This window comes from Mus musculus, chromosome 3 (assembly GCF_000001635.26).
Source record: "Mus musculus strain C57BL/6J chromosome 3, GRCm38.p6 C57BL/6J".
NCBI lineage: Eukaryota > Metazoa > Chordata > Mammalia > Rodentia > Muridae > Mus > Mus musculus.
The window spans coordinates 96,913,341-96,985,429 of record NC_000069.6 but is presented as its reverse complement, the minus strand read 5'-3'; the positions used below and the strand labels follow the sequence as shown (position 1 = coordinate 96,985,429).

The 72,089-nt window shown below is 44.9% G+C and overlaps 1 protein-coding gene across 1 annotated transcript; it reads left to right on the top strand.

Annotated features, from left to right (window-relative positions):
• Nucleotides 1-59,378: 59,378 nt before the first annotated feature.
• Nucleotides 59,379-71,864, top strand: Gja8 (gap junction protein, alpha 8). Its single transcript, NM_008123.3, has 2 exons — nt 59,379-59,564; nt 65,080-71,864. The coding sequence occupies exon 2, from the start codon at nt 65,086-65,088 to the stop codon at nt 66,406-66,408; it is 1,323 nt and encodes a 440-aa protein (NP_032149.1). The 5' UTR covers nt 59,379-59,564; nt 65,080-65,085; the 3' UTR covers nt 66,409-71,864.
• Nucleotides 71,865-72,089: the final 225 nt, after the last annotated feature.

Below are 72,089 nucleotides of genomic sequence, written 5' to 3'. Positions count from 1 at the left end.
ATGCATTTGCTTATATGCAGATATTAGCCATTAAATAAATGATATCCAACTATGAGATGCAGACCCAGCGAGACTAAGCATAGAAGAAGGGATTAGTGGGAATGCATAGATCTCCCTGGGAGGGGGAAATAGAATAGGTGTTTGGTGGTGGGGTAAGGAGTTGGTGTGAGGACAGGAGTAGGAGGATCTGGTGGAGACAGGGGAGATGGTGTTGAGGGAGGGAATTTGGGGGAAAACAGATGGAATTGAGGGGTATTGGGGGTGGGAGGAAAACCTAGCACAGTGGAGTCTTCCTAAAATATATGAAGTCGGGGCTGGTGAGATGGCTCAGTGGGTAAGAGCACCCGACTGCTCTTCCGAAGGTCCAGAGTTCAAATCCCAGCAACCACATGGTGGCTCACAACCACCCATAACGAGATCTGACGCCCTCTTCTGGGGTGTCTGAAGACAGCTACAGTGTACTTACATATAATCAATAAATAAATCTTAAAAAAAATATATATGAAGTCAATCCTAATGACGTCTTCGAATAATGAGGGAGACAGAGTCCCAGTTGGCTGTCTCATCACCAAAGCTTCCAATGCTGGGACTGGTTACATCCAATTGAGTTGCTGGACAAAGGGGGTCCTACGGAAATCTCCAAACAAATTAGGCTTTTGGCAAAACAATAGGTTGTTCTCCACAAACTGACAGCAAGGATGCATTGCTGAAAACAATACTCATGTAACTCATTGGACAGGGAAAGGTAGAGCTGATACCTACATAAAATCTTCACCCCTACATTCTAGCCTCTTTGGTAAGAGAGGGTACTCTGAAGTTTACCCAAAGAGAACTATAAGCACCAACTGAGCAACAGAACCTTTGACCTACAATCTGTCCTGCCTGCAAACTATGCTCAGACAATGGTGGCACAAAGCTTGTGGGGGTAACCATCTGATTCGACTTAGGACCCACTGCCTGAGATGAGATCCACACCCAACACTGCCTGGGTGACCAAGAGCCAGAGACTAGATAGCCCAGAGATGTGGGATAGCAAACACTACTGATCCTTAAAAGGAAAAAAAAAAAAAAAAAAAAAAGGAACAGTGAAATGACCCCTAATGATATTCTGCTATCACAGATCAGTGAGTGCCTTATCCAGTCATCACCAGAGAGGCTTTCTCCTGTAGCAGGTGACAACAAATACAGAGATCCACAGCCAGACATTACACACAGACATTACACACACACACACACACACACACAGAGAGAGACAGACAGACAGACAGACAGACAGACCTGGGAACACAGCTCTAAATGAGATGTTTCCATCCAATCCCCCTCCCTCAGGGCTCAAGGAACTCTGCAGAAGAGGAGGCCAAGAGTGTAAGAGCAAAGGGGATGGAGGACACCAGGGGAACAAGGCCTCCTTATCAACACGATCAACACACTTATGACCTCACAGAGGCTGCTGTAGCATGCACAGGGCTGACACGGTTCTGCACCAGGTCTTCTGTGTATACTTTATCACTTTCAGCTTAGTACTTTTAGGACTCCTGTGCGTGAACAACTGATTCTTGTGCCTTCTCTCGGGACTCTTTTCCTTCTCTTGGTTTGCTTTGATCAATCTAACTGTGATGAGTTTTGTTCTGTTTTATCTTGTTACATTTTATTTCGTTGGGTTTTGTTGGTTAAAAAAAATAAAGAAAATAACTCTAAAAAACAATGAAGGCAGTTTCACAGAAAAGTAAAATTAAAGTATCCAATTAAAAAAAAGAATAAAAGGAAAGGAAAACCCCAGGGCAAGCCAGTAAGCAGTGTTCCTACAGGTTTTCTGCTCTGGGTCCTGCCTCCTTGTCCCTGCCTTGCCTCTCATTGGTAAAGGCCATGTAAACCCTCTCCTCTCCAAGTTGCCTTGGTCAGAGTCTTTTATCATAGCCAAATAAGCCACGACAAAAACCTCCCAGATCACCTTTCTGACTTCTAGCCTGGTAAAGTGGATTTCCAACAAGTCGTTGCCTGTTACAGATGGGGCAGACTGATTTCCCAACTGTCCCATGCCCGTATATTTCAGACCCAAACACTGGAATCATGGCTCACTGACCTTTGCCATGGATGAATGAGCTGCTTTTTAGACACATTAACATATGGGCCACATTTTTCAAAGGCAAGATAATTAAGCTATATTTCGTTACACTCAGAGAGAACTTTTTGAAGAATGAAATAATATCTAAAGAAAGCAAGTTCATCATCAAACCACCTTGGTCATTAGACATCAGGATTTCTGGGGATGGCACAGTCATTGCAGACACGCCTTCTTTGCCAGTGACCACTAAGGGTTGACAGAACCCGTGGCTGACGATGCTCAGTCCCCGTCCATCATGGGCTGATAATTCTTTGCGGATATGCCTGGATCATTTTGCCCCTTGGTCCTGTGTGCTGCTGTTGCCTCAGAACCACAGATCTTGTGACACACACTCAAATGTCACTGAGCTGGGATGCCTGGAGAATGGTCAGTGCCATCAAGTGATGGGAACACAGAGGAAAAAAAATCCTCCAGAAATAGAAGTCACCAGATGGTAAAGCTGAGAAACGGGTCAGGCTGCCAGATGAGTACTTTGTTCATTCTGGTTTAATGCTGGGCCCTTCTGTCTCTGCTCTTCAGCCAAGGCACAAAGCTGGTTAATTCCCATTCCCTTCTCCCACCTTCCCACCATCTCAGACACAAGGACTGGGCCTTTGAATAAACATCTCAACTAGGAGACTCTTGTGAGGGAGTCATGACAATTTACTTATTTGACATTGAGATTCGGTCTGGTTGACCCGTGCAATTGCCAACCTTTGGGTAATGTCATTCCCCATGGCGTCAAAGCCCAAGGCAGGAGAATTCTCAGCAGTTTCTGTCCCTCCCTCGGATGGAAAGTTACCAACTTGACAAGGCTAAGAAGCACGGTGACACCCATCTCAACTGGCTGCTCTACCAAATTCTCCCCAGTTGTGGGATGAATCTGATCTATAGTCAAAATTGACAAAATTATGAGCTTCAAATTCTTGTATCTTCTCACCAACACCAGCTGCCTCCCTCTCCCGCTCCCCATGAGGTTATAATGCCTGCCTTCTTACCATCTTTATTATAATTAATTTACCAGGAGGCAAATGTGAGCTGGCATCAATTATTCTGAAGGGACAGGCCAGCTCTCCACTCCACGTACTAAACCCCAGCCCTCTCTGTGATGCCCAGCCCTTCTCAAACCCACCCTGGGAAACTTGGCTGTATAAGTTTTACAGCTTAGCTGTGTGTCCCAGAACAAGTCACACAACGTTCAATAAGATGAGGTAATCAGTACCTACCTCTTGAGTTACTGTAAAGAGCAAGATAACATGTACAAAGGAATTGAGCCTATGGCCTTGGATATGGTAAGCAAACACTGGGCAGCCTCCAGACAAACTCTTAATGAAAGCACTCTTACCCTTTTGCCCTGAAGCACCTGAATTGGGCACTTAATGTGGATCATTTTCTCAAAGGGCTGCCACTCTCTGAGTTTAGATTTTAATCCACGTTGGTGTTCTGTGCCTGCCAATATCAACAATAAGTGATACGAGGTGCTCAGTAAATGCTACATGAGGCAGTGGAGCCAACACTGACCTAACAAGACACCCTGGGACCGGCTCCTGGTCTCCTTGAGTTCCAGTTCCTCTTCAGTTGGGCTTCTGACTGAACTCTGCTGCAGTTTCTAAGGTCTCTGGTAAGAACCGAAGATTGTCCTCAGCAAGAACACTGGCTTCCTGTGCCTGAGTTACATGTCAGGTTGAGGTTGTGAGGTCCAGGAAGAAGCCTTACCATCAATTCGCTTGCCCAAGTTATCCATGGTTCAGCCAATAACGAGTGACTCAAAGAGTATTTTTCTGACTCCCATAGACATCTGCCATTTTCTAAAGCCTACATAAAATGTGATATAAAATGTATTTTTGTTTAAAGGATTGTTTCGCTTATTGATATATGCTATATAATCTAAGCAAAAAGATAGACAAAGACAGCTTTAAGACAAGCACCCTAGAATTCTCTCTGTCCTTAATCTTTTTCACTAGGTATTACAAATGCCTTAGTCGGGACAGCTTAGAAACAATAAATGTATTTCTAGTTTCAGAGGCTCGAAAATCTAAGATCAAGCCACAGTATAGCCAGGCTGCTGTAGGCAGCTTCAGTGTTTGCTGATAGAGCCTATGCCTTCACAGGGTAGAATATCCCTGGTACCAAATAGGTATCAATCCCATTCGTGAACGCTCCCTTTTACAGTGTTTTAATATCATTTTATTGATTTCAACATATAAATGAGACAACACAAGCATTCAGATCACAGTATCCTCTTAACTAATTCTTCTCTCTAATCAATATACAAATCCTCCTTCCATCAATATATAAATTCTGAAACCATCACTAACCTTCCCTTTCAGATACTGTCTCAGTTTTCCTACTGCTGTGATAAAACACTGGGGAGAAAGGGGTTTATTTCACCTTACAGCTCACAAGTTTATCACTGAGGGAAGCTGTGGCAGGGACTCAGGGCAGGAATCTAGAGGCAGGAACAGGAGCAGAGGCCATGAGGCTTGCTACTCACTGGCTTGCTCAGCCTACTTTCTTATGGCTCCCAGGAGTACCAGGCAGGGAGGCCGAAGCCCACAATGATCTGGTCCCTTCCACGTTAATCAAGAACATGTATCACAGGCCAAGCTGGTGAGGCATTTTCTCAACCGAGATTCCTCTTTTCAGATGACTCTGACTTGTGTCAAACTGACATGAAACTAACCAGTAGAGTCACCATAGGCTAGTTGCGATCAATTTGAGCCAGGACAGTCCTGCTTGAGGTGAGATGGAGATGAACCTTGACAGACCAGTAGAAAGATGTCCCTTCTCATCCATCCTTGAGTCTCCCTCCCCAAGTGGCCAGCCATTGGGTCTCAGTCTCTCTCCTCCTCCCTGGACTTATTTGATTGAACAAAGACTTCAGTGAGTGTCCTGCAGGTATGAATGTCAATGGGCCCTCATCCTCAGGCCTCTTTCTAGTCAGCTTAATCCATCCATAAATGGCCTTCACGAACCCCACATAGCCACTCCCAAGAGGTAACGAAAGCCTGCTTCCATGTGACCAGAGACCTCCTGACTTCCCACACTGATGCTCCCTGTGAACCATAGAGTCGTCTGCCTTAGTATTCAGAACTCTGCAAACACACGGTATAGGCATCCTACCATTTTGAATAATAAACCAGAAAGAATAAAGATAACCTCAATACATGTACAATGGCAACAGCTCACCAGAAGCAAAGTGTCTCCTGCTCTTTCTTATTAACTGTGATCACCGGGGATGCCAATGATGAAGGCGTCTATATGAAAGGGCATCCTCAGCCCTGGGAAGATGGCCCATTATCTCTGCTAATTACTTCTGTGCCTTTGTTTAAGCCATTCCCCAGCCTGGAAGGCCTTGCCCCCGCCCAACTCCCATCAATCAAAGTCTCTCCTGTCCTTTCAGGCCCAGCTCAAATGCCACATTCTCCAAGAGGCCTTTCCTAATCTTCCAGTTAGAATTAATTGCTTCCTACTCAATGTTCCTGTGAAATTAATTATATAATTTTCTTCATGTCAATATCTTGAAATGTTCTTTGATATTTATTATAGAATTGTCATATAATATTCCTACATTATATTAAATTGTGCTCATAAGGTTATATGGCAGATGATTAGCTCAGAGCTTACATACAGTTGGGTGTTAATTTAAAAAAAAAAAAGCTTTTAGGATTATGGCTTACTTTATATCTGGCCCATAGGTCAAGCTCCTATTTGTTCATTCATTCAACTCTTAAGCAACTATAGCAAAACTATTATAAAAATAGCTATCAGCTGTCAGATCCCTGCATGGAGCCAACCATATGCTAGGTGTCTTGGTATTTTCGTCTTCATGCAAACAAAAGGGAAAACTTCCTAAAGTGTTGTTATTAAGTGGCATTTTTGAGATTCTAAACAACGCCTGATTCCTAAGATTTGTGCATTCCTTCTTCCTTAGCTGTCAGAAAAGTTGCCTGAATCTTATAAGGTATGCGGAAGCTGTAAGTCCCACCCACTAGTGGTTTTGTGTTTGATCCCTTTGAGACCATTAGAGACATCCAACTTGCCTTCCCCTTGACCAAACATGGGTGGTGTGACCTTGACACCTCTGGGCATCAGATAAGTAACTCCAGCAGTTGTTCCTCCTAGAACATGGCATCAGACCCTTCGTGGTCTGGCCTGCTGCTGGGAGCACCATCCAGTTTGTTCCACTGCTCTTTGGATGCAATGCCAGGAGAAGCCATACTCTCCAGGTGTGCTCTGGCTGAGGGGTCCCTGGCTCTTGGTAGCATGTCACATGCCCGATTTAGAAAAAGTACTTTCTTTAGCTGCGTCCATGTGATTCCAAGTCTCTACAAATGGCACTTGAGGGAGAAGTGCAAGATTTTACATTTATCCCCACTAAATCCCATGTTGTAATATCTGGGATGTCACAGGAGTCTGCCGAGATCTTTCTAAATCCCGGTTTTGTCATCGAACATAGCCTCTAACCCTTTCTGCAAATTTGATCAGCATGTTCTGAGAATCCATCCAAGCCATTAATAAAGATGCTGACGGTGACCTGCAGCAAGTGCCTAGGGGCCTCCCTTTAAGTTGACACAGATTCATTAATCATCATCAGCATTTGTGCAAGATTGTTCAACCAATTACAGATCTGTGTGACTGTCCCAGGCTCGTAGTCTCTGCCCTGCTGAAGCTTATCAGCCTAGGAACCCAATCAACAAAGGAGATGAGTTTCTCTGCTGTAGCTGGTCCTGAGGGCACTCCCGTTGTTTTATGAAGATTAGTCTAGCAGAGTGAATCCTAAACCCGTACTGCCTCTCCTGATGGTGTCAGTAGCATAAGCTCCGAGTTACAATAACACGATAAATCACCTGTAATTACTCCCAGAACCCTAAAAGGCCAGGAGTTCCCAGTTACCCACCTTGAAAACTAAATATACATATACAAAAGAGCAGCCTAATGGAAAATAGCAAAATTCATCCATGGCTGGCTGACACAATGCTCTCAGCTCTGCCTTATTTCTTCACACCCTCCTCTCCCTTCCTGATATGAATCCTATGATTTCATGAGGGCCCCTGCCTTCCCAAGGCTCCCTGTGCTGCTAGCTCATTTCGTTCCTGCCCTTCCTGAATGCTCGGAGCTCAGAGATGAACTCCCTGTGAACTGCTCCCCCCCTTCCAGTTTTCTTAATTTACTAATCTCAAAAAGATATCTTTTTAAAGGTGACACATGGAGTGCAGATGATTAATCGCCCTGCATGAATGCAGGTGATTCTGAGTATAGTTCACCCTAGGCAATCTCTAGTTAGTGAAGCTGGAAGCCTGTGAGAAAATCTGAATGCAGAATGAACGGCAAGAACAATTTGAAATCTTTTTTGCTGAGGGGCACGACCATTGCATATTGCTAGCAAAGCTTTCTCTGGAAAAGGATTCGGGGGAAATGTCAAGTGTAACCAGGTACATTTAGATGAGGGAGATTAGAAGTCAAGAAGATTGGTCAATGGTGTCAAAGGTGGGCAGATCTCTGAGTTGAGTCCAGGTTGGTCTACAGAGTGAGTTGTGGGACAGCCCGGACTACACAAAGAAACCCTGTCTCAAAGAAGGGAAAAAGGAACTGAGAAGTCAAGCCGACTGTGAAGATATGGTTAGACCAAGCCAAAAAAAAAAAAAAAAAAAATTTACCTAGAAAGCTATGGGAGGATGATCTGCTAACCAACTCTTGCTCCACTGGACACTCAGCACTGTAGCAAGACCTGAATCCTCAGCTGCCATGAGCATCATCACCTACCCCAAAGAGTGGAAGACAAGGTCTGAAGCATCCATCCATTTGTCAGGCCAGACCATGAAGACATCCCCTATGCCAGAGAACAGCAGAAGAGACCTTTTCCTCTCTTTGGCCCTCCCTTTGGGGGTGTCCTGTTCATTCCCCCCCCCTTTAAGATTCAGAATGCATTATTCTGGGTCATGGAGGATGTCTTCTGTAAGGCCTAGAGCATCTTAAGTTCTTTATGTGCTTTTACCGGGTGCCCAATTCTAGGTCCACATCCTCTGTAGCCATTTGTCCAAGTTGGGGGAGCTTGTACCATTAGTTATTGGAGTAACTACCCCTAGTAGTGTGGGGGGCCTTTATTGTTGTTGCAGTTGTGATTGTTTCCATCTGGCTGCGGAGGATACTTTTGCCTCTTGCTTTTCACAGTGGGTAAATCAAACCCAGATCCTTATGCATGCCAGGCAAGCGCTCTGTCACTAAGCTACATCTCCAGCTGACATTACTGTCATGCCATGATGCTCTCCCCTCACATTCAAGCATAGCAGCTAGGGTCTGAATAAAGCACCTTAGAGAAAAATCTAACACACATATACAGAAAAGTACATAGAGCCTTGTAAGCTTCCACGGGGTAAACACCTAATGTTCAAGGGAGATCACCAGTAGCCCCCGTTCTTTGTGCCCTTCTATATCAGCTAATATTTCTCCAAGATAACTACTCTCCTGGCAACTGGCATAATAGGTGTCTTTTCTTGAAATTTAAACCTTATATTTATTACTTATTAAGTAAAGGAGTAGCCCTAGCATATTTAGGATAGGGCAGGATTCTCCAGACAACATTTTATTTGTAAGGTCCATCCCTATGGGGGAGTTGAGGTTGGAGTTGACCCACCAGGTTTGGAAGACTGCCATCACACTAGCTGGCTGTCCCCAGGGCCTTGAGTATTACTGACATTGTGTACGTAGGTCAGTCCCAAAAGCAAGACCTCTAGACAGTTTATTTTCACGAGAATACTAAATTCAACCATGATTAGTTCTCAAGAATTTGAGTCCCACGACTCACATGTGGAGGTCAGAGGGCAATCTTTGGGTGCTGATCTGCCTTCCACCTTGTTTGAGAAAAGGTTCTCTGGCACTTCATCAGTCAGGCTGTCTGGTCCCTCACGCTGCTGAAGAGTCTCCTGCCTCTGCTTCCCATTTCATGTAGGCACACTGGGATTACAGACCCGTGTGTTACTATGTCTGGCTTTTATGGGGGTTGTGGGGATCCAAACTCAGGTGTTCAGGTTTGCACAGCAAGTGTGCTACCCGCTGAACACCTCCTGCTCATTTTAGATGTCCTAAGGGTTCCCTTAGACCCTAAAGGAAGCTTGTGCCAGAAACAGAACTCACCTTCACACTTAGAGAACTTGGTTGTTTGAGAGGAATGGGGTCCCAGGGGCACTGGGATTACAATGGACAAGCACAGGCTGTGCACCTGACCGTGCCCATGCAAGCCATCTCTGTGCCCAAGGCAGTGAGTGGGTTCTAAACACAAGGATCATTTGGGGTAAGCTGAGGATAATGACGAAGTTTCTGTTAGACTAGAGGGATCAGGACAGCCTAATGGAGAGGCTGCAATTAAAGACAAGGGACGGTGTACGTTAATGGACGGACAGGCCTTGGGCATGATAAAGAATGTTGGATGATCAGACCTAAAACATCTGTGCTCCCCCCCCCCCAAAAAATGTGCTCCAGAAAAGCACCCTTCTTAGAGAAGCAGGTTGAAGATTAAATTGTCCCTCCCTGGGGGCCCACGGTCATATGATAGTGCGCTATCTGGCGCACTTGTGGCCCAGAGGCCTCAGGAGGTGAGAAGCCAGAGCGAGGGGAGGTGGCTATCCGGGTCCGAGCAGAGGCAGAATTCCTGGCTATCAGCAGCTGGTTCTGTTTGTGGAAAGAACAAACACTTGCAGCCCATAGGTCTCAATGTGTAAAGGGTAGCAGACGCGCGGGACAGAGTGGGGTTGCAATGTACCTGTAAGCAGTTCAAAACCAGCGAGGCAGGCACTGGGATGGTTGCTTTCTCAGAAGCCAGAGGCTTGGTGCCTCTGCGGGATGAGGATGCCATGAGGGGACCGCAGCTCGATCCAGTGGGTTCGTCTTTCTCCTGCCAGATGTGTTCCGATCCTCGGCTGCTTCTCCTCAACCCGAGCCCAAACTCCAAATCTTATATAGCAGTGGATGGTGATGGGAGGGTTAAGCAAAAGGGGAAAGGCAGATGGAAAAGAAGCAGAGAGGAGAATCTGAGCAGGAAGGAAAGTTGAAAAACTGCCAGGGCTAAGTGGGTGGGGGAGCGTGGGAGGGGAAGATGGAGAGACTGCTCAAAGCCCTGGGTTCCTCGCTGTGTTAGTGGCAGGTGAGAAGCCATGGAAAACCACGGATGGAGGGCAGGTAGAGGGGGCTCTGGTGGGCCCAGAACAAGCAAGTCATCTTCACACTGCATATTTCGCATCGCAGATTCACGCTTAGCCCAACGAGGTCTTTTTGGAAAAGAAATGCCAAAGTGTAAAGTTGACTACTCTAAAATCAGGTGACCAGACGCATGTGTATATACATATATAAGGAATTACACCAGAGGAGAATAAAACTCCAAGACGTGTTTACTAGGGAGCATAAGATTGTGGGGAGAGCTGAAGAAGAGCAGCAGATACTCAGCGAGATTTACAGCCAGTAAAGGGGTCCGGGGAGCCTACAAAGAAGAGAGTATGTTTAAGTAAAGAAAGACAGTGAGTAAGCCTAGCATATTCCAATTAGAATCAAGACTCGCCGACAGGAAGGCACTGGACCGTGAAGATCAGGTAAAGTCAAAGGTCTCAAAGGGCTCACAACCCCTTTGGCAAACTTCTGTCTCCAAAAATATTTGCATCATGATTCATAACAGTAGCGAGATTACAGTTAGGAAGGACAAAGACAAATAATGTTATGGTTGGGGTCAGCACAACCTGAGGAACTGTGTTACAGGCCCGCAGCATTAGGAAGCTTGAGAACCACTGGGCTACAAGGAAGAGAAGCCAAAGTCCAAAGACATTGAAAGCCAGCGTGTGGTCTCTGTGAGTGAGTGTGTGATCAGCCTGCATTTTAAGAACTATCTGGCCAGGTGTGGTGACACGTGCCTTTAAATTGCAGCACTTGGGAGGCAGAGACAGGGGGATCTCTATGAGTTGAAAGCCAGCTTGCTCTACATAGAAAATTCCCTGCTGACCAGGGAATAGAGTAAAACCTTGTCTTTAAAAAAAAAAAAAATCATGTGGTAGCTGTGCGTGTGAGTGGGCACTTGTGGCAAAGGGCTAGAGAAGGAGGCCAGTTAGAAACCTAGACTAGTCTAGAGGGGTAACCATGGCAACTGGGCTCCCAGCAGGGAAGATGGAAAGGGGTCGTATATAAACATATGTGTTCATTGATAAAACCTCTGGAATTTAGATATCGATATGCATTGTAATCCATGCATTTAAAATTTTAAATATGCAACTTTAGAAGCTTGGAGAGACCTTAAGCCCCTTTTCCTGCCTGAAATACAGGAAAAGAAGTGGTTGATTGGCAGAAGACAAAAATGGGTCAAAATACCCTTCAGGCCCTGAAGAAATCAGCAAAGAAGGCCCAAGTGACCATGGGAGAGTGGAATTCCACAGGTGACTGAAAATATGTAAGCGGGCTGGTGAGATGGCCCAGGGTGACAGTCACTAAGCCTGATGGCCTCAGTTGGATCCCAAGAACAAGCATGGTGGAAAGACTGAAGAGACTCCCCAAACTTGTCCTTTGACCTCTGCATATGTGCTGTGTGTGTGTGTAAACTAAAATAAAATTTAAAAATATATAAGACAAAAACATCTAAGTCAAAACAAGACAGTCCTCAACCAATTTCCATATCTCTGTGTGATGAACAAGGAGGCTGGCGAGGACGTGGTGGCGCTCATCAACAGTCATGGTGGCACCCATCAACAGCCATGACTCTGTGCTTTCCAGGCCCTTCTCACGTCTAACAACCTGCGGAGGAGGAAGTTAGTCTTTCCTCCACACAGAGAAAAATGCTTTACATTCAGAAATGTGTGCAAGCTAGCCGAAGTTACCAGCTGGTCAGTCGCACTACTGTGATCTCTAAGATCAGACGTTGAGAGGAAAGTACGAGGGGAGGGTAATGGCTAAGCTGTCATCTACGCTCAAGCCAAGCATCCTTAGCACGGCAGAGTTACGTCTCACGGCTGGAGTGGGGAGTGTTCATCCCAGACTCCCAGGAGAGCACCTAGCAGTCACTCACTGAACCTGCTCCCAGACTGGAACCTGCATGCAATCTCCTGCAAGCCCCACAAGCCTGTGAAGGAACTACTCAGAATAATCCCCTTCCAGAGTAGAAAACTCAACCAATGGTAACAAAGCTAAATTCATTCTGGGTTGGTCTGACTCCTAATCCTATTGCTGCATGCACGGATTTATTTAATGTATATGGGTGTTTGTCTGTCTGTATGTCTGTGTATCATTAACATTTCTGGTGCTTGAATGTGTCTTTTTTTTTTTAAGTTAGGGACGTAGATAAAGTTACCAATTGTTATGACATGGAAGGTTTAATTTCTAAGTTTCTAGAAGTCTCTTTCTACCAATCAAAATAACATACTCACTAGTGCCTCATACATTCTAGCTACTGTCTGAATATTGGGAATACAGCTATGGAAAAACTGATTCTCTTCCCTGTTCTGAACATTTATCATATTAAATTCAAAGAAGTAACATGAATGGCAATTTATGATAAAATCATGGCTAATAGTAACAGTGTACAGATACAAATTACAAAACTAGAATGCTAAAGTGTAGAGGGGGAAGTGGGGAGACACCTCAATGGTTAAAAGCCTTGCTCCTCTTGCAGAGGACCTGGGTTTGATCCCCCACACTCTCGTGGCATCTTGTAACCAACTGTAACTCCAGTTCCAGGAGAGGCAACACCCTCTTCCGACCTCTGTGAGCATCAGAAATGTTCATGGCTCACAGACAGACACACAGATATACACCCATATACACAAAATAAATCTAAATAAATAAATAAGAAATAAAAAGAAAGGCTAGCAATAACGGCAAGCTTAGAGAAAGTGTCAGACGGCAAAGGAACTAAACACAGGAGCAAGTGTTGTCTCTAAAGATAAGCATCTCAACAGCAAATGAAATCCCCCTCAAGAAAAGACACTTGTGACCTTGTACAGTTTGGCTCAGCCATCTTGGGAAGTTCAGCTGTGCCACTTGCAAAAGAACATGCTAGCTGGCCTTGTTGACTGTTTACAGCCCCCTCACACACACACACACACACACACACACACACACACACACACACACACGCTCTATAAGGAAGAAGGCCAATAAACTGACTGGTTTCTCAGGGTGAACTTTGGTGGAATTGTGCTTCAGGTTGTCATTGGGACCTCTGGAGGAAGGATAGATGTTGCTGTGTGTCCCGGAGGGAAGGCATTTCAGGAACAGACCTTTAATCAGAAAGATACAAAGTGAAAGATCAGTCTTGATTTTATGACAACACATTATCTGTCTGTCTGTCTGTCTGTCTGTCTGTCTGAACATTAATATTCAATGGGGCAGTAAGTAGCATTAGTGGCACGACTTGCTTTTGTAGCTAACTTTGAATCAGTGTTTTTTCTTTGGGATTTGTTTTTTTGAGACAGAGTCTCATGTATCCCTGACTTGCATGACCTTGAGTTTCTGATCCCCCTGCCTCCACTCCCCAAGTGCTGAGATTACAGCCCTGCACCACCTCAAGTGTATAAAGTGCTGGGGATAGAACCCAGGGCTTTGTGCTAGCTAGGCAAAGGTCTATGTGAACTGCGACATGCTCAGCCTCAAGTCAATATTTATAGAGAATTACTTCTTATATGCAAGCATGGGGGGAAAGGAACTACAATTCTAATACTAGATCTCCCAATTAGGGGTGAAATCAACACTCCCTCACCCCCTTCCTTCCTCACCATTCTTGAGGGAAGACTGAGAGGAAAGAGGGAAGGGGACAGGTCAGGCAGCAGCCCGCTGTGCTAGTGAGGATCCTTTTCCCATCTAGTAGTAACTCAGCAGTTACACCGAAGAAACAAAAGGGCTGCTGCTGTTGGGCAAAGGGTAAAAGTTTTCTGTAAAGGTCAGCCCTGTCTGAAACTCAGCCTGGCACTCAGCCTCCAAATTGCAGCCCCCAATGCTATCTGCCACATGACTCCTTCCCTGAGCCCCTCTCTCCTCGGAAAGTCGCCGCTGAACTGTAGATCTTTCCGTGGGTGTTAAACACATCAGTAACACTTTTCTTATCAGTGCAGCACCTTTGCTATCCACAAACACCATGGCTTAAACTATTTGACAACTTTCCGAGTGTGTGTGGGAGGGCGAAGCCCTGCTTTGTCCCTTGTAGGAGAAGGTGAAGAAGTACAGATAAGGGTCTGGGGAATTCGAGGTGGGAGGCCAGAGATAAGTCTCCACTAACCTGAGCACTCCACTTTCCAGGCCTTCATGGGAATAGAGCAGCAGTGGTGTGTGTGTGTGTGTGTGTGTGTGTGTGTGTGTGTGTGTGTGTGTGTGTGAGTGAAAGGGATAGTGGATGTTATTCCTTTGTTCTAAGATGTAGTTTATGTATTTATTTGTTTGTTTATTTATTTTGAGACAGGGAGGGTCTCCCTAGCTGGCATGGAACTTCCTATGTAGACCAGACTGGCCTCCAGCTCGCAGAGATCTCCCAGCCTCTACCTCTGCCTCCACACCCATCCATTTCATCATTTTTATTTGCTTGTGTGTGTGTGTGTTTGTGTGTGTGTGTGTGTGTGTGTGTGTGTGTGTGTGTGTGTGTGCCTGCGCAAGTGAGCACACCCACATATATAAGTACACTTGTCTGCAAGTAAGGACGGAGGTCAGCAGAAGGCATCAGCTTCCCGGGCAAGGGAGTTAAGTTGGTTGTGAGCCATGGGTGTGGGTGTTAAGAACAGATCCTAGGTCCCCTGGAAGAACAGAAAGCATTCTGATGTTGAGCCATCTCTCCGACTCCTTGATCTGATGTCTTAACAAACTTTTTGTTGTCTGGAAAAGTGTTTACCAACTAGCAATTTTCCTAATACCCAAACTTGGTCTTATTTCCCCTCTAAACTATCATTTTAAGTGTGCCCTTATCTATCCCAGGTGACACCCAATACCAGTATGGAGCTAAGCTGTGATAACATGCTGACAAACTTGAGGTGTTATAGTCTACAGCTGGTAGGTGGGAGCTGGAGGCAGTGAGCTGTGTCGGGTGTGGAGCCGTGAGGTCAGGGCAGACCACTGAGATGCACATGGCCTTGTTCCCACCACATTTCTCAGCCCCAGACTCAGTGTAGATGGCATCTCAGGGAGACAGTCAGTGGTACCCACAGAGCTGTGCTTCCTCCAGCTCTCCATCATTCAATTCATTGACCCCTAAATTCTACTGGGTATTTTGTATTAATATACTTTAGAATAGAAAGGCAATAGCTTATTAAAATAATGATCTTAAATGATAATACTTAAGATAACTGATGGCAACAAAATAAGTATAAAGTCAGCATACAAAATTTAAAACATACTAATAGTGTAAAATATGCATATATATGCAGAAAGTATGGAAAATCAGGGGGAAAATGTCTACCACATTAGCCTGGTAAATAATGGTGTTGCCAGTGCTTGTCTCTGAGTGTTTCAGATCCACCTGCTTTCTTCCAGACTCCCACCCATCACCAGGTCAAGGCAAGTCTCTTCTTGGACCTCTTCAGTAGCCTCTTAGCTGTCTCCACACAGCTGTTCATATTTTACCCATTTCGTACAATCAAGGGTGACTAACTTCAAGTGCAAATTTGGGAACCATAAAGCTAAGATGACAAGCTAGTTCCTTCCACGAAACCAAACCCAACAAGCAAAAGCTAAGAGGTAAAAGCCTAATAGAGCCAATGCTTAATTGAAACTCTCTCTCTCTCGCTCTGTGTGTGTGTATGTGTGTGTGTGTGTATGTATATGTACATTTATATGTATATTAATGGTTAGCTGGCTGGAAGTCAGGGTATGTAACAAAGGCTAAAGCTGACAGCTAGAGCAACACAAGGCTAGAAACCGGGGCAGTGTACTGGCTCTCAAATGCTCCATGACACAGCACCACATATTCAGCCATTTAAAACAACCTACAGGCAGTGAGCTGGCCCAACAAGCTAAGGCATTTGCCACGAAGCCTGGCAAGCTGAGTTCAATCCCAAGGACAGTGGGTGATAACTGACTTCTCTATACAGGTTGTCCTCTGACCTCCATCCTAACATGTTCACCACACTGTGCTCATGCACACACACACACACACAATGAATGGATGAATGTTTAAAAACATATATTTATAATCTCCCAGACCTTCTGAGGCACGTGTTCAGGCCTAGCTTAACGGGGCCCTCTGCCCTGGGTCTCACCTGTCTGGAATCTCAGGGTCAGACAGGTACATGTCTTTCTAGAGCTCTGAGTCCTCTGCTGAGGTCATGTGGGTGTCTGCAGAACTCATCCCCTGTGTCTGTCAGGAGGAGCTGCTTCTAAACACCCCCACCACTTGCCAAGGGGTTCCCTCCCAGTCTGACCACTTTCTTCTTTGAATCCCACAAGAGAAGTTCTCTCTCCCACCCTAACTCTGTCTAAGACAGAGGCTGATACAATCCAACATAACCGTGGTGACTCTTTCATTATATTCAATGGGGTGGTACATACCAGGGGGCCAGGAATTTGGGAAACCGTCTTGGAATTATACCCACCTGTAGCAGCCCTTTGTCCCCATGATTTGTGCCCCTCCCCCATATATCTTAACCCCACCTATTATGTGCTGAATCACATGGAAAACTCATGGGGGAAAGGTCTAACCTTACTCCTGCATTTGTGGGGCTGCATTTAGAAACCAGGTCTCTTTTTTTGATTATCATGTGTTAATTGCTCAAACTAATGGGATTCACTGTGGCATTCCAGAAAGTATATGATGACTTTAACGAAATTCACCTGCCATTACCTCTTTTATCCCTGTGGCTTCCATCAAGTGATCCCCTTTCTCTTACCAAATATTATGCCTTCTGCTTTCATATATATTTTTTAAAAGACTAATAAATTGTATCTTGTGTGTGTACTGTCAATTTTATGTGTTCATGGCAACTTGACCCAAGTTGGAGTCATCAGAGAGAAGGGAGCCTCACTTGAGAAAATGCCTCCATAAGACCCAGTTGCAGACAAGCCTACAGGACATTTTCTTAATTAGTGATTGATGTGAGAGGGCCCAGCCCATTGTGGGTGTGGCCATCCCGGGCTGGTGGTCCTGTGTTCTATAAGAAAGCAGGCTGAGCCAGCCATGAGGAGCAAGCATGTAAGCAGCATCCCTCCATGGCCTCTGCATCAGCTCATGCCTCAGGTTGAGTTCCTGTCCTGACTTCCTTCAGTTGATGGACTGCAATGTGGAAGTATAACCCAATTAATTCATTTCCTCTCCATCTTCCTTTTGATCATGGCATTTCATTATAGCATTAGTAACCCTAACTAAGACAACATTTATAAGGGTTTTGTCTGCATACATGTAATAACATTGTGTTCATGCCTAATATCCAGAGAGTACTGGATCCTCTGAAACTAGCAGTGAGCTGTCATGTGAGTGCTGGAAACCCAACCTGGGTCCTTTGCAAAAGGTCCTTTGTGATATTTATTACATTCTAAATATGAGAGAAAATACGTGATATTTGTTTTTCTCAGTCTGTTTTTTTTTTCCCCACTTAAAAAATGCTCTCCAGTTCCGTCCATTTTTTTTTTCCTTCAGGTGGCATAAGTCATTCTTCTTATGCCTGAGTAAAATTGTCTATACTGTATTTTCTTTAGCCATTTTTCTGCTGGTGGATGCCTGATTCCATAACTTGGCCATTGGGAACGATACAGCAGTAAGCCGGAGTGGGTAAACATCTCTGCTCTGTGCTGACCTCCGTTCCTTTGGGTGCATACTCAAGTGTGGGATAGCAAGCTAATGTGCTAATTCTAGCTTTATTTTTTTTTTTTTTTTTTTTTTTTTAGGAACCTACTACTGATTTCCATGGTGGCTGCACTAATTAATGTGGCCACCAACAGTGTTCCTTCCCAATCCTCCACCCCAAACTCTTGCTTCCTGCTCTGCATTTGTTTGCTTTCTTGATGACAGCCACTCTGACTAAGGTGAGATGGAATCTCAATGTCAACTTCATTTGCATTTTCCTGAGAGCTAAGAATGCTAAACTTTTTTTTTTCAAGGTATTTGTTGTCCCAGAAGTAGGGACTTTGAAGAGATAATTAAGTTTAAACTAATTCTTTAGAAAGGATGAGCTCTGAGGCACTCTTGACTAGGTTCTCCGGGTGAGGAAGAGCCTGTGAGCCTCCTGGAGAAACAGCGACTCAGAAGCTAAGGAGAAGCAGAAAGGAGAAGCCAATCCTATGAACACCCTGACTTTGAACTTTGAACCTCAAGAATTGGGACAAAATTAATTTTTGTTCAAATCACCTCACTATGGTATTTTGCAATAGAAGCTTTGAAGACTCCTCCACAGGGTGTCACCATTTGGGATTGTCATTTTGATCATCATCTTGTATGGATCTGGACTTGACGAACAGACACACTTCAAAGCAAGTCTATGAAAATATTTCCAGAAGAATTAACTGAGAAAACAAGGTTCTCCCTTCAATGGGTGGCCCAGATTCATATAAAGAGGTTCAGGTTAAAGGCAGCGTTGCTTACCTGCCTTTGCTGGCACCTGTGTCTATTGCTTCCACTGCCACCACCACCGCTGCCACAACCATCTTCTGCTAACATCAGACTCTGGCTTCTTTGATCTTTCAACATGAACTGAATGAAGATCAGTTACCCTTCAAAAATCACTCCAGCCCTCATCACTACACTGAGACTGCTTAGACATTCAGTTTGTAGACTAATCAGCAACTGTGTTCTAAGTCTCTCCAGCCTGCAAATAGACATGCTGGACCTCCCAGCCCTTATCACATAAGCCAGTCTACTAAATCCCACTTTATAAGGCATGCGCATTCTGTAGGCTGTGCTTCTCTAGAGAACCCAGTTTAATAGACCAGTAAATCTCATCACAACAGCTCAAGTAAAATCTTATTGTCTAGCCGGGTGTGGTGGCCCACGCCTTTAAACCCAGCTCTCGGGAGGCAGAGGCAGGCGGATTTCTGAGTTCGAGGCCAGCCTGGTCTACGAAGTGAGTTCCAGGACAACCTGGGCTATACAGAGAAACCCTGTCTCGAAAAACCAAAAAAAAAAAAAAAAAAAAAAAAATTATTGTCTAAATCTTTCACCTCAGGTCCACATGCGTATCCTGGGTGTGGTAACTATAACTCCTGGTGCATACTTACTCCCTACTTAAGGACTTATGAAGTTAGAGAGACAAGTTAGTTGCCCCAAACCCCTAATACTCAAAAGTGTATTAATACCCAAATCAGGCAAATGGGAGGTAAAGATAAAAAATAAAAAGGAGGGGTCTACTGGTCCATCGTAGTTCTGAAATTTACCATGTGTCCTAGTAAATCTTCATTATCAGCTTAGTTGGACTTATAATCATCATGGAAACAGATTTCCAACCTTCTGTCCATGAGGGCATTTCCAGAAAAGTTTTCCTGAGGCAGGAATACCACCCCAAATGTAGATGGCATTGTCTCATGGACTGGGATCCCTGACTGAATGAAAGAGAGGTCATGCTAAGCACCCCCGACACCACTCTCTGTTTCCTCACTGTGGATGTGATGTGACCGGCAGCCTCACACTCCTGCCCATGACTTCTGACTGTGATGGACTGTCCCTTCAAAGTCCTCCCTCCATACCTTGCTCTTATCAGATACGTTGTTACAGAGATGAGAAAAGTAATCAACACACCAAGCAAACATTAGATTTTCTTCCCCAAGTTTCAAGGACTGTGAATAAATTTTCTCTAGCTCCCCACTGCCTGGACTCAGCGTTCTGACCACTGAGTCAGCCTTCCAGCCTCACAACAGGCAGGACCTGTTTGCAGCTGAGCTGTCTTGTCAGCCTGCTTCCTGAAAGTCGATTGGGCTCTGGAGTGCCTGGCATGGAATAGAGTGAAGGGAGCACATCTGCAGAGGAGAGGAGCACATCTGCAGAGGAAGGGAGAACATCTGCAGAGGAAGGGAGCACATCTGCAGAGGAGGGGAGCACATCTGCAGAGGAGGGGAACACATCTGCAGAGGAAGGGAGCACATCTAAAGAGGAGGGGGAGTACATCTGCAGAGGAAGGAGAGCACATCTGCAGAAGAAAAGAGTATATCTGCAGAGAAGGGGGAGCACATTTGCAGAGGAGGGGAGCACATCTGCAGAAGAGAAGAGTACATCTGCAGAGAAGGGGGAGCACATCTGAAGAGGAGGGGATAGCAATAGCAATGGAGAGAGGAGAGTGGTTTCCTACAGGGCTCCAACTACATACTTAAACATGTGAAAGATCCCAAGAGCCAGGTTTCATACCATCAGAAAAATGGAGCTACACATTTGGAAAATGAGAACGAACTTAATGATGTTGGGCTGCAATTGGAGATGCCAGATTACAATATAAATAGCCAGCTATTAAAATAAATACAGAGTAAGCATGTGTGAATATACTCATATATATTTCTTAGTGGCGTCCACAGATGAATCTTGGAAACAAGACACCCCGTGGCAATAAGCACACACACTTCCCAGATACTGTCTTCTAAATATCATTGTCTACTTCGAAGACTCAAGGTTGGAACACAGAAGTATAAAATACACCTAAACTCTCCTCCACAAAAGACAAGAAAACAAGAGAGAGATGATGGGAGACCATCAAAGCACACAAACTCCTGCTTGAAGAATCTTCCTGGGCAGAACTAGGCACACTTTACCCAAATGAGTGACAGCAGTGATGATTATTAAGTAAGGCAGGAAAGGAGCCCGCACAGACATAAAGCCTAAGAAACCAGCCGTGCACTGAGGAGTAGCATAGCTAGAGATCTCCACCATTTCTATACAGAATGTGGGTTCACTATGGAGAAAATGTCACCTGGGGTTGGGGACACCTCGTCAGCATCATCTGAGGAGTATAACCAAAGATGACATCATCAGTTACAAGAACAGCGGAACATCTGCACCACCCAGCACTGTGCTGGGAGCACAGCATGACTTCCAGGTCATTCCTTCTCCTTTCAAAGATGCACAGCAAATACCTGTCGAGGGAAGAGCAGGCCAGGCTAAAAGGAGAGATACTTGCTAGTCATCTTCATAGTCGGTAAAGAAAGGTGACAGGCTAGAAAAGATGGGGTGCCGTTACCTAAACACCCGCTCAGGAAGCATGAGTTTCAAACCCAAACCTTTAGCCATAAAGGATGCTGTTGCAACACTCTGACTCGGGTCTGAGGACAGTAGTGCACCTAAATTAATTTTCTGTTGCTGGTTAGTTGATTGACACACTGGGAAAAGCACTTATTTGTAAGAAATGAGTGCATACAAGCTTTCTGAAGAAATAAAGGATCAGGTTCAAAGAAATTACATCCATCATGTTTGTGCCCTTTTCTCGACCCTGTAATTCTTTTGAAACTACTTAATGTGATAGTATAGTATTAAATAAATAGACCTGAGTCTGACACCCCTTGGCCAGGCTGTCCCCCAGCCCTGTGGCATGGGGCATTTCCTGGCCTGTCAGAATGAAGGCCAGTAGCTGGTTGCTGACCTCAAGCCTGCCAAAGAATGGCACCACAGCTGTCTGAGTGTGGCTTGAGGTTTGGTGACAACTAAAGACTCCTTTAACTTCATTGACAAATCAATTGCATTCTTGTCAAAGTATCTGACCCATCCGTAACAGAGCGGCCACATCAGAGAGTAGAATCTAACAATAAAACCTCTCACATTCTTGTCTGCCCTGATCTCCCTAAACCAGCCCGGCACCTGCGGCTCCTTGGCAACACGTTTGCTGGCTGTTCTATTACAGGGAGTGTGGTTGCCTTTTGTAGGAGATTTCCTGCCGCCTTTCAGCCAGTGACTAAACTGGCTGCAGCTAATTCTGCTGGGAAGTACCAGCTGCTTTCCCACAATCCTGCAGCCATTTCCATGAATCAATTTGGGAGCATTGTAGACCCTTGAAAAGCAGCCATAAGGCTCTGGTGCCTGATAGCTTTAGTGGGATTTAGCATCCTCAGCAATGGGCTGAACTTAAAAAAAAAAAAAAAAAAAAAAAAAAAAAAAAACCATAGAATCTATTAGCAGCTGCCCCTGAAAATGCCTGTGTGGTTTTGAGCAAGATAAAGAATCTCTCTATTCTCAAGGCTGATAGGATGATCTCAACCCATACCTGTGGTCGAGGAGTGTATAAGGAAAAACAGGGTGCGCCTAGCGCGTCTCAAGTTCTGTATCAAGAAAAGATGGCATACGCAACTGTATTGCTGCAGTTATCCAGTGTTTAGTGGAAGGGAGCAATGTAAAAGCCCAGCCCTGATAAAACAAGAAAGATGCCACGTATGAACTTGTTCACTGAGCATGTATGCAAGGTCATAAGCAGACAGGGATGGCCTAGCATGGTCCCTGTTCTCACAGAGCAGAGTCTAGGAGGGAAGATAAAACTAACCAGGTTCACAAGTATAAGGAATGACAGAAAGGAAAAATAGCAGTGTTAGTGGTCAATGAAATGGGTATTGGTGTTGTTGTTGTTGTTGTTGTTGTTGTTGTTGTTGTTGTTGTTACCAAGCGAGTGAACAGTTAAGTCAGAAGAGGGTTGGCACCCAGAACTCCTGCTTCGTCTTCTGAGAGCTGCAGTTTATCCCTTGGATCCATTAGCAGTTTATGATCATGATCATCAGAATAGCATACACTTTGTATGTGCTCCATACATACTCTGCCTACACTCTGCACACGCTCTGCACATGCTCTGCACACGCTCTGCATACGCTCTGCACACACTCTGCACACACTGCACACACTCTGCACACACTCTGCACATGCTCTGCACACACTCTGCACACGCTCTGCACATGCTCTCATAAGGCTGATGTGAAGGCCAAATAAGAAAGGCCTCAAGAGCTGGATGGTAGTGGAGCATGACGCCTTTGATCCTAGCACTCAGGAGGCAGAGGCAGGCGGATCTCTAAGTTTGATGCCAACCTGCTCTACAGAGCTAGTTTCAGTCTATCCAGGGCTACAAAAAGAATACCTGTCTTGAAAACCCAAAACCAAAAAGAAAAAAAAAGGAAGGGAGAGAAGGTAAGGAGGCAGGCAGACAGAGGCTGGCCTTACAAACACATTTTTAGAAAGCCTCATAGATGTGAGACTCTGTTGCAGCTCAGGGCCTCATACAACACTGGAAAGTGGCCACATTAGCTTGTCCTGCCCACTCAGTAGAAGTTATGGTACCCACATCTCTGTACTTACCAGAGGTGTTTGCACCTCGCCCTACTGAGAACTGTACAATATGCCTGTTCCCAGACTGCCTGCCTTAGCCTGCTGGCCTTTGCCCTCTCTTAGTCAACATTTTAAACACTAAATCAGTCAAAACCCAGGAAGGTGTTTATCAATGTAGAACACAACAAATGAAGCTGAAAATAGAAAACACAGAGACTGTCAGGGGCCTGAGATGATCTCCCCAAGTTACAGGATGAAGCATAACCGAGGTAGACGTAAGGCCCTGCAGTTAGCTTTACCAAAGCCCATACAGCAAGAAGAGAAGAGACTTTGGGACACTTCAGCTTCCCCATCTGGAGAGAGTTTGCTGTTGTTTCCAGAGAGCGGGAATCTATCTCATTTAGTCACATAGGAATTTATTACAGGAATGCAGTTTATTAGAGTAAACATTCACTCTGACTTACTCTTTTGATTGCAAACCTGGTATTTCCTGATTTAACTTTAATGTGGTTTCAGGTATATGGATGTACTCTGCTCTTCCTCACCTATAATGTTGAAGATACATAGTCGACATTTTATATACATATAAATACACATACATATAATACACATAACATACACGTATAATATACATACATATATCTTGTTCAGAATGAGACAGTGAGGCACTGCTGGACATTGGCAGAGTCATAATATTCCCTTCTAAAACTCGAAAGTCCTACCTTTTCTATAACGTCTACCTCCTCTAAAGAACTCTTCCCAGTGAGTCACATAACTGTCACTATGTCCCCACACGCAGATGTCGGGAGGGGAGCTTTGGGTGTGTGTGGAGGGTGAACCTGAAGAGGATGAGCCACTGCTCTGAACGGAAACTCTGTACTTCCCAATCCACTCGCTCAAAATTCAGTTCTGGGTGAGAGCTTTCGAAAGACAGCAGTCATGCCTTATACTTTATAAAATCTTCAATGTTCTCACAAGCGTGTACATGTATTGAGTACCCAATAAACAGTAGCAGAATAACGTGGTAGAATGAGCCTCAGTGTGTTCCATCACACCTAAATTTGAATAACAGGTTAGTGAGTTTCCTTCTAGATATTCTGGTTTTTAAAAAAATTAATCTTCAAAAGGTTCATAAAAATACCCTCTTTATAACGAGTTTTCCGAGCTTGAAATGCCAGCACTGGCTTCACTAAGCCCAAGAGCAATATTTCTTTAAATGGGAGAGTAAAAATAAGATTCGCTGCTGCCAGTCTTCCTAAGTTCCTGTACAGACCTCAGATATCTGCGGCTTCTGGCCCCCAGCAGCCCACAGTCCCTGAAGCCCAGTCCCTCAATACTCCCTAAAGTCACAGGAAGGCAGCTGTTCTGGTTTAACTCAGCTGAGGCTGCGTAGGGCTGTCTGGGAAGCACGGGGTTTCCTTTCTCTGCCGCTGCCCTTCCAACAGCATCCGTTTTTTTGCACTTCAACAAACGTTTGACTGCTCACTGTGTTCCAGGCAACCTAAGGCCAAAAGAGACTCCAAAGTCTACGGGGTGTGATTCTACCCTCCAGGAGCTGGGTCTGCTGAGAACTGCGAGTACACTTCCACAAACTAGTTTCCTACAGAGCGGAGAATGACAACAGCCAAAGGCTCGGGGAGCTTCCCAGGATTCCAAAGTGGGCAATTATCTCTAACTCTGGTGAAAAAAAGAAAAACCCCTGCTCTGCAGGAATAATGGGTGGCATTTGAGTCATGCTTATCAGAGCCAGCTAGGGAGGTGGAGAGGGCATTTAGGCAGAATTGCCTAGGTAAAGCTTAGAGGGAAACAGAGCGGGAGGCCTTTACATCAAGGCACCAGACACAAATGGTGCACAGACATACGTGATGGTGGTTAACCATGGAATAGTGGGCAAGAAATGTAATATGGCCACAGCGCCTACATCCTGTCAACAACCTCTGGGCAAGCTTGGAGGTAGAACCCATTGTCACACCTTGTGTTGACTCTGTTCCGACCTGACACCTTGAGCATAGTCTTAAAAGAGAGCACGGAGAACCCAGTGGAACCCTGTATAAATTCCCCACCCAGAAAAATATAGCAAATGTCTAGTTTCAAGCCACAGAGTTTCTGAGGAGATTTGTCATGAAGTACTAGGTAGCTAATGTACCTGAGAAGGCTGGGAGACAAATTCAGGGCCAAACTGATGATGTGTCTGAGCTATGAGCTTCTATAGCTAATGCAGAACTGGGAGATGTTGAAGGTTTGAGCAACGACAGGATCGGAGATCAGTTTTTCAGACTTGACCTGGTAACAACACACAAGAGAAGACAGAACTTCGTGTTCCCCAATTCCCTGGGATACCTCAATGCCATGAAGGCTTGATGAGCAGTGAAGAAAACCTGATCAACAGTGACAATCGAAGAAACTGGAAGACAGGAGAGCCATGAGTTAGACTTAAGTGGCCTTGGCTGTAGTCAGAAGGTTGGAGGGAGGTGAAGGGGGCGGGGCACAGAACAAAATATGATCCCCAAGATAATGAGGAGCTGGAGAGAACTTAAGTTTGGTTCCCTGCATGGCACCTCACAATCACCTGTAACTCTAGCTCCATGGGGCCTGATGCCATCCCTGGCACCAGGGGCACCAGGCACACACATAGTGTGCGGGCATAAAAGTGGGGAAAGCACTTATGCACAAAAGATAAATGAGTCTTTTAAAAAATGAACAATTAACGAAAACAAAGTTGGAGATATGGAAGCACCATTGATAAGAAAGACAGAATGAAAAGTGGGCCTCAGGAAGGAAACTATTCAGTTTAAAGTACCAGGGAAGCATGGGTGGGTTTGATACTGAACTAAAGATGAATCCAGGAGTTTGGGTGTCACTTACAGGTCAGAATCCACACCTTCATGCGAGAGCCCGTGTGACCCGGCTGTTATCCTCAGGTGAGGATAGAATTGGGGATCTGAGTCTCACAATTTAATCTTGAAATCACGGAAGTCCCAACTTAGGGAAACTCGCTGCCTCATTGTCACGGATGCCAGAACGAATGGGGTCCTGTAGAGAAAGCCCACATCAAAAGGACTTACCGAAGGAGCAGTTAAAGCTCCAGATCTCATTGCAGATAAAATCCATATTCATATTGGGAAAAAGGCTACCTTGTAGAAACATGCAGTATATAATGCCAGTCTCCAAGAGAGGAGAAAGATTTCCACCTCACAGAACGAAACAGTCTAGAAATTGGCTGCGCAACAGTATGAAAACAATACCAAACTATCCCTGCAAATGGCATTGAGATAATAAATATAATGCTATTTGTATTTCCCCATTTAAAAAAAAAGATTATTTGATTAAAACTTCCTAGCACCTCATCAACAGACTTCTAGTAATATCAAAAAAAATCATTAACATAGAGATAATTTACTAACTACTTCCTACATGCCTTGTAAATTAGTAATCACACACACAAAACTGCATGCAATGAGATAGCTGCTGTTGATGTCAGATAGACTAGGAAATGTGCACAAGGCACAGAGTTGATTAGCAACAGAGACAATGACCATTTGGACCGCGATCTCTGGTCCTAATAATGTACGTCTTACTACACAACCCTGCCACTGGCTGAAACATAGGGGGTTATGCTTTTTGAGTTATGCTTTTTGTTTACATTTTTAATATTTTGAGAAGTTCATGCATGAATACTATGTTTGCAATATTTTCAACCTTCCCTCTATGCCTCCAAGTCCTTCATGTCTCCCCATTCCCTTTCAACTCCACAATCTCTTCTTACTACACACACACACACACACACACACACACACACACACAAAACCTACCAGGTAGCTCATCCCTAGAGAAGACTGGTTCTCTCTCTAAGTAGCCATTGCTTGCCTGTAGCCCTTCACTGGGATGGAGCCTTCTAAGATTGTCCCCATCCACAATGGGATGTCAACTGGTAGTGTCATTATACAGGTTTTGTTTAGGCAACCATGTTGTTGATGTTTTATGGGTGTAACTTTTCTGTCATGTCTAAAAGACACAATCTTGCAGTAACTTTCTGGTCCTCTGGTTTGTACAAGCTTTCTGTCCTATATTCTGTCCCTTGTTCCTGGATCTCAGCCATAGGGGTGTAGATAGGCCAATGGCCTATGTCCCTTACACTCGTTCATTCTCTGTATTTTGGCCAATTTTGTACCACCATAGTAGTCCCTATCTGTTGCAAAAAGAAGCTTCTTTGATGAGGGATGAGAGCTATCTGTATCTGTAGGTATTTGAAATACAGTCAGAAATGAACTGGTTAGGGGAACTGTAGTGGTAGCTTCTCCTGTAGGATCATTGGCCTCTCCAGTCAGAGATGCTGGAAAGGTTTACAGTCTGAGGGATGAATTCCCTCTTACTGAGCATGCCTTCAATTCAACGAGACAGCTATTGATTATGGCCAAGATAATAGTGCCACTAGTGCACCATTGGGGATGTCTTGCCAAGTGGTCATTGCTGTGGTCTGAAGGCTTTACATTTGGGTAGGGCTATTGATCATCCCTGCCCTGGGCAGCTTGTACAGCACCTTCATACACAGTGAGAGTAGTCTCAGGGAGGAGACTGTAGGGTCAGATCCAGCTCAATTCCTCTAAGTCTAGCATCCAAAGTGTGCCGAATCATCAGCAAAAGGGTCTTCTTGCCCTCAAGGTCAGAGAAGGGCACTGAAAATACCTGTATTGTTTTGAGAGTCTCTTGAATGCCTGCCCCCTAACAACCAACAACTCAAAGGATGGGTCCCCTGCCTGGCACTGGGGATCTTGTTAAATGGTCTTTGGCAATGGTTCTCATCCTTCTGAATGTTGCGACTCTTTTATATATATATATACATATAGTTCCTTATGCTGTGGTGAGCACTAACTCTACAATTATTTTAGTTGCTAGTTCATAACTGTAATCTTGCTACTGTTATGAATCAAAATGTAGCTATCTGATATTCAGGATATCAGATATGCAACCCCTGTGAAAAAGTCGTTCAACCCCAAAGGGGTCATGACCCACACTTGATAACCACTGCTCTGTGGCTTTCATGGGAGGTACTGTTATACTGTTCTTCCTTTCTTTCTTTCTTTCTTTCTTTCTTTCTTTCTTTCTTCCTTTATTTATTTATTTCCTGTGTTCCCTTGATTGGTTCAGGTTGGCCATGCCTACTCTGAAAATCTGAAGCCCCCAGATAAACCTGGTCCCAAGCATCTTAGGTAAAGAATCCTCAGCTTACGGCAGAAGCAATGACAGGAGCGCGGCTCCAACCTGATTTTCCCAGTGGCCTGAGGAGTTCCCTCAACTTGGTGAGGACCTAGACCTTTGGATACCTCGCTTTGACATCTTAAAGAATTTCAGGGTGAAATAGAGTGAAGCAGAGCTGAAATCTGTTGAAAAGAGATTTCAATGAAGGTTTTAAGCACCGGGTTGAGAGAAAGAAAGACACGCCCAAGAGCACTGGTGTTGGCTTCTCTAAGAGAGATACACTTCAAGTGTCCTAGTGGTAACTATAAATGGGGTTTTGGAAGCTTTTAGAATCCTATTGCTTAACAGGTTTCTATGGTACCCTCTCGTCTCCTGCTTCCATTTCCCTTTTTGGTAATTGAGATTACAGGATGTTGCCAATGATACTTTGGGTGGGATTACAACCTGATAAAATAAAACCTGGTTGCGCAACAACTTAGAAAATGTCCTTTAATTTTTTTAAGATTTATTTATTTTATTTTATGTATATGAGTACATTGTAGCTGTACAAATGGTTGTGAGCCTTCATATGGTTGTTGAATATTGAATTTTTAGGACCTCTGCTCTTCTTGGTCAAACACGCTCGCTCTGGTGGGCCCCGTTTGCTCCAGTCAGCCTCACTTGCTCTGGCCCAAAGGTTTATTATTATACATAAGTACACTGTAGCTATCTTCAGACGCACCAGAAGAGGGAGTCAGATCTCATTATGGGTTATTGTGAGCCACCATGTGGTTGCCGGAATTTGAACTCAGGACCTTCGGAAGAGCAATCAATGTTCTTACCCACTGAGCCATCTTGTCAGTTCCCAAAAATGTCATTTTATTATGAAGGAGTCTATGAGGAGAATCCTGGGGAAATTGCAGGTTCATTAGCTGGGAGAGGAGAAAGGCCTTAAGCATATGTTGTTAACTATTGGAACGTTGGTTCTTCCGCTGGCAAGTGGCTTCCACAAGATCCCAAAAGGGGCTCCTCTCCTTCTCATTTCCCCATAATTTTGCCTGTCTGTCTCTCCTCCTTCATAACCATGTGTGAGCATGGTAAAGGACCTTTCCCATCAGACAGTAGATGCATGAGAACAAATGTGAGGGATAACACACACACACACACACACACACACACACACACACACACCCGCCCAGTGCTGCCAAGTTCAAGTTCAAGCTCAACACCTGGTTCCTCCTCATCTGGATAAGCAAGTTCTCGCTAATTCTCTGCACTCTCATGAAGCTCTACAGACACCAGGTGTGCAGGTTTCCCTACATCATGGAAATGCCTGCATCTTTCTCTGGCCTCCAAACAGTAGCTAGGCAGCCTACAGTTCACTTCAGAAGCCCGTAACAAGCCGAAACCTCCAACACTTCTGTCCAATTAGCTATACGTCGAGGCCGCCAAACCACAACCTGCTTGGGTTTAATATTTACTAGAAAGGCACATTGACATAAGGAAAATATTTCACGTATGTGTATAAATTTGTGATAAAGGATTCACGCAGAGATACCCAGAGAGAGGTGAAGAATGATCAGGTGCACGGAGCTTCCACTCCCTCTCTGCCACACCTCCCAAGTGTTTCCCAAAACTCAGAAGTTCACCAGATCCTTATTCAGAGATTTTCATAGGTCTTAATCTTTAGCCTCCTGCCAGCTCCCCAGAAATCAGTGGACAGAATGAAGGTGATTGCCTATCAATGACATGGCCTTCCAAGTAAGGTGCCCCATCCTGAGGCTGTGTAGGGTCAATGACATAAACCCTGGTGTGAGTGAAAAGGCTTAATAACGCTCTTTCAATGCCACTTTGCCACAAATTAGAATCACCCAAGTAGGAGCCTAGCCTGATGAATTTCCCTGATTGCTTTAATTGCTGTGGACAGACCCACCATGACTATGGCCAGCACCTACTGGAAGCAGCCCAGAGAAAGGGGGCTGACAGAAGAAAAGCGGCTCATCTTCTGCTCACTAGACCTCCCTCTGCCTACTGAGCTCATGTGCTCTGTTACTGCTACTGGCTCCCTCACAGCTATCAGAATGCTGTGTCTAAGCGGCCCCCAGGGACTGGGGGCCCCCCAGGAGCCATTCAGACTTCTGTTACCCGATTGAGTCACACCCAGCCTCAAGGACAATGCAACTACCAGGTTCTCTCTCAGGTCTGATTCTGATATTGTTGCTATTTTAAAGCTGATTAATAATTACACACACACATGCATGCACGCACACACACTTGTGCACATAGGCACACATGCACAAATACATGCACTTGCACACAGAGGCATGCATGTGCACACACACACACACACATACACACACACAATTGATTCTGTTCACCCAGAGAACACATTGCTGTCACTTATGTAAGTTCCAAGTGTTTAAGAGCTCTGTACTGAGAACAATGTCAAAACATATACTTCATTCTTTAGATAATTTTGAGACAGGGAGTCTGCCCAGGCGGGCCTTGAACTTACGATGTAGCTGAGGTTGGGCTTACAAGTCTTCACATAGATACTTGAGAAATGTGGTGACCATTAAGAAATGAGAGGAAGGTGACTAAGAAGTAAGCAAGTGACTAAAAAAACTGTTAAAGGGAGACAAGAATGTGGGCAGGGAAGAGAGGAGGGGTGCAAGAGTGAAGCTCTCCACGTCCACATTCCAAGATTCCCAAGGGAAACTGCATAAACATAGTAGTTAGAAGGGACTGAGCCATCGCTGCCTAGCTCGGATGGGAGCCTAAGGGTTCCCATGGTAGCTATATCTGGGCCCCAGGGCCGACTGGCAGTGTCTGTACAATGTCCCTGCTTACAGCAGAAAGAGGACGTAAGGTCCAGGGTTCCCAAGTTCAATGGTCTTTTCTTTTGTTGCTGTAGAAAGATTGCTGAGGCATGAGCTACTTCCGTCCTCCCTTGGCATCTTTGCACTGTGCCCCAAGAAACAATCATATCACATTCAGGAAGGCTGGGCCAGCAATGGCAGGGAAACAGGAACTGTCCCCACGGATGTCCTCCCCAGGGGAGACAGCCAGGGACTGGGAACAAATACCGTGTGAAAAGGAAAGCCAGACTCCAGGTTGAGGAGCCAGCCCTTCCCAGCATTCAGCACGACCCTCTGCCGTGAAGTGCAGGAAAGGAACGTTATTCTTAATGCACGGACTTTTCCTTCCCTACCCCCACCCTCTTTGCGCACTCCCTGATTCCTGTGAGAAACTGGGCTATAGAACACATTCCAATGCCTTTGCCCAGCCAGTCCATTTCCCTCTAATAAATTCCACAAGCCGAGCTATAGCCTAGCTGCTGAGCCCGCTGTCCCCAAACATGTGCCAAGTCCAGTGTCACCTCAGTTCCTCTCTCTCCCTTCTATACTCTCTTTCTTCCCTCTCTGATTAACAAGGTCTTCCCAATAGGGCCTTAACCAATAGTATCTCAGACACTTCTCTCATTTCTAAATTCCAGAAACACTTCCTAGCCAAATCAATGCTTCCTTATCTTTTTCATGGAATAGAAAATGATAGCTTTACCCAGCGCTGCCTGGCACACCTGTAACTTATTCCAGTCACCACACAGGAGGATGACTGAGTTGGCAAAGTATTTGCCTTGTAAGCTTGAGAACTTGGTTGGACTTCCAGAACCCATGTGAAATATGGGCGTGGTGGTGGATGCGTCTAATGCCAGCAAGGGAAAGGCCGAGACAGGCAGATCTCTGGAGCTTCCTAGCCAGCTGGCCTAGCCAACTTAGCAGAATTCCACACCAATGAGAGAGCCTGTGCCAGGGCACCCAAGGTTGTCCTCTGACATCCACATCCAAACACACACACACACACACACACACACACACACACACACACACACACAAATACCCCACTCCCACCCCCATGGATAGTACTGCTATAAACACTCTTGCACAAATCTTTTTGCACATGTGTTTTCGTTTCTTGTAAGGAAAGATACATATTTAAGAATTAAGTTGTAAGGCTATAAAATAGGTACAGGGTTGGTTTTGTTTGTGTTTTTGTTTGGTACAAGTTTAGCATTCACTAACTTCTGATTGCCTGGAATTTTTTTTTTTCCTGAAGTTTCCACCAGTAAGTAGTGAGTTCTAGTTGTCCCATGTCTTTGCCATCACTTAGCACTGTTAATTCTTGCTTTGGCCATTTCAGGTGGTATACAGTGACATGTGCCTGCTATCTTAATTTGAACTTTCCTAGTGATGATATTAAGCATGTTTTTAGGTGCCTATTAACCATTCCTATATTATTTTTAGTGAAATGTCTGTTGAAACTTTTGTTTGTTTTAGTTCCTTTATTTGTTGGATAATCTTTTTTGTGATTTCCAGAATATATCTGTATATATGCAAAGATCCTTTGTGAGATGCATATTCTGCAAATACTTCTCCTAAATGCTGACTGGCATTTTCTCTTTAATGTTAGTGACTTTGGCACTTCAGCAAATCTATCAACCTCTTCTGCTTGTGGTTGTCAGCCAGTGCATTTTCTGACCTCCTTAAAGTATGCTTCCTAGCACAAAGTCACAGAGAAGGCATGGCTATGTTTTCCACTGAGATCCGGATGACTTTAGGGATTAACCTGACTGGAACAATCAGGGAATGAAAAAAATATAGACATATATACAGAAAAGCTGGGATTGGGTAGGCTGTGCACTCTGATGGAGAAAGGCCTAGAAAAATCAATGCATTTATTTTCTACATCTTGATGAAGGAGGTAGATTCATTGTATACAGCTGAACGGGGAAGGCACAGTTTGCTACTCTCAATAGGAGGTCTCTATAAGGAGAGCAGTCTCAGGTTGAAGTCACCTGGAAGAAGCTGTGGTTGATAGTTTCTTCAAACACTGGTTTTAGCTAAACATCAGACACTGGTCAATTCTGTACCAAGGGAAGGTTTGCTGTTTCCCTGAGCCTAACATGAGTCTGGGGCACTGGGGTCCTAGCCGTGATTTTTGAAAGCAATAGCTGCAATTATAAATATTAACCATATAAACTGGAAGAACTCCTTTAAAAACAACTAATACAAACTTCTCATTTGTAGGTAAGGAAACTGAGACCCAGGGAAGGGTTTTCCCTTGTGTCCCAGGGTGGCAAGAACACAGAATTGCAAAGTCTCGTATGACTGCAGTTGCTCTGAAGAGTGGTACCTGCCCCCCTCAGGTTACCAATACCAGAAAGTGAGGGTAATACTTAGACAGTCAACATAAGCAATGTGCACATACTGCAGATGCATCCTGGCAAGGACTGAAGGAAAGAAGGATTTAGCCCTGAAGAAGAGATCGCAGATTTCCTACAAGAAGCAGGGAGCTAGTGGGGTCTCCATGCCTCTCAGGCTTTGGCAGAGTTGGGGCATGCTGACCACTACATCCTAAAACAGCCTCACTTTTGGGGGTACCTGAAGTGCATTCCTACTTCTGCTCTGGATGTGTAGTATTCTTAACATGATAGGAACTTTATAAGCCAAGTTTATCGCTATTCTTACACCGAGCCAAATAGCAACTGGTTACAAGAGAAACATCTCGGAAAACCCACGTTTGAACCCGATAGCACTGAGACTTACAGCTGTTGCAGAGCAGTAAGTCCTGTCAGCTCGCCTGCCTAGATCAGATGGGAAGAAAACGCTAGATAAAATATTTAAAAGAGAAAAAATTGAAGATTCTGAGAGCCACTGATGTGCCAAGGACGGAAGGACAAAGACTGATGATAAGAGAAAAAAACAAAAACCAAAAAACTCTGCTCCACTCCGCTCCTAGAAATACTTGTTACCTGGATCTACTACGGCTATGAGGTTGAACACAGCTACTCACAGAACAGATAGTAGGGAAACAAGAAGTGGGGTTAGAGTTCACCAAAAAGAATGAATTCTACTAAATTAGTTTAGGTTTTAGTTAAAACTTACAGAAGGTATATGAGTCAGAGCTCTCTAAAAAGGCCAGAACTGATAGAATGAACATACATATGCATATCTAGTGCATATATAATTCATTGATTATTAGAGTGGCTTACAGGCTGTGGTCTGGCTAGTCCAACACTGGTTGTCAAGAATCTGGTGATAGTTCGGTCCGTAAGACTAGATGTCTCTGCCAGTCCTCAATCTATAGCAGAATCCACAGACGCTTCCTTCCCCTGTGTGCTGTCACGTGGGCTGCCCACTGTGGCTCTTCTCACCGCCATGATCAGATCAAGAAAATCTCTTACAGGCATGCCCAAGCCTGTTTGAGTTTTAGATTATTCCAGATCTCACCAAGTTTACAATTACTATTAGCCATCAGAAAAGGCTACTTTAGAAGCAACTATGACCAGGAAATATACAGGCTATTCATAAAAAAAACAAAAACAAAAACAAAAACCACAGCCAGCGAGTGGCTTAGCAGGCAAAGACACTTGCAGCGAAATCCGACAGTCTGAGTTCAGTCCCTGGGACCAGTTTGGTAGCAAGCAAAAGAACTTATTTTTACAAGTTGTCCTGTGATCTTTACATGTGCATTGTGGCTTATCCACGACCACGCACAAAGTAAATAAATAAATGAACAAACAAGCAAATAAATGTAACTTAAAATTAATCTCAGCTTCTTAGGAACTCAATCATAGATTGATTGGCAACAATTTGATAGCCCTAATTATTCACCTCTGCCTGAAAACCGTACCCATCTTGAATTTCGCCCAAATGTAAGTGTGTACAGTTTTGATTAAGGCAAGGCTTGGGTACAGTTTTGACTGTGAAATGGAGGCCAGTCTGACGTGCACACATGCCACCCAGCACTTTCAATTGTTGCTGTCTGAGCTAGATTTGCTGGTGTATCATCAGCATGTCACTCGGGAGCTTGCGTTTATGAGCCCATGACTTATCTACATGAATCATGACCCCTCATTGATAGAGGAGGCTCACAAAAACAATTGCTAACAGTAAAAGGTTTCTGAATACACAGCCACCAAAAATTAATTAAAAATAAAATACATAATGAATCTGAGGTCTCCCTGGCATGCTAGACCATGACCCTGTTGCACTCGTGGCTCCTAACAACATGCCAATGAGTACTGTGTGCTCCATCACACCACACAAGACCAAGAAGCATCGCCAGAAATTGGTTCACATTAGAAATTATGATGTCTTATTAATTACAGTATTCTACACTTCATTCTTCTTTGGCTGCTTTTCCTGGTACATACTTAGGAGGCAGAGGCAGGTGGATCTCTGTGAGTTCTAGGCCAGCCTGGTCTACATAGTAGACCTTGACTCACAAAAATATATATTTCCTTTATTTAAAATATATATATAACAGTTTAGCTAGGCAGTAGTGGTTCGTGCCTTTAATCCCAGTACTCAGGAGGCAGAGGCAGATGGATGTCTGTGAATTCAAGGCTAGCCTGGTCTACAGAGTGAGTTCCAGAATAGCCAGGGCTATACAGAGAAATCCTATCTTAAAAACAAAAAATAAACAAAAAACAAGCAAACAAATAAGTTTAACTGTAGAAAGCATCTTTAATGTTTTCCTGATGTCATCCCTCAACATCTAAGCACCAACAGTATCTTGAATTACATTTTATTAGAAAGTCTGATTTTTAAGGTTGCTGTTTGAGTTGGTAGCTTAAGTTCCACTTAATAAAAATCATTTAATGAATGTTTTGGCTTGGGGTTAGGATAGAATTTCCAACAGTGTCTGAAATGGCCATACACATGCATCTACTGCTTTGTACTATGTATCTCTGTGAAGCAACATTCTCAGCGTTGATAAATATAAAATCTAAATATTGATCCACTCTGAAAAACATTGTACAAACTCTACAGCATGTGATATCAAATAGCCAAGACTTAGTTCCCCTTTGGGGGATGAAGGAGGGGGTTGAGACAATGTCTTATATAGTCCAGGCCGGCTTCATACTCACTCTATAGTTGAGGGTGGCCTTGAACTCTAAATCCTCCTGACTCTACCTCCCAACCACTGGGCTTGTCACCACACGTGGCTCAAGATTTAATTCCTTATGTAAAAACAAAAAAGCATGTGTCTGTCTCAGTAGTCTGCTGATTTCCTTTCATCTTTAATAATGATTAAAGCTTCATGTATACCAAAGACTTGTTTTAAAATAAATCTCTTTGTGATTTATTAATAGTAAATATTTATAAACGTATTCTATATTTCCACATACCTGGCGTCATGAAAATATTTCTTGGGTCAAAGGATTTGCCCAAGGGAGATTTTTAGAAGTCCTGCCCTAGATACTCAAGACTCAGTGACGCCAAATGTTGATCTCTTTCATGGGTTTATTTATACATTTTGTTGTCTAATCCCCTAAGATGTTCAAGTCATTGCTTAGTGGTGCTGAGTGAGACAAATGGTACTTATTCTTTCATCGTAACAGGCAGTTTTTTAGTATCTAATACAGTCAAACTGAAGCAGCGTGGCACCGGGCTGTAAGACACTTGGAGACTGGCTAATATCCCTCACTGACCTCCTACTTACAAGAGCGGTACATTGTACTTATTAGCTGAGGAAAGAGAAGAAGTTCCAAAATGAAGGAAAGGGGTCCGAGAAAAAAAAGCATGGGAAACAGTAGATATGGCAGAAGGGAAGGGAAGGACCATCTGTAGCATCCCCGAGATGTTTGTAGCATCCCCAAGATATTTTTACAATGTCTACTTGAACTGTGGTGATAAATGAATGTTCCCAGCCAAGGGATTTCTGAATTGCTACTTTTACTCTGGAAATTCCACCAGGACATGAATGCAAGAAAGAAGGAGCCAGTGACCACCACCAGAAGTTGCCCAGTCAGGCAGTGATGGGTAGCACGTGCTTTCCCTCTGGCTAACTATGCCAGCTGGTTGTTTCATTGATCTAATTAATTTGACCCTTCATGTTTTAGTATCAAAATTTCTTACCCTACTTAATTAAGGGTCAGCAGAGTTTTATTAATATTCATTTTAACTAATATGCCTTCAAGGGACTTATGTTTTATTGAAGGTACCTGTCGAGTTAGCTGAAAAGCATCATGCAGTTTAATGAAGTCCATAAAGATAGGCATGAACAGAATGGACCACCCCAAAGGAACAACGGGTCATTTGTTCTTTTTCCTTCTATTTTTTTTTTCCAGAAAACTAGAAATGATCACACTAACTGCAAATACCCAAACAAGTTTGTCAAGGATAATGCAGTATAGATATTTGCTAGACCAGAAAATGACTATATTAAAAGAAATGCATCAGCCACCTTCCCCTACTGTGGCACTAGCTTCTTTCATTGACTATATTCAGCATTATATTATAGCATTGTGCTTATTCTTTCTATCGTTCTTGAGTTAAAGTTAGGGCTGGAGATAGCCTATTCTTAAGCTAAGTTAATTATCTCCTAAGTAGGTATAAACACAAACTCCACCTGACAATGCCAGTGGTTAGTTTAGGGACATTATGAAAATCATTAAACAAGACTAACACACAGGAGAAAAAAGTTCCCTTTGGGACCAAAGCCATTCTGTTTCCAAGAATAGAGGAAATGGCAGCATGGAGAATCATAATGTTAGAGATGTAATGTTCTGAAAGGCAGCTGGAGAGGACTCAAAGGGGCCAACCAGACTGATGTCTGTGATGTCATCTTGATTTGAGCTGATGGATGCCCAGACCTGGGTGTGTCTTCACAAAGGTTTTCTGGGAAGAGATTAGCATTTGTGTCAACAGACAGGGTAAATCTGTTGGGTAAAAACAGGCTGGGAAGATCTGCCTTTCCCAGTGCAGGTGGGCATCATCTAATCCCCGAGGCCTGGGTAGAAAAATAAAGACAGAAAGAAGAGGTGAGTCCTTTCCCTCGATTACCCTCAGATAGCCATCTTATCAGGGCAGTCTTCTAGGCCCTCGTAGCTACACTCCACCCCACCCCACCTCATCCCACCCCATCCTACCCCATCCCATCCATCACACCCCATCACACCACATCACACCCCAACCCACCCATCACACCCCTCCTCAGCACCCCAGCTCTGCTCTCAGGCCCTCAGCCAGAGACTAGGAGTTGTACAATCAGCTCCTGTAGAGCTCAGATCTTTGGCCTTGAACTAGAGAACTCTGCCAGGTTTCTGTCCTTTATCATCTCCTGAGCCAATTGTGCTTCCTGTAATAAGCCACCTCCTATTTATCTATCTGCCTGTCTACTTATCTATCCAATACCTGTTTGCTTATCAACCTATCCTATGCAATTCTCCCTCTATTTCATCTCCCAGTATGCTTCAGCAGTCAACAAAAGAGAAGCCAACTGGCTTTGTTATCAGGAAATTTCCAACCCCAGGAATGACTCTCCAAAATGAAATTTAAAAGCATCAATTTCAAGTGAGAAACATTAAAAGAACAGAGTTATGCATAAACCAGGAGACATATCTGCCAGGGCCCTCCTTCTTAAAAGGTTGGATCTAATTATACAGGGAGACATAAAGGTGACAGAGACAGTGGGAATGACCTGCGGAGATTCACATTACCCTAGCCAAGGTAGGAGGGTTAAAGGGGAACATTGGTGTTTCTCTAAATAGAAATGACTCAATGTGGCGATGATTTGGGAACCTTTCTCCTTTCTCTGTGACACGAGGGTCTTGGTCTTTTGTGCTCTTCTACATTTGACAATGATGGCAAGTCTGCTCCTTTTATCCAAGAGCTCTTCAGACTGGTTCCAGTTTACCTTAATGCACATGTGAAGGAGCAAATCTCCACCCCAACCTCAGAGAAGACATCTTACTTGTAATCCTCTCATTTCAAGACCTAGATAGATGACTTGGCAGTTAAGGACACTTGACGCTCGTGCAGAGGGACCAGGTTCGGTTTGCAGCACTTACAGGAGATTCACAACCATCTGTGACTCCTCTAACATCGCCTTCTGATCTCTGCAGGTACCAGGCTTGCACATGATGCATATATATGCATGCAAACAAAACACTCTTACACATGAAATAACTATGAATAAAATAAAATGAGGTAAAGAAGCCATTTCCACGAATGCCTGGTTTGCAACTCCATTGTGAGCTCTTTTCTCCCCTGGTTTTTTGTTTGTTTGGTTGGTTGGTTGGTTTTGGTTTTTTGTGAAGAGAAAGTGAAGTAAGTTTCGAGGTATTGGCTTGGGTCTCCTGCTTCTGCTTCCACCTCTCAAGGCAGGTACCGCATAGTGGGGAGCACACATTTACAGTTCAAGTCTAGACGGAAATCCTGGTTCTCACCCTTCTTAGCATAATGACTTTGCATAAATAAATTGATAGGTTTACTCCAGAGCTGGGGATATAGATCGGTGGTTGATCTATATCTGGCACATGAAAGATCCAGCATCCAAAAATATAATAATCTAAAAATTGTGTGTGTGCACGTGTGTGTGTGTGTGTATGTGTGTGTGTGTGTGTGTGTGTGTGTGTGTGTGTGTGTGCACGTGTGTACTCCCATCTGTGAAATGGAGTCAAATGAGATACTTTATAGATCTTGCAGGACATACATAAAGGTACCAGTCATATTGTACGTACTTAGTAAGTGCTCTGTTTTCATCCTGTCCCTGCTCACAACCACCAGCTATGTCCCTTGACTGTAACTGTCTAACAAGAACTAGACTTTCAGTCCCCGACAGCACAAGATAGATAGTAGCACACCTTTCTGCTTTACAATTTAATCAATAAATTGTGCTTTTTAAAACAGAATTATTTTTGGTCAGGTTACCAATCATCAGCAGATGATGCACTCAGAGAGCTGTGCTGGTCTCTCTGGTCCGGTAACTGAGAGCCACGTCCCGAATTCAGTCAGGAGCCCTTCAGGAGGAGTCTGGAGAAGGAAACTGTCTGGCTTCAAAAGAGAAACCACAACATTTCCTCCTTCCCACCTTTCTTCTCCTACCAGCCTCAGGTGACTGTCATTCCCTCTCTGTTTCTGGGTTCTATTTTGGTAGATTCCACATTGTGAGTTGGTACAATGCTTGTCTTTTTGTGCTTGACTTATTTTCATTGGTACAATGGCTTCCAGATTGTGATCTGTGTTATAATAATTGATGGGCTATCATCCCACATAAGGCTAAGTAGTGTTCTGTTGTATCTATATTTTATCTTCCGTTTTGGTTGTTTTGTTTTTGAGACTGTGTCTTGCAATGTTGTCCAAGATGGTGCTGAACTCAATGGGTGGAAGTTACTTTCCACTTCTGCCTCCTGCGTAGCTAGGGCTACAGATGTGCACATCCATGCTCAACTTATTCTACATCTTCTTCATCATCCACTCATCCACTGATGGAAATTCAGGTTGTTTCTATATCTAGACTATGACCAAAAGGTAGAAACTTTAACAGAAACAGAAGTAAGTTTTAAGATCTCTTGCACGGTAGCTTGAGTACAGTCTATAGTAGTGTATGGTGTTGGCCATCTCAAAATAACTAAAAGAGTAGATTTCAAGTGATGCACCAGGAAAAGTAATAGAGAAGTAGATGAAAATGTTAATTGGATCAGTTTAATAATGGCATAGTGTATAGACGAATCAAAGCATAATGTCATACTCTATAAGGATACGCAGTGATGGTTTGTCAATCAAGAAGTAATACTAATCAATAGTTGAAGTAATTAATTTTAAAGAGTGGGGAAATACAGGCAGAAACAGTATCCTGGCTTTACATAGAAGCAAACTTGTGTCCACTCAGAGACTAACCCAAATCCAAATATGGATGGCATATGGCATTATTCAGTCTTTGGTGACCACTTTGCAACTATAGAAGAGCCTTCATATTGCAACACACACACCAGACAAGATTCACTTTATGGACATTTAGAACTCTTATTTTCTAAAGTGATAGTGGTTTATGTGTGTATATTATTTCTTGAGGACAAGGACCATGTTTAACTCTTTAGCATTTGTATTTTAGACCAAATGCATATATAGAAAGAAAGCACTCAATAAATATTTATTGAAAGAAAAGAGATATGGCATTTATATAGTCATCACTAATAAAATATTTTAATAACTCTAAAAGTCTTAGCTGGAAAATTAATCTAATGCCAAATCAAACATCATGACATTTTCTAAAGCCCAAAGCAAATATTGTTTTGAATGATCCAGGCAACTACTTCACAGATAACCAGAAAAGGGCCATACAGCCCTCTAACCCTCCCTGCTAATCTTCATCCTAGCTAGGAAATCAGCAAAATATTTTCTTCCTGGCTCCATGTTGCCAGATTTACTTAGACAATCGTGTGCCATAAGTTCTGGTTTCAGGACATGGAGACATCAAGCTGGAACTTCCTGCTGAGTAGCTTTCATAATGGCTAAAGATGCTATGCAGGCTTGGGGGCAGCAATGATGCTATTCTACCAATCTTCCAGGCAAGATGTGCCCACTGGTGTAATAGTGGCATAGTTGTTACGGGTATAACCAATCACTTCTGATGATTGGACTTCAAATCTACTCCACAGCTGGAAATTTATGTCTGTTATGTAACCCTGTTCAACATTCCATGGCTGGGAAGTTCATAGGTCCTATGGAGGGTGGGGAGTTATTACTAATAAATGGATTTATTACTATTGTTTTGCTAAATGGATATGTGCTCATCAAATCATCTTCTAGATATTTGTGTTTTATGCCTATGGATTATTTCTGATGGCAGCTTTGGTCAAAGGACCTTTTTTTTTTTTTTAAGTAGGTGGCAGCAAGTGACTATAGAGTGCTCAGCCTTACAGAGAACATTTCTATCACATACCCTACTCCAAGGCTCAGAGACCATCACAGAAGACGAGGTGGAAGACAGTTGAGTAGAGTAGTATGGAACACTGTCTTCCAGCATGACATGGACGGTGCACTCAGGAACTCACAGCAGCTGTAATTACGTGCACTATGTTGGTCCTCTCAGCATTCCATTTTGGAAGGAGGGGTGCTCATAAGGCTGCACCCCTCCCTGAGGATCTACAAGCAATTAATGGTTTCTGGAGGAAGAAAAGTCATTTTCTTCGGTGCACCTAGTAAGTCTCCTATGATCCTGAAAATAACCCCTTATCTATGCTTCTATAAGCAAGCCAATTAAACTCATTGGGCCACAGAGGAGAAAAAAGACGTGAAAGTATAGAAAGGGGAAGTTGGAAGGATCAGTGGAGTCAGAGTGGGGTAAGAGAGTAACTAGGACTGAATGTGATCAAAAAGTCATAACAAAGCCATTGTTACAATTAATTCATTTATGATCATCAAAGTTGTTATCCATAATTGTTTCTCCAGATTAATTTTTAGAATTAACAGCATACTCTTTATTCTAATGATTTTATTCATAATTCTCACAGACATTTTCTTTCTTTTTTAATTTTTTTTCTTCAAATTTTCTCGTCAGTGTCTCTAAAACTAAGTAGTCAGAAATACACAATGTAAACCCTGAGATGGGCTCTATTTTTGGCCTTACTCTGGATTCACTGCAGCTGTGCCCAAGGCATCTAACAGGGTCAAATAGCTTGTCAAACACCGTCTATAACCTGTCCTGTCAGGCAATACCAAAGGTTCCTTTGATTAACTTTTATTTTAAACACAATTAGTGTGTGAATAGAGAGCCTTTCCTTTGCAACCCTTGTGTAGGACACTGAATCTGCCTCTTTCGTCTCTTTCTAAAAAAAAAAAAAAAAAAAAAAAAAAAAAAAGAAAAGAAAAGTGTGATAGTAAGGTCTTTCTAGGTTGTGTGCAATAAAAGATAAACCATAGCACCACATAGGTGCCTTAAGAGGTTTTGCTCTGAACTGTATTGAACATCTTGTGTACCTATCAGGTCTCCTTTGGCCAAGTTTTAAGCATCTGCACCCAGGGTTGTTGTGAGTTGCCCTGGTGCTGTTTGTATTCTGATATTTACTCTGCTTCTTCAAGAGGGGCTGCCCTGATGAGGAGTGGATCCCGTACTCAGGTGATTTCATGGGAACCTTCTCCCCATTCTAACTGGTCCAATAAAGGCTAGAGCCTATGATTGGGCAGTGGAAAGGAAAGGTGGGGCTGGGGCTGGTGAGATGGCTCAGTGGGTAAGAGCACCCGACTGCTCTTCCAAAGGTCCAGAGTTCAAATCCCAGCAACCATATGGTGGCTCACAACCACCTGTAATGAGATCTGATGCCCTCTTCTGGTGTCTCTGAAGACAGCTACAGGGTACTTACATATAATAAATAAATAAATCTTTAAAAAAAAAAAGAAAGAAAGAAAGGTGGGGCTGGAGGTTTTATAGAGTAAGGGAGGAGTAGGGAATGGAAAGGAAGGAGGAAGTGGAAGGAAGATGGAGCAGAACCACATGGCCTGGAGAAGCTCCAAGTAGCAAGAGGTCTCATAGATGAGGAATAAATTAGTACAGTGATAGATCTGCCCAACCTAGGCATATAGCTTATAAACACAATAACTAAGTTGTGTGTTTTTTATACGGGCTTATTGGGGTAAGAAATTACCAAAACACAGGGTTCATCAGTTGTCCAAACAACAAATACAGATTCGTTTTAGTACAAAGTGAAAAGAAAAACTAACTCTCCTGCCAAGCATGCATCATGGCTTTGCAGATTCTTTTGGCTAATCCAGGCCACAGTGACACAGGTCAGAAGGACTGGACTTTCTTGGGTACTGACTACGTGCCAATACTATTCTGATAGTCTGCACATGTTAGCTATGTGGTCCATGCAACTACCTTAGGGTGCTGTTATTGAGCTACCTTGTTTAACTTATTTAAATTTTTAATAATTTATTTTTACTATTTGTGTGTGAGTTTATGTAGGTACACATGTGTGTAAAAGTGCCCATGGAGATCACAAAAGGGTATCTTAGCTAATTTGTTTAGTGCTGTGAAGAGGCACCATGGCCAAGGATACTTGCATAAGAAAGGGTTTATTGGGGGCTTACAGTGTCAGAGAGTGAGCCCAGGACCATTATGATGGGAGCATGGCAGCAGACATCTTGGCATGCCACTGGGGCAGCAGCTATGAGCTTACATCATGAACTACAAGCATGAGATAGAGAGAGCCAACTGGGGATTCTGTGGGCTTTTGAAACTTGTAGTCCCACCCCCGAGACACACCTTCCCTCAACAAGGCCACACCTCCTAATACTTCTCAAACAGTTTCACTAACTGGAAACCAAGAATCCACATCCTCACTGAAACCACTACAGAGGGTGTCGGATCCCCTGGAGCTAGCATTACAAGCATCTGCAGCACGTGGGTGCTGGGATCTAAACTCCAGTCCTCAGGATGAGGCAGCAAGCCTTCTTAACGACTGCTCTGTCTTCCCAGCCCCTGGTTTAAATGAGATGCTTCGGATTGAACCCCAAGCCCTGTGCAGGCTAAGCACGGTCTTTACTCCCAAGCTCTCTCTCCAGACCCTAAATTATATTTTATACAGAAAGGAACTAAGCCGCATGAACCCCGTCAGCTTTCCTGAGATCCTATAGCAAGAATGGTAAAGTGCAGAGGTGAAACACCTGGCTTTGCATTATCCTCACTGCATTTTTTAAAAGTTTTTCTGGGGCCGGAGAGATGGCACAGCAGTTGGGAGCGCTCGCTCCTTTTGCAGAGGACTCAGGTTTGGCTCCCAGCACCCATGTGATGCCTTCACAACCATCTCTAGCTCCAGCTCCCAGGGACCCCCCCCCCTCTTCTGACCTCCACAGACACCAGGGATGCACTTGGTGCACTATACGTGCAGGCAAAACACTTGTACATGAAATAATTTTTAATTATAAATACTTGGGGTGGGTGAATTCGTTCACATGCCCACATACATGTGAGGTACACATGAGCGTAGGCATGTGCGTGATACAATACTCACATGGAAGTCAGAGAAGGCCAGTTCAGGCATCAGTCCTCAGCTTCCACACTGTGGAAGTGCTGCCTACACTGTGTTGGCTCCTTTTCAAACTTCCAAGGATTCTGTTCCCACCTCCCATCTTGACTCCGGAGCACTGTAATTACAGACTTCTATGTCCAACTTTACATCTCTACCCTTACAAAGTGAGCTCTTTACCCACTAAGCCATCTCCCCGGCCCCTACCCTCACTGTATGCTGGCTAAGTGTCTGTCACCAAGTAAAAGCCAGTCTGTGGGCCAAGTTCTTTACATAGATTATTTCATTAAGTCCCCATAACAGTCATTCCCCACCTCAAATGTCAAAAAACTAAGATTTAGAAGAATTAGCCAAATTCCCTGTAGATAGAAAGTGGGCTCTGAGATTGCCGACAGAGCCCAGAAATACAGAAAATACTAAGGCACGGTGATAAGCCACGACTGCAGTCTCCCTAGAAGACTCTAATCTGGAGGATATGAAAATACAGCTGCGGGCCTAGGACAGAAGTTCCCCGGTACTTTCCACTCTTCTGGACTTTACAATAGGCCAAGGGAAGAATGGAGCCTTGCCCAAGAACTTGAAGTCTCTGTTGGTTCAGCTATCCAGCTAGCAGCAGAGGAGACTTCCTCCCTACTGCCTCCCTTAGCATTAGAACCCACAGTAGCAGGGACTTCCTGCAAGCAGGTCTGTCTGGGATTTGCAGGCTTGGGACTCAAATTCACACAATCTCAGGTGTAACTCTTAGAATCGATTCTGAACAATGCTAACTTACACCCACTACGTTTCCTTCTGCTCTTATCACCCCTGGTTCAGGCAGGGGCACAGCAGGGCTCTGCAGGCCCAGCAGAAATGCAAGCAGGTCTGGGAGGGGTAAAGGGAAGGAATGTAGTAGAGAAGCGTATTTGGATTTGGTCATTTGGGACTGAGACCAACAGATGGTAGGACAAAGATCACGGTTATGAGAGGGGCTTTTGAGGGAGGAGGAGGAGGGAAAAGGAGGAGGGAGAGGAGGAGGAAGATGACGACGACGACAACCACCACCACCACTACCAACAACAGCAACAACCATCCCTGAGGGTCACCTAACCCCACCAGGATAGTGAGAAGGACATTAGAAGACCAGAATAATTGTGGCCACCGAATAAAAAGTTACACACGCACACCCCATCTTCCTGCCTGCCGTTCCCTGTCCCTTCATTTCCACGCCCATTATTCTGGTGTGACAGAGTTCCCCTGATGCTCTCAGGCTCTAAAGCCGGAACAGCAGCACCCCCTCGTGGTCAAGGCTCACCAATGGTCCAGGCTGATTCTTTGCTCGATTACCCAGGCAGGAGGTAATGGCATGCTGAAATGAGTTCCTTAGATTTCTGGCTGTTCAATGGCTTCTGTAAATGGCACCGCCTCACTCCCGCTACCTTTTCAGCCCGTTTTACCCACAGATAAGATATATAACTACCTACAATGCTCCAATGTGACCTGTTGGATCTTTTTTTTTAAGATAGATTTATTTTTATGTTATGTGTGTGAGTGCTTCACCTGCATGTCAGGGCACTGGGGGCATACCCGAGGCTTATGGAGGCCAGAAGATAGCACTGAATCCCCTGTAACTAGAGTTGCAGATGGCTGCAACCATGTGGGACTAGGAACCCAGCCCAGGTCATCTGCAAGAGCAGCCAGTGCCCTTAAGAGCTGACCTCTCTCCAGCCCATGCAATGCATTTTGATGATAGATTGTCCTTGGGGAGGGCAGATTTTTTTTTTCATGATTTAATAAATCAGTAGCTCTGGGCTGAAGAGGAAAAGAAAACTCTATCTTTGCTCCCATTTGGGGCCATTCTGCCATGTTGAAGCAGGCTGGTTTTCATTCATTTTAAACCCAAATCAATCAATCAATCAATCAATCAACCTCTTAAATCAGGCAACATCACATGTGCACCTCTAATGAATAATTAATTTGGCAGAAGAGAGAAAAATCACACCCAGCCATTGGGTGGATAGAGGAGTTGGGGAGTAAACCGTGCTGACCATGTAATGGTCCAGGCTTTCTCAAGAGGTGAAGGAAGCTCCAATGGTCAAACCGGGGCTAATATCCACCAAGCTCTCCCTGTGTCTGTGCAGACACATTGTCGTAGTCATTGTGTCTGGACTCCAGCAAGTTCGCCCTCCCCACAGGTGCTCCCCTGCCTCTGTTAAGAGAAAGTCAGAAGCAGGTGGATCTGGGAGGATGGTGTGGCACAGACACAGCCCTGTCATCTGAGGGCAGGGCCTGAAGTCTAGACCTATCCTGGCCACAGGCAGGGAGTGAGCCGGGCAAAAGGGAGCTAGGAGCCAGCCCGTTTCCATAGATACCGATTTCACTTGCATTTTATGACAGCTGTGCTAGGCTGCCTGGAGAGGCATTGTTTAGACGCCTGGGGGACTGGCTTGGAAGGAAAATGCAGTAAGAGCGATTTCTCATAAAGCCTGGTGCTTTCCCTCACTAAGGGGCAGCCCTGGTAGGACCATTCCCTTTAGGTATGTGAGCAGCTAGAAATGTCAACCTCAGACACCATGAAGGTCATCCAAAATGACCCTTAGAAGCAAGCCATTGTCAGGACCACTCAACCCTGAGCCCAGTGTGAGAGTCTCCCTGGGACTTATGTGAAGAATCTCACCCTGGTCTTCTGCGGGACCTAGAAGAAAACCTGGGAAAACTTCCCCTGTGCCCCAGTTGAAGCCAATGACTGACTCCTGAGAACCTGCAGTGCTATGTCTTGCTTTTCCATCTCCACTCCTACATCTCACCTACCCAGAAGGCCTGTCTCTGCTCACACTCAGCTTCTTACCGCACACATCACCAGGTTCTCTCCTTTGCTAGGGCTTCATAAACTAGATTGAGCAAGATGGATCTCCTGTGCTCAGCAATCTCAGACACTGGTGGGAGAGACAGACACATAAATGAACCATCGAGAACAAGAGAACAGTAGGGTCAGAGGAGACTTTCAAGAGAAACTAAAGCTTCAATGAGGCCTCAAGACATGAGTCAGGGTTCAATGTAGAGGCATTGCATAGGCAGAAGCTTGGCAGTAAGAAGGAGGGTAATGGGAATCGGGACCCCAACGGGTCGCAGATGCTGAGAGTTGAGTACAAAGACATCAGTGGCAAGAGATGGGCAGGAGTAAGAGATGAGCAACACCCCCCCCATGCACCATGCTACAGACCCAAGCTGCCCCTGACCCCCCACGCTGCCCCCTCCTCCTCTCCTCTCCCTCCTCCTCCCTCTCCTCTTCCTCCTCTTCCTCCTCCTCTTCTTCCTCCTCTTCCTCCTCCTGCCCTTCCAGGTGCCTTGCAGCAGGTCCATGAGTGACTCATTGATAGCAAGCCACAGAGAGGTTTAAGTACAGGAAGGACATGACTAGGTTTGTGTTTCAAAAAGACTGTTTTGATTTCCAGACCCAACCTCCACTCATTCCCCAGCACAGTTTACTTAGCCTGAGACAAGTTCTGACCACAATAAAGTTTACATCAAAAAGTTAAAACTCTACAGGAAGTATAGGAGCACTTTCGTGTCATATGTGAGACCCTGAGTTGATCCCCAACACCACACCAGAAAAAAACCAACACATACAAACAAACAAACAAACAAACAAACAAAAAGTAAGAAAAAGGCAAGTTCTTTGGAACTGTGAAACTTACTTCATGCAGAGACCGACTTCAGAGTCGTTTATCCTCTGGCTGTGTTGATGGTGCCATCTAGTGGTAGAACTGTATGTAGATCGCCCTCAAGCTTGCTTCTGAAGAATTGTCTTAACAGCTTGTATTATTATCTTATTAAATCCCCCCAAACATCTCAATGATGGAATGTGTCACTATTATTTCCATATTAGAGGCTAAGATTCCAAGGAATGGTAACTTTACGTGGAGCCTCCGGGGGCTTAGGGACTGCAGTTGGGGACTCCCTCTTGTTTGCCGTTATTCCCTCTTCAAAGATGAGGGAACTGAAGCCCTTCATGATTGACAGACTAACTAAATTGCACCATAGGCAATGAAGTTTTCCTGCCTCCATTTCCACATTTTCCCCAGGAAAATGTTGACACATTCAATATGTTTATTTGAGGCAAAATAAAATGAAATGGCAAAGGGAAAAGACCCATTCTTCCTTTCTTTTCTTTTTAATTCAAGGCAACTGTCCCTGGCTGCAGTTTTACTTGTCATGAATGTCAGCCAAGGTGCAGCTGTAGGCCAGACTTGAGTAATTGTAGGAAGGACAATTGCAACCAAAATATACAAGGTGTGGGGACCCAGGAGCTCGACCCCAGAGGTTGAACGGGTTTTATTTCTACAGACTATGCAGCTGGTTTTTGCATAACAAAATGTTTCCCAGGATCAGAGGGGGATGTTGGGGTTCAGGTTATGAGTCTGAAGTAAAACTCTCACTGAGATAACAGAGCACCTCAGCCTTTGCTCCTGTCTGAAAGCTCAGGGGCAGCCTCTGGGAGCTGCTCACATCCTCTGCTTTTAGCCTACCTCCGAAGGCACCAGCAGCCACTCAGAGTGCTTTCCTCTGTGTGCTCCTGATTCTCTCACCCTCGTTTTTGTCTCCCCTTCTCCACCTAAGGACCCCTGAAATTAGGCCAGGCTCATCAGTCCTCTAAGAATAATAGCCTGGGACTCAGCCTGCCCCAGCGTGCCCAAGTTCAGATTCCCCCAACACCCACATGCAACTGGGTGTGATAGCACGTGCCTGTAACCCCTGGGGCTTGAGAGCCAGCCAATCAGCCAGCTGGCGAGCACCAAGTTCAGTGAGATTGTCTCAAGAGGTGAAAGGTGAAGAGAATATGTCTCATGTCGACTCCTAATGTGTGCACAGAGTCACATATATACATACATGGGGGAGGGAGAGGAAGGAGAAGAGGAGGAAAGGGAAGAGGAAGAGGAAGAAGAACAGGGTTGAACTAGGGCAAGAACTTAATCAGGAAAGCGTTTGCTTTGCAAGCATAAGAACCTGAGTCTGCTCCCCCAAGCACATGGTGGTGCCTGTAAGCCCGGCACTAGGAAGGCAGACACTTAGGAAGAGGATCCTAAGACTTATTGACCTGGCTTAATCAGAAATCCCCAGGCCAAGTGATAGACTCTGTCTCAATAAACAAACATGGCAATGGCTTCTGAGGGATAACACCCACAGTTGGCCTCTAACGTCTTCATGGATGTACACACACGTACATGCCCCTTTGTGGTCATGCAGAAGTGCGCGCATGTACACACACATAAATGCACCACAGAATACTGTCCTCATATCAAAGTCAGCTGGTTAGCAGACTATGTGTCAGCATATCACGCACAAGTTCCAGGAGTTAGAGTGTGGCCATCGTCACTGGGGTTCACTTTTCTGCCATCCATGCACACTGAGACATAAGAGATGGAATACACAGAAAGAGAGTCAACTCGGGTCACAGATGACAGTGGATATCCATAACCCAGCATTTGGGAGGTAGAGGCAAGCGGAGGAGGGGTTGGAGGTCATCTTCAATCACACAGTGAGTTCAGGACCTATTACATGAAATGAGAGAGAGAGACAGAGACAGACAGAGAGAGAGAGAGAGAGAGAGAGAGACAGAGACAGAGAGACAAAGAGACAAAGAGACAGAGACAGAGAGAGAGGGAGGGAGAGAAAGAGAGAGAGAGACAGAGACAGAGGTTGGAGCCAAGTGTGATGGCATATGCCTTTAATTCCGGCACTGAGGAGGTAGAGGCAGCTAGATTTCTGTGCAGCCAGCCTAGCCTACATAGCCAGTTTCAGGCCAGTCCGGGATACACAGAGACCCTGTCTAAAAAGAAGGTGGTCAGCCTAGATGCCTAGATGAGCAGTAGGAAGCACAGTGTTGCTCCAGGTGAGAAGTTACAGGCCCAACAGCCATCTTGCGGATACCGAGACAAGCAATTTTAAAATAAGAAGAGGGAGGGGAAAAAATCTTGCAAAGTTCCCTCTTTGTAGAAAGGATAGAAAATATACCTTCAAAAAAGAAGAGCAATGTTCTCTCTGTGTGTCTATGTCTCTCTGTGTGTCTCTTTCTGCATCTCTCTCTCTGTCTTTCTGTCTCTGTCTCTCTTCTCTGTGTGTGTGTGCCTCTGTGTGTGTCTCTCTGTTTCTTGTGTGTGTATGTCTCTCTGTGCCTCTCTCAAAAACAAATGTAACTCAAACTTCTAAAGTCATAAAGAGACAAACCAAAGCACCTATTACAAGCATCAGGCACAGGACCCCCAAGTTCAATGTTCCTGTGAGCAAGTGGGAAGGAAGCAGCGCATAGGGTGGGGATGATGCGATCTGTTGCCAAGTGGGCTGAGAAGACAGATGAAAAAGACAGAAGCCTAGAATGTAAGAGGAGAGGGACTCGGAGGGGCTCTAAAGCATTCAGGTTTTTAAGATCCAAGCTGCAATGATGAAAAAGAAGCTTCCAAACAAACCTCCCTGACAAACCTCCACACTCGGCTTCCTGAATTTTAATGGCATTTGGAGGCCTTTCTATGCCAGGCACAAAGTCAAGAAACCATAAATTTTTAAAAGATGGATTTGATTTGATAAAAAATATAAATTCTCTGCACAGCAAAACACACTAAAAGCAAAGTTACAAGATGAGTGATCAGTTGGAAGTTTTACAACACGGGCAGAGAGGGAAAGGAGTCGCAGGCCATAAAAAGAGCTTATAAATCAACAAGGAAAAAAAACCAACCCCCGAGACACACACACTAGGAAGCGATGAGCAGACAACTCCAAGGAAAAAAGAGACACAGACAACTAACAAACATCCCAGAGGTAACTTTACTTCTCAAGTAATCAGGAAAATGCAAATCTGCCCGTTCCTTCCTGCCCATCTGCCAGAAAGCTGAGATGACAGTGGGTGGTCAGAACTTCATTTCAGGGGCCCTTCTGAAAGCTCCCATGCCGGCTGGGAGTCTGTCTGAAGAGCAGTTTTTGGACTCTCAAATTTTCAATTCTGTCTCTGCTGGAAAGTTAATTCTGCCACGAGAAGTTTCCCTCCATTTGCTTGAAATAGATTCGGACACACACACACAAAGTTATTATTTCAAAAGTCTGTATCAGAAAAGAAAATATGGGTATGCAAAGTCAAATAGCCTGCAGCACTTAGAAAATGTTTATAGCCGATGTTGGTTTCAAACAAGAAGAAGAGGAGGAGGAAGAAGAGGAAGAAGGAGAGAAGGGGAGGAGAAGAAGGAAGAGGGGAAGGAGGGAGAGGAGGAGGAAAGGGAAGAGAAGGAGAAAATAATCCCATCCTACATGGCCTTCAGAACAGGCTGGACTCATTCCTACGACGGGCCTTACTCTGGACTATGATTTTGGGCCTTAGCCAAATGAGGTTGATTTATATGTACTGCGGAGATGAACATGATGTAAGGGGAAATGGAAAACGACACTATCATGTGCGACACGCCGGTCTCATTTGTATTTACATGCACAGCACAGAAGGCAGACGGGGGCACACACAAACCACCTTGGGCAGTCACAGTCGTGGTGGCTTTAAATGGTGCTATTGAACGATTTCGCCTCTATGTTGGATTTTTCTCCCATGTATAATATTTGTACCTTATGCTTGTCCACTAAAAATGAGGATGGGCAAAGTGAAATAGCCTCAGGTACTTAGAAAATATCCACGGGGATGCTGGTTTTTCAGAACAACAACAACAACAAAATTACAGCCCTTCAAATGTTAACTGACAATCACAGAGACCGAAGAGCCCAGACACCAGGAAAGGTCAGAGACAAATCCTGTAATTAAAGGAGACAACATGAACAGCCCAAAGCAAACATGGACTTTTGGAGACAAGCGGCTCTGAGACAGCCCTGGTCCTGCCCTTTGTTCCTGCGTCTGGGACCGAGACCTTGCTGGGTCTCGATAAAGTGGAGAGAGAAATGTGCACCCTCGGTCTTGATGTGCACAGATCACGTTCCCACTCCTCTCTGAGTGAGGGGTAAGTGTACATGGTCAGTCCGTGCTAAGTGTAGGCTGCACTGATGCAGCTGTCTGGAAAACTCCAGAGATGTCTCTGAAAGGATTTTGCCCATTTGGAAGGAAACAAACAAACATAGTATTGAAAAGAAAAGAAAACAAACAAAAAACCTCTAGGCCTTGGCAGTAGCGTGTCAAGAAATGCGGCAGGTACGGAGAGGGATGGAAAAAACACAGATCAGATGCTCTGGGTCCTGGATGAGCCCAGAAGTGGGCTACAGCCGGCAGAGGAGCCAGCATTTTCTGTGCTTTCGAGGCTCACGAAGGGCTTGTCCTGAGCTTGAATGTTCCCATCCTGGATTTCTAATTCCCTGGGTCTAAGGTTTATCTTGGGGGATTATTTCAAGGGACACTGCAAATGTAGTGTAGCGACCATACATTTAAACCCATCGACCAGAGCATCATAGGGGTATGGCCCCTTTCTTTATCCTCTGAGAACCTGACTCTGGGATTCTCTCTATACCTCCTCCCACCTCAGGCACCAAGAACTCTGACACAGGATCTGCTCTGCAAGCAATCAGAGGCCAGTTACTGTAACCTGAGCCAACTCTGTTCAAGGCAGTGATGGGGTAGCTGAAAGAGCCCAAGACTTTGAGTCTGGGATAAAGCCATGAGCCAGACCCAGCTCTGGCCTGGGTCCCTCCTATGTTACATGCTCAGCACAAGGACAGGAAGTGTGCCCCCCTTCTATCTAAGCAGATTGGAAAAGATAACTTTGTTAGCAGAAGGCTGGGCCGAGGGGCCGTGCTCTATAGAATTGGCATGGTCCACTCTCATGCATGAACTGCTCTGTTCAATAGAGGGCCCCGCCTTGCCCTGACAACTGTCTGCGCTGGAAATCCTCTCTAGAGTGAAAGTGCCCCCTACTCCCCCTGCATCCCTCAGGGCACACGAGCCCTTGAACTCCAGCCAAATGGTCTGATAACGAAGAATCTGACTTATGACCAAATAAGCCAGGGAAAAAGGACACGGAGGGCATAGCTCGCTGCCTGCCCCTCCCCGGGCATCAAAACCTAGAAACAGCTAGCATTGATTCCCACGCCGGCGAAGCAAAGAACCCTGGCTCTCCCTCCAGAGGTACCCTAACCATCCTGACCCTTTCCCTAGCAACGGCAATGGTAGCAGTTACTATTCCTCAAGTGATGCTTGGCTGGCACTGAACTCAGTTTTACACATTTGTTTTATTTAATCACTGCAACTGTGAGGCCAGCTCTGTTCCCTCAGAGTTAGAAAGAGAAAGTCCCCTCTTCAAGGTCAGGCAGTTGGCTGGTACTGAGCTGAGACCACTCACTCCTGATCTTCACCTCCTCCAGTTTTCTGCAGAATGACAGGCAGGTCCACGGTGGAGCACACATGGGGGTTTTGGTTTTGTTGTTCTATTCTGTTTTGTTTTGGTTTTCTTCTCTCTCTCTCTCTCTCTCTTTATAGCCTTTCTTGCTGTCATGTCTCCTTGAACAGCAGATGTGCAAGGCCTCTTTGCACACTTCCTGTGCTACATAGGCATCACACCAGGGACCATACCTCATCCAACTCTGCATTTTTAGCAAAGTGGCTGCTTAACAAAATCTGTAGTAGAAAGAAATGAGCCTAGCCCTTGTTGGACATGGTATGGTATCTCATTTCTTCATGGTGATGGGGTTTGGAACCTATGCCAGTAAGCAACTGTGCATAATTCTTTTTTAAAAATCAGGAAATTTAAAAAAAAATTACACTTCTCAACATTTTCCCTTGCCACTCTGTCTCAGGTCCTTTAAGCTCTTTGTAGGTTAGAGCCTTCACGCTGAACTCCCTATGCCCTCGTGGACCCCAAATCACCTTGTCAGTTACATCTTTCTGAGCACTACCCTCCCCCACCAACCCTCCCAATCTCACTCAACCTCATAGGTCTTCAGCCGACATGTGTGTAAGTGTCCCAACACTGCTCCCTAAGTCACGAAGACATTTTCAGGGAAGTGACCCACTTTGCGCACAGCCCTGTGAGGTGATTCTTGGGGCTCCACACGCCCTTGCACGCAGCAGAAGCTGAGAGATTGTTCGTCTTCGATTCCCAGGCTGCAAAGGGACAGACTGAGAGTAGCTTCCTCAGGGTCCCTACGTCTTTCTGCCACCTGCTTCTGCCAACAGAGCTTTGCTACTGATGTGACTTAAGTTGAGATTTGCCTTTAAATTATGATTATTTCTGGTGTTTCGAGATTTAGAGATCAAATAATGCCAACGGTAGTGGCTCACACGTTTCATCCCAGAACTCAGCAGGCAGAGGTAATCGGACGGGTCCCTGTGACTTAGAGGACTCTCTGGTCTTCTTAGCGAGCTGCTTCCAGCCAGCCAAGGCTAAACAGTAAGACTTTGTCTTACGAGAGAAAGAGAAGAAGAAACACACACACACACACAACCACACACACACACACACACACACACACACACACACACACACAAAGCAGTTCAACCTCCGTGAGAAGACTTTTCATTTCCCACTGAAGGACCTACAAGACCAATTCTGGTTCCTGGTAAGAATAGACACCTCCTTTCTCGGCAAGGCTAGGATGAGCCTCACTCCCCAGCTCTTTCCAAACTTGTCTCTGGAAGTACAAGATTTGGCGCTAATGTTTTAAAGGGATTTTTAGCTGCAAATAGAACTGAAGACAAAAATTTGCTATCCAGGAATGGTGGTACACAGCATCATAGTACATGGGGATGCTGAGGCCAGCCTGGGCTACGTAGCAAGTAAGACCTTTTCTCAAAAGCGAACAGAACAGAAAACAAACAAACAAACAAAACCCAAAACCAGCAACTAACTGGGCCTTGTTAGTAGAGTGTTCTGTGTCAGCCAAGCAAAGAAGCAAAGAAGGTGCTAAATTAGAAGCTAGCCAGACAGGGACTTTAACCACAGGGCTCAGTGTGCGGTGTCAGTGTCCTTATAAGTTCAAGGCCAGCATGGGCAACGCAATGGGTTCTGGGCAACCTGGGCTATAGAAGAGACCTGTCTTAAAGAAAATGAAGAGAAGGACAAGGAAGGGGAAGAGAGGAGAGAGCAAGGGAGGGGAGGGATTTTAGAGAGAAGGTAGGAGGGAAGAGGGAAAAGAAGAGAGAACGGAAGGAAGGTGCATCCAAACCTAGACTGTGATCAGAGCCATTTGTCACTCTGTCTGTCTGCCCCCAAACATACCCTCCACAATCATCCTCTCACAAAATGTCACTTGATATCACCCATCACATTAGCCAAGGTCATACGGTCACCCCTGGATCTCGGAGATCATTGTGAAGACAAGGTTGTTTCGGGATGATCACGTAAGCAAATATTCTCAAAAGGACCACCTTCCTCCCCTCCCACCTCTGCCCGCCCACCTCGCGGAGATGGAACAGTCTCCACCACCTCCTGTCCATGAGCATTTCCTGGAGAGACGCTGTCCAAGTGCATGCAGGCCTCAAAACTTGAGAGTTCAGAAGAAATCAGAGATGTAAAGAAGGCTGTGGGTTACTGAACATTTTAATGAAAGTGGACCTCGTGACTCACACAGGCTGATTTCCATCTCCCTCACACCGCTCTCACTGCAATGAAATATGTCCGTGGCCACAGAAAACACGAGGAACAGCAGAAGTGGAAGGGAGGCGGCGAGCAAGCCCTCGGCTTTGAGGATGCCTGCTGCACCCTTAAGTTGTGCTTGGTTGAGTAAACACAAATAATTGTATCGTTATTTCCTTGTAAGATTCCAAATACCAACTATTTTTGCCCTATTATTTCCACTAGTAAATTCGTGGAATGAAATATCCCAAAGTTTAGTCACAAACAATGGTGCGTGCCTGTGATCCCAGCTGCCTGGGAGGCCGACGCAGGAGAAGAGCCATCTGAGGCCAGCCTGGACAATCAAGGTAAACTATGTATCAAAACAAAACATAAACAAAACCAAGAAAATTGAATTAAACAATCGCAACAACTACAAAGTGAGCTTGGTGGTTAAGAGCACACACTGCTCTTGCAGAGGATTCAAAACCCGCTCCCAGCTCCCATGCCAGGAAACCTGGAATCCAGCCCACGGGCTCCTGTGCCCTCTTCTGGACTCTATAGGCACCTACTCTCACACATAAGCATACCTACACACACACACATACACACACACTATTAAAAAGAAAATAAATTGTTTTAAGTCTTTCATTGGGAAAACATGGGCAAAGCAGCCACTTTTACAGCTGTGTAAGAGTCCCAGACAGTGGAAAATGTGTGGATCTCAGACAACACGTCTGTGCCCTCCAAGGTGGCCTCCCAATGTTGTTCTTTATGGGTCTACAGTGATACTCCATCCAAGAGCCTCTTGATGAGCCAAACCTCACGCCACCATTTACAGAAAGTGCTTAACCCTGCATGATGCCCATACTCAGCCACAGCTCCTCAAAGATACTTGTAACTGTGAGAAATGATACAAAACTGACAAATGATACCCAAGCTCTCTAGAGTCCAAAACTTACTTTTTTATTTATTAAATTTGTTTTGAGGCAATTACACACATGTACACAACACATACTGACCACTCTCATCCCTACCTCCCTATCATCTCTCCCACACCCCTCCTCCCCCCAAATCTCTCCCCCCTATTCTTGACTATTCCTTTTGTTTTGTGACCTGCTGAGATGAACCAGGGCTGTGCATATGGCCATGGGTTGGTGCACCTGTTGGAGCCTGGTGAGCTCAGCAGAGGGTACACAGCAGAGAGAGCGAGTGGTCTCTCCTCTATCAGAAGCTATCGGTAGCCAATAGTTCAGGAGGAAGAGGTAGAACTGCATAGCTCCTCCTCCTTCCTTGACTGACAGTTGCTAGGGGCAGTCTTATGAGGGCCCAGTGCAGGCAGCTACAGTTGCTGAGAGTTTAATAATGACAGCAGTTGTATTGAGTCTAAAGAAAGGTGATTTATAGTCCTTTACTGTATCTCGTGGTTCACATACTTCTGGTCCTCTCTTTTTCAGTGTTCCCCGAGCCTTGGAGGGGATGGTATATTAGTCTTGTTTAGGCTGGGCCGACAACCGTTGTTTATTCTCAGCATCTTGGGATGCCTTGGGTCTCTACACTCACCAATGTTGCTTACAGTGAGATGCTTCTCTAGATCTATGGATAGAAGCTAATCAGTAATAAGTTCCCCATTGGTGTTGGCAGTCTCCCTAGACCTCAGTCTATCTGGGCTTAAAGTACCAGGAATGGATCGTTTCCCCCCACCACCACAACACTCCAATCAGAAGGCATTTGGTTATCCAGCACAGTGAAGCCACTGTTGTACAGGTGAGGGCAGGCCTGTTTAGTTCAGCAGGTTGAACTTTTGTTTCATAGGATTTAGAACTGGGCAAGATCAACTGTGGTCTTTCTCATATAGCATCCTGCTTCGCATTCTCCTGTGATTTGATTGATAGCCAACATGGAAACAATTCTAGCTCGGTGCCCACCTGTTCTCTACCTACCTTACAACCAATGGTGTCTTCTGTAGTGTAAATGTAGGCTCTAGTTCTGGTTGGCAGCCAAGAACAATAGCAAGAACCTGTGTTGTTTGGGGAGCGGTCTTCTGGGGTTCCCTTGATCCTGGGGCATGTATTTCACACCTGGGGTATGTATCTCACACCTGGGGCATGTATCTCACACCTGGGGCTGAGAACTATATTCAGCACTCCACTGTTTCTAGGACCAGAGTCATCAGGGAGGCTGCATATTAAAGGTGTTGTGTCATAAGATCAAACCCCAATGGAGGATGAAATGTAACCCTTTGAAGGGAACCAATCACTCTCATTCAGTGTAACTTGAAGCACAAGGTCACACACAGGTCACATATTACTCTCCCTACATGACCAAGAGTCTCTAAGACGATGGCTTCAAGGCCTGGGGAAATACCCTACACACCTGTCCTCTGCAAGAAGCCAAAGATTTCCTGTCGTAAAGGACTGGTCTGTAGCTGAGGGAAATGCTTAGAGCCTGCAGAAGCCCCAGCTAAGCTTTCCCACGTCAGCTTTCCCCCCACCCTCCTCCCCTGGTGCCCAGCACAGCTCTCCCATTCTCTCTCTCCCATTGTTTTCCAAACATCCCTCCCTTCATAAAAGCTGTCTGGCTGGGAGCTTAAAATATTGCTGGACAGTAAAACCCACCCATCAGGACAGATCCAGTCATATCTGCTCAGTCGTGCAGCACATTAGGGGCGGGGTAGGGAAGTTGGAGGTGGGCTTTTAGGTGGCAAAGGAAAGACACCAAAGTTGCCATTTTACTGCGGAGCAGCAAGAGAGAAAGACAGCACCAGTTTCTCCGTGGGACGCTACTCAGACGGCAAGTTTTCCTTGGGTGGCCTTAGACTATAACCTTCCCTTCACTTATTTCCAACTCATGATCAGGGCCATCCATAGCTCTCCCGCTAGAAACATAGCTTCCTCTGAGACAAAAAAGTTGTCACCAAGGTCTATCATTGGGCTGAGAAGGATGCACTTCAAGATCAACTTCAAGTTCACCTAAGAGTTTGCAGAGGTTTGGAAGGGAGAGTGCTAGGATACGTTGGGTGAGAAAAGAGTTGTTCAGACTCCAGCTCTTGATTTATTTTTCAGGTCTTTATGTTTTCAGAAGGAACGACCGCACTTCCAGGAATCCAGGGGGACAGAAATGAGCATGAGTTACGGGGTTTTTTGGGAAGGCGGGTTGTTTTGTTTGTTTGTTTTTCCCACTCACAACTCTGCGATGGCAGAGCAGGTGGGAACTGTTGAGTGCCGTGGGTAGAAGGGAAGCCCCATGCTCAGGATTTACAATGTTAAAGCAGTTCATTCACGGGGCACAGGAAGGATCTGTGCTCTCCCTGGGGCAGGTTTCTGTTGTCTGTTGGCAAGAGCTGCTGTCTAATGGCTCTACACCCAAAGATGGAGGCACACATACTCCCATTATCAGCAGAGTGGTGGATGACCCACTGATGCTTCAAGAAACCTGTAAGCATGGGTGTCTACGTGGTTCCGAGCCTCTTCAAACCCAGGACAAGGCCACGCTGCCCCAGAAATTCCCTTGGAGTTTGGAGTGGGGAAGACTAGGGCTCACATCTGAGCTCCCCCCACCAGCTGGGACACTTTAAGAGACTCTGTGACTTCTCTGATTGTCCCTCCCTGGCCATGGGGTAAATAATTCTCCATTCTCTGAGTCTCAAACTGTAGATCTGCCCATTTTAGTTCATGGAGAAATTTTGTCAGCCTGTGACAGAAATAGAGCGGCAACGATGGGGGAGAGGAGGTGGCTTTCCACCGAGTTTAATGTGTTTTGTTCCAAGACTTGGCTTTGCTCTGAGACCATGTTCTCTTTAAGTCTTGTGGTCATAAAGACATGCCTGTCTCCCTTAATCATCGAGGGTGAAGTCAGACTGTAGACATTATTTAGTGATCTGACACATTTCTTTTTAAAATAAGGAGTTGGCAGCTATATGCTGTTTTGTTTTGTTTTGTGCTTGTTATGTTTAGGAATCTTTACTCTCAATGAGAGCCACTTGTGCAGCTCATGGCTTGTCCTGAGGACTGATGGGAGGTACTTAAGTGTACATCACTGTTAGGAAAGCTGTGGCCACTCGACTTAAGTTGTTGCTTCAATTATCTCCTCTACCCACAATTCCTGAGTAGGAAGTTTCCAGGAATAAATTGTGGTCCTGGGGCTGAAGCTTGACAATAAACTTCAGTCTATCTTCCATCTGTACTAGACTGTTTCACTCCATGTTCACAAGCAAAATGCAATAGAGAGGACAACGGAAGTGGATGGTTCTGGCTTAGCTTTCGCCACGCTCCAGCTTGCTCCTGTGACTTCCTGGTTAAGGCCAGGGCTGGGAGTGTAACTCAGTCGTACAGCAGTTGTTGAATATGCTTAGTTCAATCTTTATTAATGGAGGGAAAAAAAGACAACAATTCAAACACATAAAAATTTAAAGAGGAGGGGCAGTGGCTGCAGTGATGGCTCAGTAGAAAGAGCACTTGCTGCTCTTCCAGATGGCCTGGCTTTAATTCCCAGCACACACTTGGATGCTCATAATCATGTGTAGATTCAGTTCCAGGGGGACTGATGGCCTCTTCTGGACCCTGCAGGCACCAGTAGTGCACAACCGTACACACAGACAAAACACCTGTACATAAGTGATTTTTTTCTTTTTTCAAACAATTTCTTTACATTTAAAAGGAGGAAGGCAGCAAGAGAGGTCAGCAGGTCAGGTAAAGGGTTGTGCCACCAAGCCTGTGACCTGAGGATAATACCAGAAACCCCATGGTAGAAGAGAACTCTCCTCTGTCTCCTGCCCCACACCTCCTCATACTGCTCTCTTGTTGAGAACTTCTTTTCCTTTTCCAATATCAACTATCCTGAACATTCCTAATTTTGTTAGAAATTTTGTCCAGCACATGTTCCTATAAATTATGAATCTACTGAGATTAATTACTGGGCTATTATACTAGCCAACTTACTGGATTGTTATCTTTACACTGTACAGACTTTTTTTTCTAGATTGTGGCTGTGAAACATCAGGATTTTTGTTAGGCCTGAGAGCACTTGTTATATGTAAGCACATGCCTGGATATTATAACTGACTCAATGGGGACACTTTTCTGACATGCGTGCTTCTCTGTCGAGAGTTCGCTACTGTGATAATCAAGCAGGTTGAGGTGAATGACCTCAAGCAAATCCCGCATGTAACATGTAAATGTGTTTCTCTTTTGTATATTTCCCTGGTACAATTCTTTTAATATCTAAACACGTTCATTAGTGTTTTATTAAAACATTTTTAAACTATCTGGAAAAAAAAAAACCCTCACTCCCGAAAGTTCTCTGACCTCTACACCTGCACACACATACTAAATACATCTAGAACATATTTTAATAACCTAACACTTCCCCAGCTTCTCTCGATCCTCTCTTCTTGACAGGAGACGTGGCCTGTTTCACTGCTGTGCTAATAGAATGATTTATACCAATTTACAGTTGCCCGTAACTTGGCACAAAACTTTTAGTAGGCATAAGAAAAAAATTCAAAGCCCCCAAACAAGCCTAATGTGTCAGGATAGGTTACACAGGGAATGCTTTGCACTGGCTCTCATTTAGAAATGACTGACGTGGCTGTCAGTAAGGCCCTGGGCCATGACTGTGTATCAGGACACTGTGCGTTAAGAGTCACTGGTCTACACATTTATACGCAGGATGCTTCCCAAAACAAGTACCATCTGCCCCAAGTGTGGGAAGGGCTGGTCTGCCCCAGATGTGGGAAGGGCTGGTTCGCCTTTGTTTTTTGATTCATGATAGCCAGTTGGGCTCATCTTACCTTTTCCTTTTCTTTCCTTTTTCCCTCCTAGTTTGCATATCCTCGCAGATTCTCTTTCTTTTTTTTTTATTACGTATTTTCTTCAATTACATTTCCAATGCTATCCCAAAAGTCCCCCGTACCCTACCCCCCACTTCCTTACCCACCCATTCCCGTACCCTACCCCCCACTTCCTTACCCACCCATTCCCATTTTTTTGGCCCTGGCGTTCCCCTGTACTGGGGCATATAAAGTTTGTGTGTCCAATGGGCCTCTCTTTCCAGTGATGGCCGACTAGGCCATCTTTTGATACATATGCAGCTAGAGTCAAGAGCTCCAGGGTACTGGTTAGTTCATATTGTTGTTCTACCTATAGGGTTGCAGATCCCTTTAGCTCCTTGGGTACTTTCTCTAGCTCCTCCATTGGGAGTCCTGTGATCCATCCAATAGCTGACTGTGAGCATCCACTTCTGTGTTTGCTAGGCCCCGGCATAGTCTCACAAGAGACAGCTGTTGCATACACTAGCAAGATTTTGCTGAAAGGACGCAGATTCTCTTTCTTAGTCTAAATTTTATAAACTGGCTTACTTTTATGTGTTCTTCCTCTCACTGCTGCTATGGAGGAAGAATCCCGAGGGTCCCCGAATTTTGGTGATAACTGTCTCTCCTCAGGAGCTGAGAGGTTCAGATCTTAAAGCCATTGCTCTTGGCCCTGTCCCTGGTGATGGGTGGAGGTCCCACACTAAGGTGTGGCTTTGATCTGCATTGTGCTGGCTCGGGGAGGAGAAAGCCAAACGTGAGCCCAGAATGTCCTATTCTTAGAGAGCCAGATTATGGACACTGTAATAATAAGCTATCAAGTTAGAATGCACTAAAGCTAGAGTTGAACTATTTGATAAGAAATGGGCCTCCCTGGATCTGTCTTGTGTGTGGGGTTAATGCTTGGATTGTCCACCCAATTGTGATAGTTCCTGCTTACTTTTTCTTTTTTTTTTTTAAGATTTATTTATTATATGTAAGTACACTGTAGCTGTCTTCAGACGCACCAGAAGAGGGCATCCGATCTCATTACAGATGGTTATGAGCCGCCATGTGGTTCCTGGGATTTGAACTCAGGACCTCCAGAAGAGCAGTCAGTGCTCTTAACCTCTGAGCCATCTCTCCAGCCCCCTCCTGCTTATTTCTGGATGGTGTCCAGAAGAAACCCATAGAAGAGCTCTCCAACATGAGCCATTGCCTTGCCCTAAGGGCAGGCATGAGAGGGTTCCAGAGCTCCAGAGATAGTCAGCTCCGAGAGACAACTGACCTAAACTGATACGGGAGGGTTGCTTTTATCATAGTTCTGAATGAGTGGTCCACTTTGTATCCCCCAATCGACTCAGTCCTCTTCTCGTCAGCCCCTGCTATGCTAGAGGCATTATATAGTTTAATAGTATTTTCCCCTACAGAACAAATTCCTAGCCTTATTTAAACAGCCACCTGTAACAAACCCTGCAGCCTATTCATTCCGTGAAACACTGAACGTGTCCTAGCGGGCTTCCTGTAATGCAATCCCCTCCTAAAGCCCTCGCTCTGCTCTTGGGATTTAAAAGGGTAATAATAAAAATATACTGCCCTCAATTTGTAAAACTATTAAGAGGGGTTTCCAGCTCTCAACCCCAGGAAAAGAAAGCATAAATTAGGACTGCAGAAGTCAGAGAAACGTGTAGCCCACATCACAGGCAGTATTTCTTAATGGTTTGAGAATCCAACCTATGGGATCGGGTACAGAACTGCTAGCTAGCATTTAGCTACCTGATCTTAGACCATCTGTTTAGCCTCAAAAGCCCCTGTTTTCTCACACATTGAAAGCAAGCTGGAAACAAACAAACACATCTGTGTGTGCGGGAATTGGCTATGCAGCTGTAACTACAATAGGCAGGTCCCTACCATCAGATAGCTAAGGTCTAACAGGACTAAGATAAACGAAATGATGCAACATCAAAGGGCTGTCCATAATGGGTGTCCAGTAAATGCTCATTCTCTTCCAATTCTTTTCAAGTATGTGATCATTACTTAGCCTGAAACAGCCCAAAGTAGGGCAGCTATCTACAATTTCATTCACATAGGAATGTTGCTGGAAGCCAGGTACCCATAGTATATGGGGTTGCCTTCAGCATTAGGATTCATGAATCTTCCATCAACGTATGGTCTTGATTTAAATTCATGTTACCGTAGCTTTCTATTTCAGGTCCACAGTGAATCTCAATAAATTCTAGTTTTACAGCTACCGATTCACGGATCCTTTCAAACAACATGTGAGGTGAATGAGGACAGATGTTGTTAGTAACCCTACTTTATAGATTAGTATTAAACACACTTTAAGAGCCCTTTCATCTCTTAGCACTAGTCGGCACAGATGAGGCACTTGATAGAAGCTGTTGGATACTATGATTGTTCCATCAGTTCCAAAAGGAAAGTCACTCCAAGAGCTAGGAAAGAGATCATCTCAGAGTTGCACTGTGGCCAATTAGATTTTGCCTTCTGCTTCCTTGGTAGTGAGCAATGGGCGACTGGAGTTTCCTGGGAAACATCTTGGAAGAGGTGAATGAGCACTCCACTGTCATCGGCAGAGTCTGGCTCACAGTGCTCTTCATCTTCCGCATCCTCATCCTCGGGACAGCAGCGGAGTTTGTGTGGGGCGATGAGCAATCTGATTTTGTATGCAACACCCAGCAGCCAGGCTGTGAGAATGTCTGCTACGATGAGGCCTTTCCCATCTCACACATCCGCCTCTGGGTGCTGCAGATCATCTTCGTCTCCACTCCATCGCTGATGTACGTGGGGCACGCGGTACACCACGTTCGCATGGAGGAGAAGCGAAAGGACCGTGAAGCTGAGGAGCTCTGTCAGCAGTCGCGCAGCAACGGGGGTGAGAGGGTACCAATCGCCCCAGACCAGGCCAGCATCCGGAAGAGCAGCAGCAGTAGCAAAGGCACCAAGAAGTTCCGGCTGGAGGGCACACTGCTAAGGACCTATGTCTGCCACATCATCTTCAAGACCCTCTTTGAGGTGGGCTTCATCGTGGGCCATTACTTCCTGTATGGTTTCCGCATCCTGCCCCTCTATCGCTGCAGCCGGTGGCCCTGCCCCAATGTGGTAGACTGCTTTGTATCCCGGCCTACTGAGAAGACCATCTTCATCCTCTTCATGTTATCAGTCGCTTTTGTGTCACTCTTCCTCAACATCATGGAGATGAGCCACCTGGGCATGAAAGGAATCCGGTCTGCCTTCAAGAGGCCTGTAGAGCAACCACTGGGGGAGATTGCTGAGAAGTCCCTCCACTCCATTGCAGTTTCCTCCATCCAGAAAGCCAAGGGCTACCAGCTTCTAGAAGAAGAGAAGATCGTATCACACTATTTCCCTTTGACAGAGGTTGGAATGGTGGAGACCAGCCCTCTTTCGGCCAAGCCTTTTAGTCAGTTTGAGGAGAAGATCGGCACAGGACCCCTGGCAGATATGTCACGGAGTTACCAAGAAACCCTGCCTTCTTATGCTCAGGTGGGGGTCCAGGAAGTGGAGCGGGAAGAGCCGCCTATAGAAGAGGCTGTGGAACCGGAAGTGGGAGAGAAGAAGCAAGAAGCAGAGAAGGTGGCCCCAGAAGGGCAGGAGACAGTTGCAGTGCCAGACAGGGAGAGAGTAGAGACCCCTGGAGTGGGGAAGGAGGATGAGAAAGAAGAGCTGCAAGCTGAAAAGGTAACCAAGCAAGGGCTGTCTGCTGAGAAGGCACCCTCACTCTGTCCGGAGCTGACAACCGATGACAATCGGCCCTTGAGCAGGCTGAGTAAAGCCAGCAGCAGGGCCAGGTCAGATGATCTCACCATATGACCTGGTGCAGAAGAAAGATATCCCACCTCCAGCCAATACAGACCAAGATAAACCCAGCTGGTGCCAATATACTTTGAGTCTTATGTGTCCCTTGGTCCACCCCCACCCCTGGTTTGATAGATGCTGTTCTAGAACAATGCACGCTGTACAACTAGGGGACTGCCTCTCCCACCTGTATGCGCTGTCAAGGTAAACCCGCTGTCCTAGTGACGTTCCTATGCCTGCCCTGGTCTTCTATCCCAACTGCTGTTAGGAAGGTGGGGATGGGGGCTTTGCTTTCCTCCTCCATTCTCCATGGAAACCCATCAGGTCAGAATCATGATTACCTCATAACCTTTTCCTAATCTTCTCTCGTGCTCACTCACTCAGTCAGTGAGATTCTGTACCCCAGCACGTCCCCAGCAGACGCCACCTACCCTACATGAGAGATCTCAAACTCAAAAGCCTATAGGACCCAGGCCAGTGATTTAAATAGCAAATGTTTCCATGCTGTAATATGACAGAGAGAGGTAGGGTCATGAAAGATGGAGAGCGGGATAACAGCCCGCCCCTTCCAGGCAGTGGTTTCCTTGATGCCTGGGCATCTGGTTTGTTTGTTTGTTTGTTTGTTTGTTTTTCTTGGTTGTTGTTTTATGAGAAACAAAAATATAATTGGAATTTTAACAAGTTAATTTTAAATACAATATGCGGACCAAATGCAATGTATCCAAATTTAACCTGTGTGGTAGTAAGTTGCAATATCAGTTTTTTACATTAATGAGCCCAGATTTGCTAAGAAATTGGTCTCACTTTTTTTTTAATGGTCTTGGCCTATTTTTTGTGGTTTCCCAACCGCATCTTATCACTTTGAAATGTCTTAAGTCATCAGTCCAGAGATGCCCAGAGTTCTTGCTCACCTTTCTGTTGGGTCACTGTGCCCCAGGGTTTAAAGCAATCGAGCCTTTGTATCAGAAAGAATTCAGCCCAGAGCACAGTGAGAGAACAAGTGAGCTATCAGACCTCTCCCTGTGAAATGAAAAGTTTTTAGGCTTTCAAGCCAATTGCAGTTTTCTTCCCTGAAGCAACAAAAATCCTTTTTTAAAATTCTCTTCTTCCAACATCAGTCAACCTAAAATCTGCATCTCCTTTCACCAAGGCTGGGAGCTGGACAAGTTCCAAACTGGAAGATATCTGCCCATAGGCCTCTCCTGAGGGAGGCAGCTCTCAAGCATTGCTCAGACAGAATGAGCACCAAAAAGCTGCCAGCAGAAATGTGACAGGGGGGAAACATGTCTTACTCTATTACCTACAAACTGGACGCTCAGTCAGTACCCAGTCCAAGCTGTATCCCTAAAAGAGATGCAGAGACTAGAGGGGCCTCTCATAGGCCTCATCCCCTATAAGCCTTCTACAAACCTCACTGAGCCCATCAGGGGAAAAAAATATCAAGTATACGTATATATTTCACACAGGGAACAATTTCACTCAATCAATCGATTTTTCAGAACAGATGATATATAGATAGATAAATGATAGTTGGATAGATAGATCAGTAGATAGAGCAATGATAGATAGATAGATAGATAGATAGATAGATAGATAGATAGATAGATAGATATAGATAGATATAGATAGACAGATAGACAAACATGTTAGATGATATGAATAAAATCAGGCGATGGTGACCTTGATATCTAACTATCTGATTTTAAAAAAAAAGAAGGCAGAAATTCATGGCAAGAGGCTTCCTGATCAGCCCAGGATAGCCATGCATGCAGCCCAACACAAAATCATAAAAGTACAGTCTTAGTTTGTGTAACTATTGCTATGATGAAACACCATGATCAAAAAGCAAGCTAGGGAGGAAAGGGTTTATTTGGCTTATGTATCCACACTGTCATCTATCACTGAAGGAAACCCAGACAGCAATTTAAACAGGGCAGGAACCAGGAGGCAGGAGCTGATGCAGAAGCCACAGAGGGGGAACTGCTTATTGTCATGCTTGCTCCTCATGGCTTCGCACAGCTTGCTTGCTTATAGACCCCAGGCCTACCACCTACAATGGGCTGGGCCTTCCATATCAATCACTAATTAAGAAAATGTCCTACAGGTTCACCTACAGCCAGATCTTATGGAGGCATTTTCTCAATTGAGGATCCCTCCTCTCAAATGACTGCAGCTTATATCAAGTTGACATAAAACTCTCCAGCACACTTACTTAAAATATTATGAGATTTCTTTTGTAACTTTTTTTGTGCTTAAAATGCATGAGTCTCTAGTGTGAACACTGTAGAGGATGGGATCATGGTGTCAAGAGTCTGAACACACCTGAACCCTATGCCTCATGGACCACATGCCAAGGATGGGTAGGGAGTAGAGAAACTAAGTTAACAGGGCAGAGACTTGAACAGGATACCAGGGTACCCAGCAAAACTGCCCTTTGATTGGCCTCACTACCTGCCAGCATCACCCAAGGTGAGAAAGTCCTTTTCAACCTTCTGGCTACCATCTTCATTTTAACATATTTGCTCTGGATAAGCCTTCAGAAACTATCCCTCCCTCTGAAAGTTCTCATTGCCTGGTGCCACATTCTCAGCCATAACAGTTTCAAAGATAAACTCACTGAATGGTTTAGTTTTATTTTTTTATAAGTATGCCTAGGAAATCTATAGTTAAAAGAAAAGGACTAACTATATATGTATCTAGAAAACCAAAGTAACAAACTTTCAGTGGAGGAATGTTTCAGGCAATGGACAGTGAGTAGAAGGAGACATCCACCTGCCCGGCACGGGACTTTCTGCTTACTGCTGGAATCTGACCCCACCAGTCAATAGCATCCAGGCACAGACCCTGCCGTGTACCATGAGAACGGTAACCAAATCCCAAGCCTGAGACCCCAGAGTGTTCTTGACCCTCACAGGCTGCCCTCTCACCCTATAGTTATGCTTCCCATTTAAAAAGAACCTTCTTTCTCAAGGCTGAGAGAGTTCAAGCTGGGCACCTCAACTAAGACCAAATTTTAAAAAGAACAAAATCCTGTTTCAAGGTGATGTTGCCAGTGGTGTTTGAAACTAGTTGCAGAGCTGTGAGGGAGGGGTGCTGGCCTCCTTGCCTTGGCTGGACGCTAGCAAGTTACTCCCTCGCATGAAAGAAGCAGTGTCTAGCTTCCCTGCCCACACCTGCTTGGAGCCTCACATATCCTGCCATTTCCTTTTGCCCTTCCCAACAAAAAGGCATATAGGTTGGAAGAAGCAGACACAGGCACCAACAACAGGGACTTTCTTCCTACTTCTGCCAGTTAGTGGCTATGTCATCACTGCCTCTTACCCTCTCTATACCTCCATTTCCTGTCTACAAACAGGTAATGGCACTACTGCCTTGCTACCTCCAGGGTTATCGAAACCCATGAGTTGGCTACCACACTTGGAGCCTGCTTTGTGACGCCACTTCCTGAGAGCTTCCTCCAACAGCAGTAGGACAGGATAGAGAACAGGTGGGTGGCTGCCATCTTTCTCAGAAAAAACTCAGCAAAATCTTGGTTCCATATAATGCCGGGGATAGGTAGGCGGTTACTTAAGTGATTGTTACACGACATCTCTTCTTCAGCTGCCGCTGGGCTCCTGTCAGGTCCCTTCAGAGGTACCTGTGTGTCTGTGCTCTTTGTAGCTCATCCCTGCCCTCTGTTTGGGGGACAAATAATCATGACTGACCCAGGAGTATGATGCTCTGGATTCCATTGGGTCCAGCTTTACTTCCAACTCAGTCCCTCATTAGATAAATCCCTAGAGCACATCGTCCTACCAATTAAAGATGCCTTGGCTATCAAGAGAACAGGAGTGAGGCTCCTCCCAGAGGAAAAGAAGGAGCCATTGGCTTGATAGCGGTAGTAACTCCACCATCGGGAGAGGTCTGTACCAGGAAGCCTAGAATCAGGTTCAGTCATGTTGTTTGGGTGCTCCCTAGCACTGGGGCTTTGTAAAAAGACCTATCTGGTTGTCATGATTTTAGCCCTTGCTGGTCAGATGATGCATCCAACACAGCATTGAACAAATGTTCCTGAAGATCAGGATGGCTTAGAGACTCACAAGACTCACTGACATTTGTAAGGTGTGGCAGCTGTCTCTTTCTTTCCAACTCTGGAGATGCCAAGTTATCATTTCTCAGCTCTCTATGACAGTTTTCTCTAGGTTGATAGGGTATATGAGCCCCCCTCCTTTACAAAGTCTAATTTGTCTTCTCAAAAACTTACTAATGTGAAAAGAAAAAGAGAAGAAAGAAGGCGCTGTCCAAACTGTAGGGATCACATTGTAAAGTACTCCTTAAGGACCAATGCTTGTCCCTCCTGAACAAAGCACAGCTTGTTAACCGGAGAGACAGATGAACTGTGGGACAGCAAGTGAAATGAGGGATGATCCAGAAGGCCTAAGAATCGGACCACACACAAGAACAGCTTTCATCCCATGAGAATCTGTTGCAAGTGATGCTAAGGGGTTCATCTTACCAGAGCTCATGTACAGACAAGGAAGGATATGTCAACCTCTGAGACTGACTTGAGCACACAGGAACTGCTCAGCTGAAGCCCCAGGGAAGGCTATGGGCAAGACTGGTGCAGACCACCATTCTTCAGTTCCTGAGGGGACGAAGGGCACACAAAGGGTGAGAATGAGCCAGGAACCCAACAGAAGCTCTTATGCCACTCCATCCTCTTCCAGTCTTCTTCCTCTGACTCCAGACCAGCCCTTTATGTCTATCATTCACAAACAATTGCCCAGCCAAAGCCGGTACAGCCTAGGTAAAAAGTGTGGGGAGACAGGTTGAATGGAAAACTCCTCTAAGCATAAATATGTTCTGTAAGATGTAGTGTGTACCTAGAAATTATGAGAGACGAGACAGGGAGGTTCCCCTAACTTGAAATTATTGTAGTATAAATAAATATGTCTTTGGGGAAAGGGAGGAGATAAAGGAAACATAATTCTAGATTCAGCTATTAAATAAGAAGATAACTCAGTCTCCACTGCTTTTGGCACTGCTGCTCCCAGAGACAGGAGAAGATGCCATTCAACTCTGGCAGTGGCCACACAGGTGGTGGGGGCAGGGTAGGGGCAGGAGGAGGGGGACAGACTAGAGTCTCTACTGCCTTCTGGAAGTTTCGAGGGCAGAACACAAATTCTAGAAGAATTCAGAAATTTGCCCGAAGATAAAAGGAACTTGCTCCTTTGCCTTCTGTGTGTGCCCCCTGCCATCTGAGAAACATAAGTAAAGAAGGAGCTAAGAGATGCACTCAAAGTTAGCCGCACTGGGAGGAGCTAAGAGATGCACTCAAAGTTAGCATCACTGGGAAACCCTCATGAGCAGCCACACTGGGAGGATGGGTGGGATTTTTCAATCTGTATTTTCCAACCCTCCCCACTCCTGTGTCAGAACTAATAACTACGTTAGATTGTTAACAAAACAAATAAAACTAACTCGACTTTTAACCTTTGTTTTTTCTCTTGACCTATCAATGGAGTAAAAAGACTGCCTCAGTTTCTAATTATTATTCTTTTGGAGTTGGGGGTCCCGGGAAAGGAAGGGAGAGTTGTGTGCTAGTAAATGTTTAACAACTCTCTCTGAGATAAAGAAGCCCTAGCTTATGGGTTTTTCTTACTTGATTTGTATACATTCATCCACCATTACCCACTTTGAGTCCAGTATGATGTCAC

Bases quoted from the DNA above. Each gene is read 5' to 3' on its own strand.
- Gja8 (NM_008123.3), top strand. From the start codon at position 65,086: ATGGGCGACTGGAGTTTCCTGGGAAACATCTTGGAAGAGGTGAATGAG.